At 37.8% G+C, this 72089-nt stretch overlaps 2 protein-coding genes across 2 annotated transcripts in view; one reads left to right on the top strand and one right to left on the bottom strand.

Annotated features, from left to right (window-relative positions):
- The window catches only part of LOC139742596 (uncharacterized), a 15592-nt gene extending 7456 nt beyond the window's left edge, over positions 1 to 8136 (top strand). Inside the window, exons 5-7 of the mRNA XM_071653125.1 lie at positions 533 to 798; positions 1952 to 2135; positions 4237 to 8136. Of these exons, the coding sequence (XP_071509226.1) occupies positions 533 to 798; positions 1952 to 2135; positions 4237 to 4603 (817 nt within the window). The 3' untranslated portion in view covers positions 4604 to 8136. The remainder of the gene's footprint in view (positions 1 to 532; positions 799 to 1951; positions 2136 to 4236) is intronic.
- Positions 8137 to 30112: 21976 nt separating this feature from the next.
- Positions 30113 to 68960, bottom strand: LOC139742595 (uncharacterized). The gene is made up of 4 exons (XM_071653124.1): positions 68519 to 68960; positions 37123 to 37410; positions 32135 to 32314; positions 30113 to 30643 (listed from the first exon to the last, which is right to left on the bottom strand). Exons 2-3 carry the CDS (start codon positions 37373 to 37375, stop codon positions 32166 to 32168), a joined length of 402 nt encoding a protein of 133 aa, XP_071509225.1. The 5' UTR covers positions 37376 to 37410; positions 68519 to 68960; the 3' UTR covers positions 30113 to 30643; positions 32135 to 32165.
- Positions 68961 to 72089: the final 3129 nt, after the last annotated feature.

Raw genomic sequence — 72089 nt, 5'->3', positions numbered from 1 at the left:
GCCTCAAATCCCTGAGGACCAGTCCTAAAAATAAAGTTGGCGACCAATCGGCAACGAGTTGCAGACTTTAAAGACGACCATTGAAAGGCTTTTTACTAACAAAACACATTCTTGTCACCAGAATGGTTTCAGGTAAACAGCTAAAAAGCCTCCAGCTAATCAAAACTGGTTGCCACCGGTCGCTGAACGATGACATCTATAGTTGCAGACTTCCTAACAAATCTTTTTATACGACCTCTGGAAACTAAGTGGTGACAAGTAACAGAGGGCATTGAATAGTAACCTAAATGGTAACTTTTGTGTGACCACGGTTTAACCATGGGGCTTTTTAGTAGCTCCATGGTTAAGCCATGGTTTAATGGGCTACCGTGCTTGTGACACAGCTCCTGAATGAATGCCGTTTTCAGGGTCTGAGGAAAAAAAAAATCTAAATCTTATCGCGTTTCGTAATTGCAAATGCGTTTTCGGTGTTAATGTTTGATACCCCTCCTACTTTTTGTTTTGTTTTGTATTGTGTTTGCTCCCTTTCCAGCACACCCAGACGAGAAGGCCAAGACCTTCTTTTGTGGAAGTTAGCTGACAGGCTTTCTGTCAGTAGCCAGCATCAGCTGGCCTTGGAGCTTGGACTGCAAGAGCATGAAATCAACCCAATAAGACGCAACCACAAGGACGACCTCACTCGACAGATTTACGAAATACTCCAGGTTTATTGTCGGAATAGCGCACAACCTATCCCGGGCCTCATTACTGCTCTTAAAGAAACCAAACAGAAGACAGTAGCTGATTGGCTGATTGAACGTAAGATCTGCTTTGAGACCTCTCGGCGAGCACAGAAATTGTAATTTCTTTGTGGCTTTCCATGTTTAAATTGAACTAACTTAACACATACAACATGTTTTGGTATATAATAGCAGTAAAGCCATCCAGAGCATGGTAAGGGTGTTTTACCGTTACTGAGTTGGGATTTCGGTTTGGCCGGGTGGTTACTCGTGTTTGTTGAGTGAGTGATTGTTTTATTGCTTAAACCTTTCACGTTGATTGCGTTTATATTGGTTATATAATCTGTGAGTATAGATAAACTCATAGGCCTACTTAGGTGCATTATATACGTGTGTACATATTATACTTGGTACATATACATAATTGTATACAAACATATACACATATAATTTCATTGTTGCTTTACTCAATTATGATTACAATGAAATGGTTGCAAACCATATTGCATTTGATCAGTTTTGAATGGACAGAATAGCAGATTTTTAGCTCAAGTAAGCAATGCGATCATTGTCCGTATGTGCATTTTTTTACATTTTTCGACTCCTTGATTTTTCACCTAACTGGGTTACAATGGCTCCCTCCACTCCCCCCCCCCCTCCTTAACCCTCCCCTCCCAGGGCAGTCTAAAGCCCACTAATAAATTGATCATGTTTAAAAATCTTTTTCTCAACATACAGAAGTGACTGAGATGAGGAATGCTTCCTTAAGTACGTTGTAGCAAGTGTAGAGCCGGGGCTTGATGAAAGGGGGGAGGGGAGGAAACCTTGAAATCAGGACATTTTCTATTTTATTTTATTTATTTTATTTTATTTTATTTTATTTTATTTTATTTTATTTTATCTTATCTTATTTTATTTTATTTTATTTTATTTTATTTTACTTTATTTTATTTTATTCCATTTTACTTTATTTTATTTTTATTTCTATTGTCCTTTGGTAAAAAGAAAGTAAAAAAAAATATGCAAACACAGCTATATGCATTGGATTCCTAATGTAATGTATAAGTTTAATGAAATTGAAACTCTGTATACATGCAATTTATTTGTTAATAATCGCATATTCTTGTTGTCATCAATTGTAAACCCTGTTTGTATGTCCGATACTTTTCCTCATCTTATGTTCTGTTGAACGAAAGAATGTATTAATTGAATGATTTTGCTGTCTACACAAGGGCAAGAACCAAACCTGGCGGCCGCTAGATACAGTGGCTCTCCCTCGGCATCAGAGCCGAGCAACAGTGTTAGAAGCAACAGTCGGGACGAATGTTACGAGGAATCATCATCACCAAGACGCTACCACATCTACTTCGCTTTCACGGAAGAAGCCAGGACACATGATTTACCAAGCATCGACAAGTACGGGGGCATTTCTCTATACCACTTTGATACTATCATTGAGAGTTTAAGACCAAAAAAAGTAAATCGCTGACACGTCTGAAGTTTTTTTTTCTGCACTAGAGCTACGCTCACCCAATATGACTGTCATATGACAGATTTATCTTTGAACACATCCGAATGGAAGTGATATATCCATTTAATGTATTTTATTGCATATTTTCTAGCATACTCAGCCAGTGTTTTTATGCCTCCGCCACGAAGTGTCGCCGGAGACACCATGTTGTCCGTCCTTCCGTCCGTCCCTCCATCTGTATTGAATGTTGTTGACAGTGTAACTAAAAAAACGTTTGAATTATCCTAATGAGACTTGGTATGTACATGCATGAGGAGACGAAGTTATGCCATTCAACTTTTGGCTGCACATGCTCAAAAGGTCAAGGCAAAATGCTCAAAATTTCACTATTTCCCCATATCTATTCTATGCCTGAAGGTATTTTCCTAAAACTTTATTTTACTCCACGATCGTGAATTTAACCACTGGCCCCATAGTGTCTGTGCCACAAATATGATATGTTATATAGTTTATATATTTGCATTCTAATATTCTAATAAGTATTGTTCATAGTATCAGCATATATCAATGAGTAAATGTACTATAGCATATAGAAGAATTTAAAATGAATATGTTTTATTGGTATAACAAATTGGTGCTGTAGTTGTTTTGTCCCAGTGTTCCATGTCTTACAAGCTTGGCTTTCTTAGTGGAACACTGTTTTCCATCATTGTGATTATTTCCTATTTTTGTTGCCATGGCAAAGTGCATCGTTTCTTTTCTATGATATCATGCGTGCATATACTTTATATTGTATTTGAAAAAAATCCTTTATCAGACGAGTGTAAGAAAAATGAAAAAATTGTATCACTTTGGATTATGTCAACTTTTTCTTTTCTTTTTGATGATGGAAATAAATACACTATTGAATTGGATTGAATTGAACCACTCGTGACAAAATTTAGAGAAATTTACAGGACGTGAGGTCAAAGATCAAAGGTCATGTGAAATTGCTAAAATTTCACTTTTTCTCCATATCTTGAAAATGTTCCCAGGTATCCTCATGGAATTTAGATTATGGGCATGTACTGCTTGACAATGATTCTCCTGGGATTTAATTTGTGGTCACGGTTAAAGGTCAAGTGTCAAATGGTCAATTTTACTATTTCCCTCATATCTATAATGCAATGTCTGAAGGATTTTTCTTGAAACTATTACCAAATAGAAATTATCTGGCAAAGCTTCTTAGCCAAAAGGTCAAAGGTAAAAAGTGTAAAGGTCAAGTGAAAAGGCTAAATTTCACTTCTTCCTCCAAATCTCGGAAGTGGCTCAAGGCATCATCATGAAACCTCATACAGATCTATGCATGTACTGCCTGTCGGTGATTCCCTGGCTAATTTTAGGGTCATGGGATCAAAAGTCAAGGGTCGCAGGCCAGGTTTATATGCTGAAATTACACTTTTTCTCCATACTTTCGAAATTAGACAATTCATATAAAAGGGTTAAAGGTCAAGTAACAATCGTCAAATCCCCTAGTACCTGAAATAATATAGCCAATGATTCAATTAATTCTACTTCAAGGAAAGTGAACAATCACCACATTTGTGACAAATATGTCATTTTCATTTTTTGCCAGTCATGTGAAACTGTAATCACACATTGTCAAGACGTACTATAGACTTACTGGGAGAACCATGCATTGTGGCGGAGGTATTCCAGTCGCCATAGCGGCATTTCTAGTTTATTTGTTTGTTTCTGTGTTGCAAAAGAGATTCGCAATCATAGCATTAAACATCAGGATCTGCCTCATTGTAATGCTTGGTTTTGCCACAGGTGTTGTGTTCTAGTTGATTTCGTTATGTTTTATAGATAGTATCAGAAAAGAGTAAGAAATTAGGTGTTTATACAGTAAATACTGTAACAGATTATTATAATATCGGTGGGTGATGAAGACAAAGGATATATCTCAATGCAGTGCCCAAAGACTCTTAATAAACCTTCCAAGTACACTTGATTAACACTTTACATTCTTTTATATTATTTACCTAAATTCATCTTATTTTGAAGGTGTCGCGATATCTTTAAAGCTGGCGGTTGGAAAGTGCACGAACACGGGCAGACAGAAAGGCTTGGAGATCCCGTCACGACAACACTCGGAAACATTCTTACAAGGTCGAATCATCTTGTCGTCCTGTACAGCAAGGCTGATTGCCAAACCAAGGAAAGGTCTGAAATGACTATGTTGATTGAGATGGCTTTTCAGAAGGCTTATGACGACAATGAGCTCGGCGGGAAAATCATCCCATTGTACTCCTGCGAGAGAAAACACCTACCACTGCACCTTAAGGCTTTAAGTGGTTCACACATTGATGACGGGTACTTAGAGAAAAAAATCAAGGAAAGCATCTTGAGAGGAGCAAGTGACCCAAACTAAACTGATAATAACTTCATGACATACTTGATTTGTCTTCCAGCTTAAAAGTAGAATGTCTAGACGCACAAAAAAAAAGTTTTTAAAGGATTTGTAAAGTTGTAACACTTCAGAATTATTGATATAGTTCTGATGACGCAATGATGTTAAGTTCTCTCACAAAAATCCTACTGATCTTTTCGAAATAACTCCACATAGTGTTTCCTCTTATACCACAATGTCTTGTATACATGGTACTGCTAAAGCATCGATTGCTGGTAAGCTACCTATACAAAGTATACGATAGAAGAACACATCCATTACCTCCAAAATAATATAATGAGGAGCGAGATTGACGCCTACAGTATGGGTCATTGCAGAGCAAAAGACAGTTCTTAATTTTTCCCAATTTGTAGTTGTTTTTCATTCATGAATATATACGCTTTGTTGTTTACACTTTTACGTCATATGGCCTTCATGTTTTATTAGTCAGAAGAGCAAATTTAAAACAAATTAATGGAAACATTTTCTTACCGCGGGAACTAAGGCAGCCATTCGAGACGACGCCCCATCCACATCAATCTGCTGCGCCAAAGCACCAAAACGCAGGAATATTTTTGATAATACTTGTTGCAAAGTTTATTTTTAATCGGAGTTTATCTCTGACAGGTGTTCTGTTCTCTTATTTTAAGTATGGTAGGAGTTAGCGACGACTTACACAAAGAAAAAAACGGATGGAACAGCAGCAACTCATGATAAACGTGAAAAAGCTCAGTGGAAGAAAATATTTGTTTCCTTCTCAAAACAGTACTAATACTTAGCAAGTGTAAAGACTGCTTTAAAAATGCCACGGATGCTTTGAAAAGAGATATATCATCAGATTTTGATAAGCTATATTGTATTGAGAGATGATCGGATGGTTTTTCTTGGGATTGTCACTACGAAACTACATATTACGTGTCGGAACTTCATAAGTTTGTAACCCTTGTGTCGCAATCATCTGTGATGTATAATCATATATTTTTTACTTGAGAGTACAGAGTAAAAAAAGAATGAGACTTGTTTTATGATTGTTTAAAACGCAAAATAAAACGATAAGCTCCCTTCTTTAACGCCATGAATATATATGCCCAGTTAAGCAGTAAAGTTCGTTTGGGATCTCTTTTGGATAGTTCTCCTTATTTGTTTTGATTTAATTTGCAAATAAGACTGGGCCAGAAACCCATTTCACGTTGCTTTCACATATTGTATAACTATTTTTATGTCATATATAATCATTATATTTTTATACTATAATATCATTATTGTTGTAAGAATATCGCGTTTGTATGTAGAGAGATCATTATAGTCAGTTGATATGAAAATATGTCCTTTAAAAGTAAGGGAACTTGAAAATCCTGTCAAAAGAAACTGTATTCTTCAATTGACAAGAAATTCAGACTATTTTAGGTCTGCCAAGTCCTAAGGCACGTGACCTTGACGTCATCTTCCAAGATAATGTGAATATGGCACGAGTGTGTAAATCGGTAGCCCTGGGTCTACTCATGATGGGAAAGTTGGTTCAAAAGTTATGAATTTTTGAAGTTTTTGCTCAGGCACTGCTGGATGAGAAGACTCCTATAGCTTGTGATGTCACACGTGTACAACAATATAAAGAAAACATAAGGAAAATGTAACATATTTTCACTTTTTTCGCATAATAAAAGAACCCTTGACTTGCCTCTTTCAGAAGGCAGGGGGAATAATATTACCCATAACATACATCAGTGATAGTTTGATGAAATGTGCACTTTATTCAAAAGAATTAAATTCATCCAGCAGTGACTGCTTAGATAATACAAATTCATAACTTTTGAACGGACTGCCGATTTTCCCCAAACTTACACTAATGTATTCTAATAATATTGCTGCATTCACTTAATCCATGAAGGCGAATTTGTCCTTTAAGAATGAGATACATTATAGAGTTTGGTATATTCAAATCCTGAACTCATGTTTTTGGTATTGTCGATTATGATTACAAGCGAAATATGAACATTGACATTGCGTGATTTTTTTTTTATTTCATATACATGTATAGAGAATGCCATATGTATTTTGCTTTTATAAGAACTGTATTTCGTACTTACCACAATAAATGTTAAAATCTCCCGTTCTGAATGTGAATGTACATGTTTGTAGGGCATAAGTTTCAAACAAAAGCTTGCAGACATAGGAACGTCAATAAGCGCATGAAATACAGATTTTAAAACTTTACTGAAAAAAAACCCCTCTAAGATCGCTTATGATTACGATGTAGATTTTGTAACTTCTTGAACATTACAGCGAATCCATCTTCAGTTGTTGTAGAGTTCTTTTTTTTTTTCTTTTGGCTGTTTTTGTAATCAAGGTCCGAAAACTATTTCATTTCCTAGAGTTATAGGAATGTTAAGATATTCATGTACTTTATGATTATTATGATGAAAGTGATTTTAAAATGCTGCATTTCCATTCTGTTCTTCCTGCCATGAAAACATCTTGGGTGGAGAGGCACATGGATAAAGGAATTGGCAGCATTTACAAAGAAAGCAAGCGTATATATATATAGGAGGTGATACATTTTTCAAGTGGAATCTTACGTCAGACGGGTTAATATCCGTGGAAAGTACCTATCTGTTTTTGAACGAAATTCTTATTGCATTGTGTCATTACAAGTAATACTTCTGGTTTTAATTCTAATATATTATCATTTATTGACGGTGAGCCTGTTAGCCCTGAAATGAGTTTTGAACAAAATATGATCACTCATGGGATATAGTATAAGCCATTCTTCTCTTATGAATTTTTATCTATTGTAACAAAACATAATCCATGATAATTTTTTCTCAATATTGACATTACTCGAAAATGGAAATCACCGTTACAGAATGCATCAATCAGCAAAACGTTTCATTTTTATCGAATCTATGCGATTTTTAGCTAAAAGCCAAATTAGAATTACAAATGTTGCCACGCTTTGTTAAATGTACTGTGTAAAAAACCATAAAACCACCCTCGCAGAGGCAAACTATCAAGTAAAATGGAAACTGACTCATTACTAAATCTGCAAGAATCGATTCAACGGAAATTACATTTTACTTTGATTGACATCATCAAAAGAATACACACAGTAAGTATTGTTTTATCTAAAGTTGGTTCATTGAAAAAAAGAATAGCCAATCAGCATTATCTGGTCATATTGGGGCATCAAAGTGAATCTTAGAATTTTATTTTTTCATCTTGTCAATAAACATCAATGCATCTATTTTTGACAGTTGTGAAAAACAATTTTTCCATGGCTAAAGGCTAAACATGATAGCCATCTGATGATTACAAGTGAGGAAATGTATTTTGAACTTCACACGTTTTGTAAAGAATTATTTCATAAATACAGAATGTCTATCGAAAATACGAAAACAGTTGGCAAGTTCTTACATTCTTGGTCTTAATACTTAAATTCATTTTTCTAATGTATTGTATTGTTCATTACTATGCATGTATTAGGCCTACTGAATGCAACATGTGAATTTGGAAATAAATCTCTTGGGAAAGTACCATACTGTTAATTGATTGTAATGGCCCATGTAATGGTAGTAGTAGTAGTAGTAGTAGTAGTTACAGTGTGTTGATTTTGATTTCTTTGCGTGTGTATAAACGTTTACACATGCACATTCTAATTATGTGTGGATATATTAACCAAACAAAAAACAGAGGGGAGAAGAGATTGATAACGATCTCTTGCAATATGAAGACAAGATGCACTTGTTACTATTGATTGTTTATTATTGATAATATTTTGTTTAAACGTTGCGCTATCAAAGCAGGATTATCTTCACGGAGTATAACATCATTGAACACTCATAGATTTCTGATATAGACATGGAACAAGTAAAGGTCTCTCTTTTCTTGTACCTCACAGTAATCTTCTTTCACAAATGACAATTTTGACATATGTAAAACAGTTATGGAAGGAATCATATGCGTACAAGAACTTCACCACTTTCGACTGGACTGTCAGTCGGAATCTTCCCATACAATAGAATGTGCAATTCACTGTTCTTGCCAAGGTCCAATGGGTGCACGTCACGAGACCGACACCCACGAGTAATACAGCCCACGAGTCATACAGCTCACAATTCATACAGCCCATGAGTCATAAAGCCCATTTATTCGACACTAAGCTAACAAGGCAAACGAGACCGACACATTAAGCCCCGTGTTGTATCTGTCGAACTCGTGGGCTGTTTTCACCTCGTGACGAACTCCTGAGCTTTATTTGCCTGGTGTCGAACTCATGGGTTGTATGACTGGTGAGCTGTATGACTCATGGACCTGTTTTCAATGTCGAACTCGTGGGCTATATGACTCGTGGATGTCGGTGTAGTGGGATGACCGCGGTTCCAATGACTTTCTACTAGGATCATAAAACATAAATTACATTTTCGCATGTATACATGCAAGTATCTGTACAAGTATGTTAAAGGTGAAAGCATTAGACAACTTTTTCGTATAACGAATATTCTGTTCAGTTAAACCCAGTAGATCCTGATAAGCAAATAAATGGCATGAAGAATAACATATCTTTCTGAATATGGGAGGGGAGGTTGGCTTCATGAATGATTCAGTAGGGCTTATAGATTATTAGCACAGAATTTAAAGTAGAGGCAAACAGCTGATGATAAAGACAAACACTTTCATGAGAAAAGTGGTTTATCCATCTACGGATTATGGGAGGTGTTTCGTATTTGACATGGCAGGGAGGTACGTAGCTATGGTTAAGCATTTGTAGATTTTTAAATTCTAGAATGTTCAAATCTAGCTTTTCTGGCATTGTAAGTCTGTTATCAGGAGGGCTGGCAGTCTGGGGAAAATTATTTTGATAAGTTATCTGAAATGGTGGACAGTAAACAAATCATGTAAAACTAAGTTTTAACTTGTAGCAATGACAGCAAATATAATTACTTGATGCAGTCTTGTGCCGGAATTTATTAACGCCTGCTCTGAGATTTAGTACAACGACCAAAGGCAATATTGTACTATAAGATAGGTGGCAAAATGATAGCATTATCAGTATAGAGTTCTATCTTCAAATGAATGTGACCTATTTTTCAGAATTCCACAGAATGAGAATATCTAATATTTATCAAAAGTATCTCATGGTCAGGTGATAGTCAGCGTGGTGCTACTATTATTTTTTTCACCCATACAAGGCGCATAATTACACTCAATTTGAATGGAAATTTTTAGTGCTCCTTACCTCGATCATTCTATTTCGAATTTGGCTAGAAGTACACATTGACTTTGACAGCAATCCAATCTCGTATATGCACACTTCAAGGCTGACCCATATTAAAACCGTCGTATTCTACAGCGCCGTTGAAAGGACGCTCGGGTGATTTGTAAATCGAATTCTTTTCTGCAGTAAAGTGAGTGCGTTTGATAACTTGCTCCCACTCTCTCTAAATGGACACGGCTAATTAATCCTTTTCATTAACCTCTGATGTATTAGTGCGTCCACTTATTACTTCGTGAAAAGGAAACTAACATAGATCGTCACGAAAGTAGGGATTTTTTTTATTGTATGGTATACCCAATTCTAATAATAATGTGTGTGCGTGTGAGGGGTGTGGGTTTGTGTGTATGTGTGTGTGTGTGCGTGTGTGTGTGTGTGTGTGTGTACGTGTGTGGAATATGAGTGTTTCTCCTTCGAGCCTGTTTATAGCCTTGTAAAGCCAATCTCGTTCAGAGAAATGCAGTCTAGTGTCGGGATAAAGACTAATCCTTGAAATAGCAGGGATGATGCGTTGTTGTTGATTTTGTGTGTGTGTGTGTGTGTGTGTGTGTGTGTGTTTGTGTGTGTGTGTGTGACAGGAAAGACACCAGGCAATTAATTATGGCTTTCCAACGAGTGATGAGACCAGTTCGAATCATTTTGTCTATCTACTTGCATTATCAAAAATATTCCAGCGTTTTGGTGCGTTGGCGCAGTTCTGGGAAGCGGATGTATTTATTCGCGCTGATAGTTGCTCTCCAATGTTTCAGCCACAACGAACAAATAAGTGACCATTAAGGTCAAGATATTTGTATTTACCGTTACTATACCCTCATGAGAGAGAGCACATGGACATGACGGACATTCATTTGTGATTTCTTTTTCGCAGTCGACCTATTAATTTGCATTTGCAACACGCTTTCTCGCAATAGCTAAGTCAATTGGATACGTGCTCTATTCGTACGACGATTTTCGACATACAAGGGAAATGGTAAGAAGAAATGACATAATATTGATCCTTTAGTCTCGTCGCAAATAATCTATTTTTTCTTCACCGTCTTTCGACCCTCACGCATTGACTGACTCTAATCAAAAGAAATGGACTTGAATTGGCTGTTCCTCTTAGGCCTATGTGTTTGTTTTGTTTTGTTTTGTTTTGTTTTTCTTTATTAATAAATAACACTATATTTTTGATTGAAAACAAAAAGAAAAGAAATTTGTACATTATAAGATATACGTCGATAAAAAAAAATCAGGCTGTTTTCTTTTTTTTTATAACGTGCCTTTTTTCTGAAGTTCTGGTAGGAGAGTGTGATTGATTTTTACGTCGATACACATTGTGACTGCTGGTATAAGCTTTCGCACAAAATCATTCTATAACGCACTAGTAATCTTTACCATGAAATGCCCTGACATAGATTATTTGATAGAAACTGTGTTTCTGATGGACGAACTTACGCTAAAAGTTATTTGTACATAAAATTCCAGAATAATAACTTTCAGTTTCAGTTTTTAATTACGGTGTGGTTGATTTTCATTATTTTTATCTGAAAAATAACAATGCGTTCTGATAACACTAAATGCATAACTAGCATGCCAGAAAAGACTTTATTATCTTCCAAACAGACATATTCAGTTTAAATCGTCATTCTTTGTTACGATCATATGCTCATGTGATTATTGTATAATACGATGCAAGAAGAAGAAAGATGCAGGGAACCTGCGAAAAGCTAAAGCCTGAAGGAATAGCAACAGTTTTCAAGGAAACGACAAAAAAAAAATGAAAGTTCGTATCATTGCTTTAAAGATCGGATCTAAAACGTCACCAAAACAAATGTTATTCAAATTTATGAAGTTCTTCCGTCGAGATGTTTTCATTGCAACTGATTGACAAATTGCCCTACATCGACGTAAATAAGCACTGAATTGATCAGTGTTTTAGTAGTAGCCATGATAAAAAAATCATGGGCGTACATACTCGAGCAGGATTCGAACCCACGACCTCCTGATCACCGGACAGGCGTCATCTCCACTAGACCACCGAGCTTTCGCCCGACAGCAAGTGTTGGTTGGAATCCTTATAGCATGCAGCGGGTACTGCTTTGTTATTCAAATTTATGAAGTTCTTCCGTCGAGATGTTTTCATTGCAACTGATTGACAAATTGCCCTACGTAAATAAGCACTGAATTGATCAGTGTTTTAGTAGTAGCCATGATAAAAAATCATGGGCGTACATACTCGAGCAGGATTCGAACCCACGACCTCCTGATCACCGGACAGGCGTCATCTCCACTAGACCACCGAGCTTTCGCCCGACAGCAAGCACTGATCAATTCAGTGCTTATTTACGTCGATGTAGGGCAATTTGTCAATCAGTTGCAATGAAAACATCTCGACGGAAGAACTTCATAAATTTGAATAACAAAGCAGTACCCGCTGCATGCTATAAGGATTCAAACCAACACTTGCTGTCGGGCGAAAGCTCGGTGGTCTAGTGGAGATGACGCCTGTCCGGTGATCAGGAGGTCGTGGGTTCGAATCCTGCTCGAGTATGTACGCCCATGATTTTTTATCATGGCTACTACTAAAACACTGATCAATTCAGTGCTTATTTACGTCGATGTAGGGCAATTTGTCAATCAGTTGCAATAAAAACAAATGTTCATAATTATCAAAAAAAAAAAGATGCACGCACATATACTTGGGCAAATTCTGTATTGCAGGGCAACAAAAATGTCTGTTTTAATTTAGCTTATACCCCCATTCTACAGAGTTTTTTTTTTCTCATCTGTCACTCTTTGGATGCCAAGGTTGTTGCTTCCGGCCACGCACCGAAGTGCATCAGATCGCAGTTTGACGAATCCAACTGAGTTGATCGTCTATCAGGTCAGTGTCAGACATGTCGCGCGTGATTCTCATCGGACGATCTTGCCTCATCGGAACACCTCCGGACATGTCTGACACTGACCTGATAGTCGACCATCACAAGTCGGAGTCATCAGACAGCGATCCGATACACTTCGGTTGGTGGCCAAAACATTGCTTCCGACGAGTGAGCTATGTAGAAAAAAAAAATCTATATTGAATTAGGGTATAAAAGCACACAGTGGGCAAACAGACAGACCTCCGAAAACACAAAATAAAGAATTTAAGAATTTTAAAGTCAAATGCATTGCACAGCAGTTAGATAAACGCTGTTCACGACAACACGTTTGCCAGGCCAATCTCTACCCGACATAATAATAACCAATGCAAGCAAACATGAATTCTATTTGTTCTTTTGTGTAAGCGTTTATTTTCGTGTGTTTGTTTGCAAGTCTGTGTGTCAAAAACGTCAAAATGTCTGTCTGTCTCTCTGTATCTCTCAATATCTACAGTATACATACCTCTCTCTCTCTCTCTCTCTCTTTCTCTCTCTCTCTCTATATATATATGTATGTATACATATATATATGAATTATGTATATAAGTGTACATGTATATATATATGTATACGTCATATATAGATATGTAAATAAATATATATATATATATATATATATATATATACATATAATTGTATATATTTACACACACACACGCAAATATATTTATATATTTTCTTATGTGAAAATTATATATATATATGTTCGTGTGTGTGTGTGTGTGTGTGTGTGTGCGTGTGTGTAATCAATGAGCTGATTTGTTTTGCTGTGCTAACTTCACGGCCCTGGCGACGAGTCGCTAGAAGAAATGTTGGTGTCGATCATACACCAAATTACCCCCTGGGCTTTGGCAGGCGAGCTCGTTTGATGCCTTTTCATTGGCCTTTGTTCTTTCTCAGTCACGATTACTGCATTACTTCTTCCTCTTTTATGTGTGTGTCTTTTTGTGGGGGGGGGGGAGGCGGGAGCCTTATACATTATTGGTTGTTCGTGTCATGCAACGTTTGCCGGGAGGAAGGTCTTGTTAAATTTCATGCTTCAGTTCGCGCGCAGTGTTGCTGCCACTGGCATTTTCATTCTGAACTTCCATGCTATGTATACGGACTTATTGGTATGAATTATCAAACAGTCACGAAGTATGTAATGATTATTAGACTGCTCCCCCTAGATCGGTGAATGCGGAGTTGAAAATGGTAGTCATAGCAACAATCCAATAACATGTTCATCCATCTTATCCCTTCCTCGTCAATTTAATTTTCGCGATCCATGTGAGCACACACGTTCATCCTATTGGCGCTTTTTTGAAAGTAAACGTCTGTGAACGTCTCTTCCGTCAGAATGCGAACGAGTATAATCAGTGACAATTACATTCTCTCATTTATAATGAGTCACGATCGATATCGTTACTTCCGTTGGTCTATGATGAAGTATCATCGACATGAAAAGAACCACGAGTTTCCATACAAAATGATGATCGTAGAAATATTCTTTCCGGATATTTTTTTTTACTGACTCATTGACATTCAAGATTCAAGATTCAAATTTATTTTCACTTCCATCAAAATTAATAAACAAAGAAATTATATGGAATATATATGTACAAGATATTTGAATTAATTGCAGAATGTGATTTAACAAAGTACATATGAAAAGAAGTAGCAGATAAAAAAAGAACGTAATTATACCTTTGTTAATATATACATAAAGCGTATAATACAAATCGTCGGCCTCATGCCAAAAGGGCCCTAACAGTGTACAAAGTGTATGGTGTTAAGGCCCTTTTGGCATGAGGCCGACGAAATTAACTAAGGATGGGGATGGAAATGGAGGGTCCAAATATCAAGAGGCAAAGCTTGTACGATATGGGACCCTCAGAAATACCCAAGACAGCAATACAAAACAAAATAAAACGAACCGAAGTCAATTGACATGAAATCATAATAATTGGGAAGTGAAAAAAGAAAGAAAAACATTGACTAATGCTAGTTTAAAAGTCCGGTGTTAAATATGAAACACCGAGCTTTGTTAAATTTTTGGTGCTCATTTGTGGTGTTAGATCAACATCTTCGGGTGTCACTTCAAAATATATATATATTTTTGTAAAAGTTTCTTAGTTACTGTTTTTCTTGTTGATTTTGAATTTCAACAAGACGATCGAGAATTTTCCGGTAAAGTACTTGATTTTGGAGAAAAAAAAGAAGGTGTGAACACATTTACACCAGAGTAACACCAGTTGATGTGGTCTCCTATTGAAGCTGGGTGGGAGTTACACCATTGACATCAACACTAGCAATATCAAATCAACACCATGCGGTGTCATTGTTGAATTAACACCAGCGAAGTGTCAAAAGTATCACCAGCTGTACTGTCAAATTAACACTATGAAGTGCCAGGTGAACACTTTTCAACACCATCACAACATACTTTCTATACACCTGTGGGTGTGATCCTCTATTGACACTTGATCGGTGGTAGATTTAACACCCGTGGTGTTAATTCTAACACCATTGTTTTTGCAGTGTAGGGGGGAATTAGTCCTTTGATGAAGAAGATCCAGCAGGGAATTTGATTTGATTTGATTTGATTTAAGTTAATCTTATGCATAGTAATATTACTCAAAGTCTGGGTATATTCACATATATATATATATTTTTACTTTTGTGACATCCCACAGTGCATAGGGTTATCGTCTAGACAAGGTGCACAATGAAAAGCGTTATGTTTTCAGAACTGATCGTCCAATGTTCCGTGAAATCATCTATTTGTCTTTTCACGCATCTATTCAATCATTGGCATATTAATTTATCTATTGATAAGTATTAATCTATTCATTAGTCATTCATTTATCAATAGATTTCTTTGTTTTAATTCGATGCCTTGATGGTAACATCACGATATGAAATTTGTTATTTTTTTTTTCACAGAGTTCACAGAGGAGCCAAAACGTTTTCCTGTTCGTAATCTCTTTGTCGGCAACGATAGTTTCAAGTAAGTAAGGGCCTAGTAGGTCGACTATACAGCAAATAGAGGACAGTGTTTATGTTTTTTTTACTTTGAGAATGTCGTTAAACCATTACGTAGATCTTTCTTTGTTGCTTTGTCGTTAATGGTGTAGGAGATGGTCTGACTAGAAGTGGGAATGCCGTCGTGCGCTGACGGGGGAGAGCAGTGTTGGATAGAGCGAGTGAAGAATAGAATGAGTATTAAACGCCGACATGTACATCGCGATCGAGAGCATTTTGAGGAAAAGCAATGAAACTGTCATAGGTGTTCGTAATGATACGATATTGGGCCGAATGCATAAAACAAGCAATTGCTTCAAGCAAAAGCACAAGCTCGTCTAGCAGAAGGTCTAGCTCAAGCAATTGCTTAAATCCATATGCATAAACTTTTGCTTGTGCTTATACCTTTTGCTTGACCCGCACAAGCAATTGCTTGCGTTTTCAACAAAAGGGACGTCACGCCTGTGCGAACACAAGAACAAAGGAGTGTGGCAGCATGTATTTGAAAGGGCATGTGTGTGCGGAAACATTTCTTGACATAGCAGAAGAGCTATGAAATGACACTCATAAATGCACACACAGAAGCACACACACAAGTATACACACACATGTATTACTGGCTGATTCCAATCACTGCTTACAGCAGCCCGGATCTTCCAGATCGCACGTGGAGCGGGTCTCTTTGCTCTCCACCGAAGTCAGACATCTTACCTGTTTTTCATCACATTTTACGTGCTAACCGCTAGACATTCCCGTTGTTAAAATAAAAAAGTTTTTTACTCTACTTATGAGTAATTTCTTGTAGATTTATACCACTCCTTCACAAGTGTGGTTCTTCTTTCATGAATATGAAAATGATACTTAAAAGGGAACGTCCCAGCTAAGCAAAAGCTCAAGCTCATTTTATAGAGCTTGGAAAATCGTAAGCAATTGCTAGCAAGAACTAGCAAAAGGTATGTTTTACGCATACGTTTTTAAGCAAATGCCTGGTCTCTAAGCAATTGCTTGCGGGCAACAAGCAACTGCTTGTACTTGCTAGCAAAAGCTTCTGCTCGCAAGCAATTGCTCGTTTTTGTGCATACGGATTCGAGTAAAAGGCTAGCACAAGCAATTGCTAGCGTTTATGCATGCGGCCCATTATATTGATTCATGCAGCAAGAGTTAGAATTTTGACTGAGAGAGATACTTTAATCGACTGCTTGCTGTCAGTCTATTTATTACGTTCTTTAATTTGCATGCCGCACACGTCAACGAAGGTTCAGCTGTTTGCGGTGATGGTTACGGGTTGAACTACACACTATTCATGAGGGAGCGCTGTCCGAAACTCCAGACGACGGTCGGGGACCCGGTCCAGCTGATTCCAAAGCTCGAAAGGCAAGCGGTGTCCTCGTTCGAGTGTTCCGCCTCACTAGCCCGCCGGGCTCCCGCTGGAAGACGGATTTGCCGCGTCCCAGGTATAAATTGTTGTTGTTGTTGTTTGGTTTGGTTTGACTTGCGTGTATCATTCAAGATTCAGTGAGATCACCGTGGTGATAGCCTTTTGTCAAGGCCTTCTCGCTGTAACGGGCGAACGAAGCGAGCCTAGCCGAGCGTGACAGCGCAACTCCACTCATATGGCCTCTCATCACCATACGGCGAGAGGGCCTTGACAAAAGGCTACCATGGTGACGGAGAGGAATACAAAAAACAATGCCGCACCAGGAACAATACGCCTTTCATATTAGTCGGTGTCTTGATTTTTCTTTCTTTCTTACGTCGCTTAAATAACAAAACACAATTTGAACCTAAACATGTTTTGTCCTTGTCTAATTCTAGGAATTGTCACAGGGTGTACGTTAGCTTCTTTGTTTTGCACAAATTATATCACTCGATTGGCCTGAGACTCTTGAAACCTGATGCTCGTAAAACTCATCATCATTAGATTATTTCAGCACAACACTTTTCCTGTTTTGGGAGGTGGGGTCCCAAAAAGGAGATTTTATGATTTATTTCATCACTACGATTTGAGACTTCAGAGGAAATGACTTAACGTCACCTTCTCTATAAACGTGTCATATAACGTGGTTGTTCTTAAAGGACAAGTTCACCTTCATAAACATAAGGATTGAGAGAATGTAGCAATATTAGTAGAACACATCATTGAAAGTTTGAGGAAAATCGGACAATCCGTTCAAAAGTTATGAATTTTTGAAGTTTTTGTGCAGTAACCGCTGGATGAGAAGACTACTGCAGTGTGTGAAAAACTTAGATGTCACATGCGTACAACAATATAAGGAAAATATAAAGAGAATTTCACAAAATTTCATCTTATGAAAAAAGTACACATTCCCCCGACTCGTTACCGACAAATGTTATGGGTAATATTATTCCCCCTACCTTTAGAAAGAGGCAAGTCAAGTGCTCTTTTATTATGCGAAAAAAGTGAAAATATGTTGAATTTTCTTTATATTTTCTTTATACTGTTGTACGCATATGACTCACAAGCTGTAGTAGTCTCCTCATCCAGCGGTTCCAAAACAAAAATTTTAAAAATTCATAACTTTTGCATCGATTGTCCAATTTTCCTCAAACTTTCACTGATGTGTTCTACTAATATTGTCGCATTCTCTCAATCGTTATGTTTATGAAGGTGAACTTGTCCTTTAATATCCGACCGCTTTGAGAAAGATTTCAAAATTTGAAATTCTATTTCTTTCTTATATGAAACATACATTTTGTTTATATTTATATATATGTGTATATACCTATCTCTCTGTCTCTTATATATATATATATATATATATACATATATATATATATATATATATATATGTTGACTGAAAAGATAACAAACTTTGCCATCGTGTAAAATCGTACCCTATAAGATCAAGACTCCTCCACTTTCCTTTTTCTTCTAGACTGTCACAGTGATCCATGTGCAAACGGCTGGTGCGAAGAGACTATTGAGAGTTTTGTCTGTCACTGCCTGCCTGACTTCACTGGCGCCAAATGTTCAACAAGTGAGATATGGTCATATTCCTATTGAAGTGTATTGGGAAAATTGATCGTTCTTCTATGCTCATGTGGGCGTTTGTCTAATTGGTTGAATACTTAAACGCATGCGTGTGCATTCACTTAAATGTGTATGTATGGTTGTGTGTTTTAATGTAAATAGTCCCGTGGAGGTGATTTCGTCGCACCTCCACGGGACTATATCCCAACAACTGACATTAACGACACGGAATATTATATGCGTACTAAAACACCGTGGCCTACTAATCTATTGTTATGAAGGGCAGTGAAAAAAAATGCTTATCCAATACTTGCGAGCCAGTGGAGTAAAATGGAGACAAAAAGGGCATTAGCCTTCAATCGTAGCAAGTATTTTTGTCTCTGACCAAGATTCTGCCTGGATAAAAAGTTCAGGTCCATTTGACCCCATTTATATATAGCTATAGAGTTGATCTAGACTCAGGAAGAATGGGAGTAAATTGCAAGCAAATTACAATTGAAATGGGACAGATTGTTGATGAGGATGGCTATGTATTTAAAAATACCAATGTTGATGTGAGTCTCTGCGGGTATAATTATGATTACAAAAAAAAAATGACTGAAGAACACATTTGAAGGAGCCTACATTAGTTCTAAAGGAGGTTCTGCACAGTATTGGAAGGAGAAAAAGAAGAGGATGTAGTAGTAGCAGTAGAAGCGTGGATGAAATTCAGTCAAAACTGAACCATGCTCTTGAGGAGGTTTACATATGGACCCCAAAAAACAAACTGCTTCTGAATATTAATAAAACTAAAGTAATGGTAATTGGGTCTAGGCGAAAAGTTCAAACTTTAAATGTCAGCAGATTATGTACAGATAAGATCAACCCCAGTCGAATGTGTTTCTCAGTATAAATGTCTTGGAATTATGATAGACGATAATTTGCAGTTGAACAAGCAAGTTGATACAGTCGCCCTGCAAGTAAAGCAAAAATTAGGTATTCTTAGAAGGCTCAAGGGAGCGTTCAACACTCACTATCTCAGCCTATTATACTGGGGTTATATCCTCCCACATGCCTTGTATTGTTGCAATGTATGGACCAACAGGTCACAACAAAACTACGAAACCACCAAAAGGTTACACAAGCGAGCCGCTTACATTATAGCTGGCTGTTCATGGGAAACCCCATTCGCGTAAGTGCTCAATCAACTTAATTGGCCAACGTTACAAACATTGTATTCAAAAGCAATGGCATGCATGACATTTAAATGTGTACGCCATCTTGCACCCTTTTTACTCGCAAATAAGTTTGTTATGCATGATGCAGTAGCCCAACGCGTTACACGCAACTCTGGGCAGTGCAAACTTGAGATCCCGAGATGTAATACCGAATTTTACAGGAGATCATTTGTGTGCACAGCGGTATCTCACTGGAATAATTTGCCATAAGAGACACAATGTTCCCCCAACTTAGGTTTGTTCAAAAGCAGATTATGATATGTGTGAATCTAGAGACACGATGTTCCCCCAACTTAGAATTGTTCAAAAGGAGCCTATGATATGTGTGTTTTATTATCGAGATTATTTTTTTTTTCAATGACTAACACGGTCTTTCACAGTTTTATCGGTTGTTTGAATTGTGCAATAAATGTTATTGTTGTAGTTTTCCTAATTCATTTTTGTTCATTTAGAAACGTTGTAGTATTCATATGTCTTTGAAATTGTTCTATAAGCGTTATATGTTTGATTTTGATTGTATTGAATGTATATAATATTTTTTTCTTTTTCTATGTTTGTTAGTAAATGTAATTCTGGAATGTTTTATGTTTTGTGTTTTTAAAGGGCTCCGATGAAAACCAGCAAGTGCTGACTTTGGCTACCCTTTTTAAATATGTGAAATAGATAAACAAATAAAGAAGTAGTACTCCACGGGGAACCCACCGTATCGGTGATACTCTTTCGAAATGTCCTTCTTTATCGTCATCATCGGTATGGAGGCAATCCTGTTACTTTCAATTATTTAAAGGCGTATTTTTTATTTTGTTTCCTGTAATTCATTTACAAAATCTGTGTTGTATACACGAGTATGTATTGATGCATAATAATGATTGCAGTCAATGACAATATAAGAGTTATGAATATATAATATACACATATATGAATGTATATGTATAATATCATACATACATACATTCATATACATAATTATTGCGATGAATGACATTCTAAATTACATTTTTTTTTTTAACAAAATGAAATTACTGCACACGTCCGCGACTATAGCAAGGCCTACCTTGATATAAACGTTTTTAACGCCACTTTTGCATTTCACCTTCACACTGATGGCAGGAACGGAAATCATAAGTAGTACCGAGGAGGTTTTGACTCCCTCAAAAGCAGCAACGACCATTCAGTACACAAAACCAACCGCTGACAACATGTGCACGGGTGATTGTCGGTCCACTACCCAAGAAGCTTCCTCTTCAGTGGATCTTGGTACTTCGTCACCAAACGTCCGGATCAATCCGCACACTTTCTCGACCTCGTCGTCAGTGACCGACGAGAAAACGGAAATACCTCACGTCAGCACGAGTCGACCAGCAATACAGATTACACCAGATGCGACGGTGAGGGACGTAACTTCGGTGACAACGGAGGATATTGACACCAAGAGACCGGAAACACAAACTTCAGCACGTGGGACCACTGACAAGGTAACCACGACGACAACCGAGAATGTTAACACCGAGCGACAGGTTACACAAACTTCAACGCGTAGGACCACTGAAAAGGCAACTACAATGTCATCACTGCACGTCATCACAGAGGGACAAGTAACACAAACTTCAATGCCTAGGACCACTGAGAAGGTAACAACACAGCCATCATTACATGTCGACACCAAGGACATAACACAACCCTCAACACGCAGGGCTACGACAGCTGCGGCTACGCCATCTACGGCGGATATTACAGGAAGGGAAGCAAACCTCCAGACGACAACGTCAGTTATGTCAGCGCAGGCGCCACCACTGCGTACATTTGGTAAGCCATTGACAGAGAGATACAATTTGTTTTCGCTTTCATTACTCTCTGTTCTTTTTCGTAAGTATCACAAACTCAATTAATGTTCTCTTTGATTTTGTGTGTTATATTTCAATCAAGACGATCGCGTAGAAAAAGAAATGATAGCCCAGATTTCCTGCCACCTTACAAATGGCTTTTTACTGCTGCGCAAAATGCTCTTTGCGTATCATTACATTACTGAAATGTGATTTTTATTAGTATGGCCTAGTGAGATGTAGACATCAATATTCACAATTCATAGACTTTAATTTCCTATAAAGCATATGAGATCCACGAAAGTTTGCGGTGAATTGATTCACAATATTTTCGAAACTGATTGCATCGTAAAGGAGACAGAATCACCATTTAAGAATTTTATTTCAATAGTGACTTAACGTCACGATAATTAGATTGGCACAATTCCAATTTGCTCTTTAATGCTCAATTACGGACTTTGACGAACCAGTAAAGGACGAAGAATCTAAGTAGATTAAACACTCTTCTCTCTTGCGCTTGTTCTCCTGGCAGATTCATCTCGCATCAACTGTGCTTTATCTAGCTGGGACAGTGCCAAGTCTTTCTGTAAAGTCCTGACCGGTGTCGAAATGCCCGTACCCTTCAACTCGTCCCACGTCAACGAGCTGGTCAATGGTGTCGACCACCAATGCGGGGTAGTCGGGTATCTCTGGTTTCGCTGCAAGCACCGTCATTATGACTGGAATTGCAAAGTCAGCGACACCGGCGACAGACAATCTCTTACTAGCATATACTCAGGAACACCTGGTAAATATGCCTATCAATAGAATTATAGAAATGGGCTTGGGGTCTGAAAATGGGTGAACTACTACGTGTGCTCATATACTTAAACATTAACTCTCTTTTCACCCCACATAGCGCATACAGGCATAGTCAACGAACTGTTAACACAAATGATAATTAAAAAATTAAACAGTTTCCAACTGCAAAGCTGAATAACAGTCATCAGAGGAATGGTTCTCTTACTTTCGTGGATCCGCCACTTCTGGGATGACCCCATCAGTGAATATCCGATTTGTTGCACTGTCAGAACGCCTTTCAAGCTGACAAATTTTATATTTTGATGTTATTACATTGATAGTACAATTGCTTGTGTGCTTGTGAAGCATCGTGTCTCTTTTTAAAAAGCGGGCAATTCTGAGCTAAACGAAGTATACAGGGCGTTATGTCGACCCCCAATGTTTTATCACAGTTTACGCCTCAAATCTATATTTCATTTTCCACGTAATTTATTACCAACATGGGTGCAGCCAAAACAAACGAACAAACAAACAAAACAAAGCAAAAAACGAATGCCACATTTTATATGAACGTTGTGGGTAGTTATCGTAACAAAATAAACGCTAACGTATTGGCAGTAAATTGATATCATAATATACCTATGCTGGGAAATGCTGGCACTTTAAAAATTTGAATAAGTAAAAGTTTCTACTCGGCTCACTAGGTGGAATTCTGTTTGTTTGTTTGTTTGTTTTTTGTTTGTTTGTTTGTTTGTTTGTTCGTTTGTTGTTGGTTTTTCTTTTTCATCTTTAGGGTCGTATTCACTTGATGCAATAATCTCTATTTCCCATGTTGTGGAAAGATATGCCGTCTTTTAATGATTCGAAAATCTATAGCAAGCCATTCTGGGAAAGTATTTCCCTGAGATAGTGATAACATAATAAACAATATACTGACAAATGATTTCAGTTTAATTTAAAATGTAGCAGGATCAGATAGAGCCGGAACGTGCAATGGAATCCGAGAGCTATATTGTTGTATACATCTTTTTGAATTGTAGCACTTTATTATAAATGCCACCGAGTAGAATGACACAGCTTTACATATGTCATGATCTGAAGCTTGAAGAACACCCAGAATGTTGACTATCAAATGTTGTGACTCTGTTTTCTTTTATTGTTTAAATTTTTGTTGGTCCTTTTTTTTTTCTCTGAATCACACTGTTAGAGTGGTTTGACCAGTCTCACAGCACACGGGATGGCTGCATGGCAGTAAAGGATGGAAAGTTCTACTCCCTCGACTGCAACATAGCTAGCGCCCGATCGGTATGTGTGTAGAAATCGCAACAGCGCCATCTACCAAACATCCGGCATAGCGGGCAAAATTGCGTCACGACAACGACCCCTTGTTTTCTGCACGTGTATGTTTGTACAGCAACAGTTTTTCACGCATTGTTACCAGTAGGTTCAGTAACGAACCTACGTCACTTTTCGTGTGCTGAACGTTCGTATGGTATGTCACGATGTAAATGAATGCAGTTCATGGATAAAAAGTCGTAACCACCAATTGAATTCGGTACTTTTCGATCGTGTCTGAGTGTGACATTTTCTGATTTTCACGATTAAAAGGGAATTCTACCCATATGTGGCTTGAGAGAAGGCAGCAATATTATTAAAGCATGATTTATTTGTGTGAAGTCCAAGGAAAACATAATTGCTATCCGGAAGTTCCACAAAATTTACTTTCATGAAAGCACACATTTCTTCGACTTCTTACAGACGAATGAAGGGTAATATTGCTCCCTCTGTTTTCCGATTGAGGGAAATAAAGTGCTCTTTCAATATGCAATAGAAATCATATCGTTATCCCCCAGTGGCGTCGCGAACTGTTGTAGTCTTCTCATCCAGCGATGCATGGCGGCACCGAAACTTTTAACATTATAACTTTCAAACGAACTGTCCAATTTTCCTCAAATTTTGCTACTAATATTGCTGCATTCACTCATGTATACGTGATCATTCCCCTTTAATTATGGAAATCAAAGAATTTCATACTCGGGCACGATAGAAAGGTATACTGAATTCACTTGGTAAATACATCGTGGAATACGAACGTTCAAAACACGAGAACTAGAATTGCAACTGAAACATAGGATCATTCTGCATGCAAAACCACTGTTAAAGCCCGTTGTTGCATTCGTCACTACTTGTACTAAAAGAACTAACAATACATTTATACCTGGAAACTGGGGAAAATCTCCAGGTTAGATCTGAAATACTTCATCATGTGGTTTTAAATCAACTCAGTTGGAAAATTTCGATTTGAATTTCGTTATTTGAGAGCGATGAGCTGATTTTGTATTCACGTCTAAGGCATCTTAACATGGTACTCTTTTTGTGGAGTAGATTGCTAGGAAATTTAATCTCTACTTGAAATTGTATTCTAAACATGAGCGTATTTCATTGTCAAGGGCATTACTGTACTACAAGTACACCGAGCCGAAGACGTAATAGATTATGCCATTTCAGGTTTCAAAGTAATTCAAGATTGATGTTATTTGTCAGTCCATTTGTTTTATTTGAATTCATTCTTTACCATTTATCACAGAAATTTTTGAGCTTGAAGTATCGAATAGACTTTGTGAATCCGCTGTGTTTGAAATCATGAAGTAGTATGCCTACATGTATTTTGACTGGGCGATGGAGAGAAGTTAGAGTTAAATCTCATTATGCAAACTTAAATCGACAATCTGTTTATGAAACCTTTCTATAACATGATTGTGATGTCGATTACATTGATTTTGTGTGGTTTCATTCCAGCACCTCTGAGGTGATATTATCGTCACATCGTGTTAATTGCATATGAGATTATGATCTGGGTGATGTTCGTTATTCCGAAGGTTCGTTAGTACGAAAATGAAAACAAGGTTTGCACTCACGAGCATTCGGAATTGCAAACTTTTTACTACTGATATTTTCGTTTTCAGATTAACGAACCTGTTCTTATTATAGCATTAACGAACCTCCGAAATAACCAACTAACCAACCGGAATAACGAACTGTAAACTATGATCGTGACCATTTTTTGAAATGCCATAACTATTGTGATTTTAATGAGATTACATTGGAACTTCTACCGATCTTTTTGACCGATACTACAATACTATTGTTGTTGATAAAGTTTGGAGTTGAAATTAGTTTTAGAAAATACTGTACTTTTATCTACATAGATTAGCTAATCAGACTGCGACGCTGTCAATTGTTGATATAGAGAGTGCAACTGTGACTGCGAGATGCAGTGGAAATTGTTTGTCGTCTTATACCGATAAAGTTTGTTATAAAATGGGTTCAAGAATGTAGCCAATTGGAAGCGCTGAAATGAGTCAGGTGTGCGTGCATTAATTTATCACTAACATGCCCGGCTTGACGTCACAATGTTTACACTAGCAGTGCGCACTCAATCAGTTGTTACAAGTGCGTCGTGCGCTACTATACGCGCTGTCAATCCTGTAAACAACTTCTAGTTCGGGCTGCCGGCCGGCCTTTCTTGTGCATTACATGTGTGGCGTACGTATACTCTTATACGTACAGTATTTATATGTGCGGGATTTCCAAGTGCGACGTGCGTAAATGTTTGGGACGAACATCTTCGGACATCTTGATTCTTGAGCGAGTGCTACATGTAGCTGACTGGTATTGACCCACAAAGGTACGTGAAAAATGCTGTTAGTTTTCGACCCATTTTATAAAACAAATGATGCACAGGATTATTTCGTGGCGTTAGTGGAGATGCAGCTCACTCTCGGGTCACTAACGCACTCTATCCTGTGCATCATTTGTATACTATTGAACTTGCTATTGATCGTGCAACTAAACGCACGTTCCTTGATTTGACCGTTGAGCTGCATTTATTAGTTCAATTTCATTTTCGGATATTGCAGCACTTTGCACATTTGCTAAAACTTTCCTCCTTTTTAAAAATGGAAATGATGAATGATGTCAAATTCCAGTTGATAATCAGCAGTTTCCATATCTTGTGTTTTATGCAAAAGCTTTATTGAGTGGATCGTGACTTCATTTCAAGAAAACTGATTTTGTTTATTGGATGACTTCTTTATATTCAGTAGTGTTACAAATGGTATTTTGTCGGGGTTTTTGTTGTTGTTTTTGTTAAGTTTCACTCATTCTGTTTTGTTTTGTATTGGATGAAAAACCCTTCGTTATCTTCACAGAACATACAGCCATATCAACACACACTCACACACACACAAAAACTAATTTAAAAAAAATCATAAATAATGATGGAATGCTTAATACTAGCATATCAAAGCTCGATGGATCTCAACTTCATGCTGTACCCCGGGGAACTTGCTCCGAGGCTCATAGCATAGAGTTAAGATCCGATAGCAAATGATATCCACCATACCCTAGAAAAGCAGTCTACATCTGTTTTATAGACCGAATAGAATAATTAAAAGAAACTGAATTTACCTGGTCGATCGTGATTGTCATCATCGTTTTTGAGCCCTGATAATTTATCGTTGATTCATGTTATGAATTATGTTATGTTTATTATCATATCTGCTCTTACAAACTATTATGTATGATAAATATTCATTATGTATGATGTATATATATAATACATAATATATATGTATATATATATATATATATATATATATATTACAACGAGAGGAAGTCTTTTTTTTTATTTTTATGTATGAAACCGATGCCTTGTAAGTATCAGTGTATGGTTCATGTGGGCATAACATATCGTAGTTTGCATTGATATGATAAATATGTGTGTATATTACATGTATATGTATATGGGGCCTTTATGTATAAATATGTAAACATAAATGTTTATGCACATATTTTATATATACATATATATGCAAACACACATGAATAATCATATATATATATATGTATATATGTATGTATATATATATATATATATATACATACATATATAATACATGTTACACTATAGGTGTTACAAAATAATAGAAAACACTCACATTGATATGAACAATAGCTAAAGAGTGTGCAATTTTGTTGGAGGTAATTTGAAAATGAAAGCATGATACAGTTTCATTAGATTCAACATTAATTTTTCAGTAAAGCCCCAGACACATAGACATCCCGGATCACCCCGGACCACCCCGGATCTGATCCGGGGAGAGATCCGTGTTGACGCCGGGAGGCCAAAACGGCAACTTTTGGAGGTCAAAAACATCCGGCGTCATCCGGGGATTGCCGTGTTGGCAGAGCAATCCGGGGTGCTCCGTGTGGCTGCCATGTAGCTGCCGTGTTGATCCTTGTAGCTGCCGTGTTGATCCGTGTAGATGCCGTGTTTGTCCGTGTAGACGCCGCGCTCTTCCAGCCTTATCCGTGTAGCTGCCGTGTTGATACCGTGTGTACAGTCATACCAGAATCCCGGATCTTCCCGGATCTCCCCGGACGTCCCCGGATTTCCCCGGATCACCGTGTAGATCCTTGAGCATCCGTGTTTATATGTGACTGGGGCATCAGGTTTCAGATTTTGCTCTATTTTCAACCCTCTGTAGAAACCTTTAACTTTGCACAGGTGTTATTGGTGTGTATAAGAGTGCGTGGTTGACACCCAGACAATGGTCCTGGACAATGGTCATGATGGGAATGCTCTATTACATAATCATATAGAAATTCCACTATCCCAGCTAGTCTTTATTCTTTCTGAAATGTGGTGTATGCAAGCACATGGAAACATGTGCTTCCTTTTTTCATGTGCGTGCATTTCACCCTTTGCCATGAAATGAAACCAGCAGTGCCCAGGGCAATCCACATGAATAATTGATAAAGCATTCATGTGCCTTGCAGCAGAGCTCTGAACAGGTGGTAGCCATGCCCATTGTTCAGGGCCATTGTAAGCATACACTCCCATACACGCCATTGGTTCCTGTGTAAGTTCAAGTTTCTATACAGAGGGTTAGAATTTGATCAAAGTCTGGAACTTAACAATGAAATAAATCGTGGATTTCGTGAAACTAATATAGGCCTTCATATTCAAATCACCTCCAGCTAGATTTTACACTATTCAGCTATTATTCATATCAATGACAATTTTATCTGATAGTTTTTAAACTATGAAGGATCAAAAGTGGGAAATGTTTTTTGTAACACCTAGTACATACATAATGGATAGTCTATAATACAAACGCACAAGGACAGAGTTTCTCTTCCCAAAATAGATTCACATAGAGATGTCCTCATTAATGTTTTCTTCCATTGCAGCGTCATCATCCACATATTGTCACTACACTGGAACCACATAACGAAGAACTACAATAAAGTTACTCCGAACACTTTTGTATTCACATTCATCTTTTTTATATACTGGACATATCTACATCACATCTATTGACAAGTTTTCTTGTACACTATCAGCGATTTGTGTTAACTAAAGGTCCATCGTACATATCCATAATTTAATCTAGCGATTCACACTAACGTTTTTGACACACGTAATGTTACACATGACTACAAATTACACGATGCCACAAATGACTTTATTCTTTTTTATATATATAGTTCCTTAAATACAGATAGAATAATAAATATTTCCACATATGATTGTGGTTTTATTTACAGCAACGCAAGTTTCAATTCATAAAGAGAAGACCCGTGAAGCAAAACAGAAAAGATACAAAGACACTACGTTAACATCTGATTTCCTCTTCAATTAAGTTCGGAATCCACTATTTGCAACATTATAATGCCTTTTGTCTACCTCAAATTAATACTACTCTGACCATATATTCGCTACTGTCGAATCATATGAGAAAGATCTTTGCAAGTTTTGGTAGTTTTCCGTTTCGTGCTTATATACCGAAGGGGAGAGCATACACTTTATAAGTGTATAATTATACTGGCTGATTATCATAAGTAAATTGGAAATACAAAACGCACAAATAAAGTTTTGTCCTTAAGGTTAATGCTGATTGCAATTCACAAGATTCGAGGAGAAACATACGTTAAACAATATTGGTAATTTATCCGAAGCTGTGATGTCTAAGGTCTTAATGAAACATTAAGCGTTAGTGATCCTTGTTTGGCCACGTTGTGCTTGAATTTCAAAATCACAAGAGTTCTTTTTTACATATACGCTTACTTAAAACCGTTTCTCTACAATTTAACAGAAAATGTTCAGTTAAAACAAAAGGGCATTCTTAAATTCGACAGTATCATGCCCATTGTTAAATATTCTAGTACATGAAACAGTCAGCAAAGACAGTTTGACAGACACCCTTTTAGAGAATCAAAACTGGGCATTTCTCCCTTTTTTACTTTTTTTTTTTGGTTGATATGCATTTCAACGAGCATCAGGAGATATAGATGGCAATGAAAACTTGATACCATTTGCAATGCGTCATTTTATAAATGCACGGATTAAAGGAAAACTGATGGCAACTGAAAGATGAAGCTTGAATTGCCAAATTTATAAATGACAGGAAGAAATAAATACTTTCATCGATCAAAGACAATTACACAGAAAATTACAAAAACAATGAAATTATATGAAATTATCCTATTTCATTTAGGTCAAATTATCAAATTTCATTCGAAACAAGACTTTCGTCAATAACTTAGACAAAATTATGAATTTGTGATTTGGCATTCCATTTCCAAGTACAGTCAAGTTGTAACGACCGTGTCATGATAACAAGGAATCCTTCATTACATCAAAATATACATCCTTTGCAAATCCTGGAATTTTGTACTTTATTGTTAAATCATATTTCAATTGTCAAATCAAATCATTGTTCGGAATGTCGTATAATAATCAAACATTGTTCGAATATTAAAAAAAAAAATGTTTTTTAGAATTTATGTCCAGCAACTTTACAACGGATTAAGAAAACGATACTTTAAGAACTTCGCTGATCAGGAGCTGAATTCAATCATTTTCACTCATACATTTTTTTAAAGAAAAACAAAATTGAGGAAATTGGGTGTTGTTGCCTCGCTCCATCGCTTTCTTCCAGAACTGTGACAGACCGGCGTAGATCTGGAGCTGAAAGATAGGAAATGGAAAATTGAATAATTAATTTGTTGTGAATTATGACTGAAAGTTAATCTACAATGCACCTCAGTATGGGTAATGATATGTCCCCTTCCCCGATTCCACTGTTTGAAAACGTAGTTCCCTCCCTCCGCAGAAAGGACGAATTAAACCATGGCAAATCGATCTTTGCAGTTCATACGTGTTAATAGGCAGCTTATAAGGTTCAGAGTTCTGAAGATGAACACAATCACCTAACGTTTTTAATGCAAACAATTACGACTATACAACGAACCATGCTGGAAAGAACACAGTGTTCCACAGTGTGAAACACAATGTGAAACACAGTGAACACAGTGTGAAATCTCTTCACACTGTTAAATTCGAGCGTTTGAACAATGTGAACACAGCGTGAATCATCAATCACAAAGTGAAACAGAACGTTACTACGCGAACTCTCTGTGAAAAACCACACCACTGTGTGAAATCATCTTCACACTGTTAGATTCGAGCTTTTTCACATAGTCGACTATGTGAACACAGTGTGAACACACTGTGAGACATTGTGTTGTTTCCAGCGGGGAAATTTCGATATAACGAAAGAAAACTGCCCGTCCCGAGGACTTTGTTATAACAAGAGTCCACTGTACTTTCAGTTCCCGGCGTAGAATGTGTACGTCACACTGCTGACTTGTCCTGCATGACAGGGATAGGATAGTGGACCTGTCTTCAATCCCAGTTCTATAGAATATTCTAAATATCAAAGCGTGACCACATTTCAGGCACACTTCGTGATTTTGTTTCCTAATGAAAAGGAGACGAATCGTAATGTCTTGCTTTATTTGCCGTTGATCATTAATGTCCAAAAATTAAAGCAACCAAATTGTTTAACCAATTTGTGACTATGATCATGATAGAAGAGTATTTATGATGCGAACATTATAGCTTCAACTGGAATTTAATCACGTCATTTCGACACCTTAAGGTGACGATGAATAACAAATATTTACTTTTTTGTGGGTCAGAAAGATATATGTCACTTATTACGATGTTTTCTAAGTGCACAACAAAACACTTCCTTGAAAATATTATATTGAGACAATTATATGCCGAGCCAGGTTTTCCATGAGGTGCAGGGGATTATTCTCCTTTTATCAATGAAAAGACACTGATTACTTTTGATATCGTTGGCTGATTTCACTCAACTTGTCCAATAATGAGTAGCTGTTTTCTGTTTTGGTTTTTCTCTTTAATTCACCATGATGTAATCATCCTGTATCTACTGATATATGTAATTCCCGTTATAACGAAGTCCTCAGGACCGACAGTGTGGTTTTCTTTTTTGCCGTAATATCGAAAATTCGTTATAGCCGAACAAAAAAAGCCTTTAAAAATTATAAATGATTTGGGGGACCTGAATTTTTACTTCGTCGTAACGAGAGTTTCGTTATAACCGTATTCGTTATAAAGGCGGTGCACTGTAATGAAGAGATAATTGATTACCGTTGATGATTTTTCTGCTCGGATGATTTTATTATCTCCTCCTGCCAACACGGGTCATAAAGTCCAGGTTATTCCGCACCGCCTGCCTGTTCCTCAGCGCCGCTAACGAGTCCATTTGATTACGTAACGCATCGACGGCGGCCAGGCGGAGCCCGAAGTTCACCTGTCTTTTACCAAACTCTGTTTGACAAACGAGAGGAGGGGATGGAATTCAATTTGCTGCAAATGTTATCATATTCATGTATTTCATCATTCATTTCTTCATAGTTGATTATTAGCGTTGTAGTAATTTGTCAACCTTTCATGATGTGCAACATAATTACAATGAAAATAGAAATTCACGTAGATAAGGGCTAGACATTAGCGATGAGCCGATGGCCTGGTGTCAATAGAAAATCTACGTCAGGCCACGAAATTTCCAAAAAGTGTCTCTTCTCGTGGCCCGATCGGGCAACTAAGATTCAAAACGGATTGTAATGTTACCTTTTATTTCGGTCCAGTACTTTTTTGTTTTTTTTTTTGGGGGGGGGGGAGGGCAACTAAAATTTCAGATTACAAGATAGCAGTGGTCCGAACTGGCTACCGGATGGAAAAAAGTCAGCGTCAAGCCCTGCGTAAATTAAAAACATCCCGCAAAATTAGAAAGGAGAGTCGATTGTATGTAATGCTTTTTTTTTTTAAGCCGTAGGGTTTATGTGCAAGAAACTAGAGTTTATCGACGTTTCCCATGTAGAGGGTTTCGTCTTCACATGATGGTATGTAGGTCAAAATCAGAACCTGTTTTGAAATAGAATGAGATCAGTATACCTCTAAAACCAGCTGCTTCATATGCATGTTCATAAGTGATACTTCAAATTAAAGATCCTCGTCATTCTTCCTAACCTATCCATGTTGTCTCTCCTTAATCTCCTTTGAAGATCGTTTTCATGGCGGCAAACACTAAGACATCCAAGACAAATAGCTTTGCATTTCAATAATCATTGCAATGATGGACATAAACTCTATTATGACAACAAGCATGAGGTTGATGTTGATGATGATGATGATGACGCGTTACTATGAAGCGATGGTGATTAGAATAGTTGTCAAATTTACCACCACTGCCATCAAAATATAGGAAAATTGATGAACCATCAATTTTGTGTAAGATCCACTAAAAGTGTAGTTGTTCGATAAACCTGGGTGTTGTACGATCTGAAACAAGCCTATACATCCTCCGAAGAATGCGCACCACACAAAACCATGCACATACCGTAAGACCTCGAGCAAATAGTATGTAACAAAGCCTTTGGCGCAAAACGAATTAATTCAGTTCTGACTGTTGATTCACGTAGCCTCAAAATTATCCCACAGAGCTTACTAACCCTGATTAAAAGCCTACATAATCGAATCTGAGTAGGAAATCAGAGATATTTGAAAAGACGGCGCCTTTATATAAAAAAGCAACAACAGCAACAACAACATCATCACACACACAAGTTAAGCCGGAGAAGAAACCGCATCGATTCTGCAGGACCTGCTTCGGTCTATCTGATTTGCCTATGACAACTACTCCAAAGCGATAGCAGCCCACAAGAAGTGCCCCCCCCCCCCCTTGTGTTTATGCTTGAACAATGGGAAAAGGCCTCGTCTGCGGAATTTTAAACCATTCAAATCAAACTGTTTTATGTGTTCTTGCCTTCAGTTTCTTCGTCATTACGTGTGTCCCTTTTGTTTCCATATGGAGTACCTTTACAGGAAGTCCTTACTTCAGAGGCATCTATGTGTGCTCTGTCTCGTAAGATGTCAATCGTGATAAAATATGGCGCCTTACGATATAATAAGATTCATGATTATGTTATGGGTGCTTTTGTCTGTGTTACTGGCCAAGTAATATCTGACCAGTGTTTCGTTGAGTGTATTTTGTTTTCTTTCTTTTCTTGGGGGTGGGGGTGGGGTACGTTATTTGAAATTAAACCTACGGGTAAAACAATCAGTGCAATTTGTTTCGCTGCGGCTAAGATCTCGCATTTGCGCCATTTCTCGCGGGAAAAGTATGAGCGGGTAATAAAGGGTTTGCGATGATCACTAATGGAATATTCATCTGTCGCACCTCGACTTTCTTCTCATCTGTCATGCAATGTCAACACGGATTTGCACATTCGGTGGTGGTTGGTTCCGCGCGCGATGTGTGGAGAGCTTTAAGCTGTTGTCTCCAGGGCGCAAGTATTAACATGATTAAAGATCATGGAGGAGACATTTTCTTCTTCTATTCTTCACCTGGGAGGTATAATACGTTGTCGTATGTTGTTTGATTGTTAGGACTGGACAAAATGTGAATGTCATACCAATAAGAAGATTGCATTCGCAATGTTCCGACAATGCACAAGTATTAAAGGTTTACCATTGGGAGCAGTGATTTAAAAAGAAAAAATGTTCAAAATATCACATTTGATGCATATATGTGTAGGTCAGTTGTATTACAAAACATCCTACCATGTACAAACTGCGCAATAATATAAGGAGATATTACTATTTTTCTCACTAAACCATTTTTGCTGTAGACGGTTTAGTCTAGAAGCATTTTTCCGATAACTTTTGTTCACGATAACTTTAATGTAGATTTAACAGTACACTGCAAAAAGTCCGGTGTTAAATAGTGAACACCGAGCTGGTGTTAAATTTTCAGTGCTCATTAATGGTGTTAAAATTAACACCCCCGGGTGTCATTTCCAAATTTTAAACTGTTTTTGAAGAGTTTCTTAGTAACTGCACTTCTTGTTGATTTTTAATTTAAACAAGGCGATCAAGAGTTTTACATTAAAATACTAGATTTTTGAAAAAATGTGAAAATAAATTTACACCAAAGTAACACCAGCTGGTGTGGTCTCTTATTGAAGCTGGACGGGTGTTAAACCATTGATATTAACACCAACAAATATCAAATCAACACCATGTGGTGTCATTTTTGAATTAACATCAGTACAGTGTCAAAATAACACCAGATTTAAATTAAGTCAAATTAACACCACGAAGTGTCAGGTGAACACTTTTCAACACCATCACAGTGCATTCTTAACACCTGTGGGTGTGGTCCTTTATTGAAGTTTGATCGGTGTTAGATTTAACACCCGTGGTGTTAAGTCTAACACCGATGTTTTTACAGTGTAGTTAACATTAATCATACTGATTCAAATTTTTACATTGGTTGTTTCTATCCCTAATTCACATTTTAGAGCTATTTTGAAGCACTGAAGCTGTGTTTTTGTTTCACCTGGAAATAGTGAATAATGCCTTTAAATTTAGAAGATCATAGTATCGTTTGCGGGTTTTTTTTTTTAATATTCCGTAATCAGCTTTTATATTGGAAGAATTTATCATATTATGTAGTATCGAATAACTGAAATTGATTGGCCGAAGTACACACATATCCCGTTTCCGCTTCAAATTACAAAAGTAAACAATAGCTGTGATTCTAAAACAGAACCGCAATTACGTTACTCCTATTTTCTCAAATAATGAATAATTGCATCCATCCTGATATATATATATATACATTTGACATAGATTTCTTCTCATTCTACAATGACAATGGCTTCACAAGACTTATCAACACGTTTTGTTGAAGTTTCGTTTTAAGTCAACTCACCGTCAGCATGCTATGGGTCAAAAAGTCATCAGTTTGCAAACAAAGTGGTTACACATATTGCGTTGTCAAACACCCACTTGAGTACGAGTTGGAGCACATGACCTTCCATGTGATATCAAAACACGTTTGGTTATGACATATCCTGCCTAACCTGTAATTAGGAAAAGTTGAATTTAATGCCTCGTAAATTTCATAACGATTTTTTTTATGATTACTTTTCAGGAATCATTATCGTTACCAATCCAAATTGTTTTTTTACGCAGGAAGCTCGGCCCGCTGTTTTCCCGGAAAATGTAATAGGCGAGGGAGTGTCGGGCAAATTACGAGCGGATATTCGGTTACGTCTAGGTCGATATGAGTGGGGAAGTGGGTACTTCTCCAACATATTTCCTTTGCCTTTGTTTGGAAAAAAATGGGAGTAAAACATAAGAGCATTTAGACGGGGCTTTCCAAACAAGAGGACACTCCCTTGCCTGCGTCATCATGTTGTTGCCGCTCGGCTGGAAACTGAAGCTGACGATCAATAAAGCGTGGCGCTAAGCTGACTGACCTTCCCGACCGTTTGAAGTGTCTGTCAATCCGGTCATTTTGAATTTATGGGTCGATATATTCAGCCTCATTCGTTTCCTGTCATGGTAACCTCAACAAGCTTTTCAGTGGAGGAAGTTGATGAAAAATCGGGTCGAGAGAGAGACACTTTCGAGCCACCTCGTGTGTAATTACCTTCCCTCCCATAACAAATCTTCTCTTTAGTCATATCTCCTTAGTGACTGCAATATTTCTCAGTGCATCGCACAATGTCAAACCGTCATAAGTGGGATGTACAGAATAAACATGTATGTACGCCTCATGAGTGATTATCAATGTAAATATTGTACATTTTATGTGTATGTATGTGTGTGCTTGTGTGTTTATGTGTCTGTGTATGTGTTCCACACCTGACAGAAATCATTGTTATTGAAATGACAGGTGAAATGTGCATCAACCCTATACACGGATACTTTCGCTCTATACTATTCTACAGTTACAGTTCGTTGATCCGAAAATGAAATTAGGTTCGCAATCACTGAGGTTTGTTTGTACGCACTTTTTTTTTTGCTAACCCTCTCTTTACTATAAAGTCTGTTTTCACAATATCAGTGGCACAATAACATAACCGGCACTCAATAGGTTAAACACAGTTAAACCCGATTCTTTCTATTTAATTCATAATCGCTGACATTCTTCCGCCCAAAAACACTGCTCTATTTTTGCTTCTGTTAAAAGTATTTTATCTTTTCATTCAATTTCCCAGTCGAAACTGTTGAAGGAAGTGGATGATATTATTGATACGTAAAAATGGTTCCTAAAGTCACCGTACCATGATCGGAAACCAGCCTGCGGGAAGCCAGATTCTGAAGGTATTTGCTCATAGATTTGTAGTTCATCGGCGACCGCGCCACGGGCTCGGCGACGACCTTGCCGGCGTACCCTCTCTTCCACTCGCTGTCGCCCTCGGTCTCCTCGTCGGCGTCCGTATCGTAGAGCATGAAGCACTGGCCGAGGGATGGAAGGCACGCGAGGAGAACGGAGAAAAGGGCGAGAAGTAAGACGAGTCTCGATGAATCGTTCATGGCTGGGTGTGACTCGGCTTTGCAACCGTCGAAACCTGGGAACAGGGAAATGAGGAAACGTCATGGAATCATGCTATCACTCACAAGAAAACTATGAAAAAACGGACTCATAAAAAAAAAATGTATATATATATATATATATATATATATATATATATATATATATATATGCACTGCAAAAAGTCCGATGTTAAATAGTGAACACCGAGCTGGTGTTAAATTTTCGGTGCTCATTTATGGTGTTAAATTAACAACTCCGAATGTCATTTCCAAATTTTAAACTGTTTTTTGAAGAGTTTCTTAGTAACTGCTTTTCTTGTTGATTTTTAATTTAAACAAGACGATCAAGAATTTTACATTGAAATACTAGATTTTTGAAAAAATGTGAAAATAAACTTACACCAAAGTAACACCAGCTGGTGTGGTCTCTTATTGAAGCTGGACGGGTGTTAAACCATTGATATTAACACCAACAAATATCAAATCAACACCATGTGGTGTCATTTTTGATGTAACACCAGTACAGTGTCAAAATAACACCAGGTACAGTGTCAAATTAACACCACGAAGTGTCAGGTGAACACTTTTCAACACAATCACAGTGCATTTTTAACACCTGTGGGTGTGGTCCTTTATTGGAGTTTGATCGGTGTTAGATTTAACACCCGTGGTGTTAAATCTAAATCTAACACCGATGTTTTTACAGTGTGGCAGAGGGGAAGGGAGGTAGAAGGGAGAGGAAGGAGGAGGAAAAAGAATATGATGATGATTACAACTGACGGACAATCGCCCTTCATCGAAGTATATCTTCAAAGATTATTCAGCATCTGACTAATAGCCATAATGATGATGATGATGATAATAATAATAATAATGATAATAATAATAATGGCACACATACTCGAGTGGGACTCAAACCCCGCGACCTCCTGATTACTATATAGGCGTCATTTTAGACTGGTCCGATCCCTTACGCCGTAACCAGTAATCTTTATAAGATATGAACTGACTTTCTCGAACAAACTCCGACCGGAAAACGACAGGAATAATGAAACCGCTTCAACTCTAATCTTTTACTGATTTTGAGTTGAAAACAGAAGAGAAAAAGACTGAGAGCTGCAATTTTGACTCTGTTAAAGTGTTGACATCTATGATAATGATTCACGACAATTTGCTCCTCCACCACACCCCACCACCTGCCATTCAAAGAATCTCGGACAGAACTTTTTTCTCAGTTTTATCCAAGTTTTTATCCCATTCATTTGTTTATTTATTATAAAAGAGCCAGTGTTGAGTGTGGTTGAGGGGGCCGCGGTCCCTGGGAAGAGTCCAGACACCATGTTCTTTCCAGCAGAGTTGTGAGTAATGCTAGGCTCTGGGGATCGACGATTCATTCGTTACCATATTTCTTTGTCTACATAGGGATACATTCTCCAAAATATTGGCTAAATGCCTGATGAAAAAACTAGAAAAGAAAATGAAAATAGAAAATTCGTGTGTCCCTCTTGCAACCCTGCAAATAAGATTACTTTCATTAGCTCGTATATCGTAGAGGTAGGTAATTTAGATCTTTCCTCAGAATGATAAAACTGGAAATTTCTTTATAATGGAGGGAGAAACAATAGTTTTTGTATTTAATTCCAGTGAATTTATTATGCCCATCCCCCCTGAAAAAAAAAAAGTCAATCGTTATTCTCCATAGAAAAGGTGAGCGTATCATCCAGTGACATGGGGTTAGCTTTGTTCTTTTTATTTATAAACTCTTATGTGCATTACAGTAAAATTCATTCACGATCTAATGGTCAAAGACATCATTCTTCAACAATGCAAAATTTCGTGACTTTTGAAAAAGGTATATATGACCTTTAAATCGAGTATATTGCAACGAGAAAGCAAGGACTCAACGAGGTGACACTGACTTGCAGCCTCGAGGGATAGAGGGCGCTGAAACCGGACTCTCTCTGCCCGTCACGGGTCATTTTCTTGCAACTGGTATCTACCTTCGATCCTTCTCCCCAAAAAAGTGTGTCAACGTATTGCGAGGCTGGGATTACACTCAACTGTGCACATGGTGCTCGTTAATCATCCCAGAGAAGTATCGATGGCACACTTCCGGCTAGTCGCGCCGTATCCATGCGACTTGAAGACACACAATCTACCCTTTAAAAACATGACATATCTACATAATCGTAGATGTTGCGCGAGTAGGAGGTTGAGTAGCAGATAACACACACTGCTGTTGCTGCCTATTCCACTTTCTTGTGATGAAAATGAATGTTTACTCAACATTTCACTCTCACGAAGGAGGTACTGGGCTTGCTAGAATACCTCATTGGAAATACAAAGAGTGCACCAAGAAAATAATATGTTCTCTCTCTCTCTCTGTCTCTCATTATTTTGTAATAAACCGTTGCTTATTTTGTTGACTGTATATGTGTGTTCTGTTTAAAGTATGTCCAAGGAGGTTCTTAAATATACTTCCTTGGTAAGACAAAGGAGAGGTCTGGCCTCGTGAAATCTTCAGATTATCACATAGTTTACTGCTTGTTATCAAGTTCGGAGGTTCATGTTCCCGCTTGATCGTTTGGACCACCTTTCCGCTCTCCACTTCTTCACCGACCTCAAGCATCCTCCTATCCTCTCATCCCATCTTTCTGTCATCCATTTGTTCTTGCGAAAATAAAGTGGAAATAAATTCAAATAAAATAAAAATCACACCATCATTATTCCATTGAGCTAACGGAGTAGCGCAATGAACATGCAATTAATGCAATTAATGATTAAGGGCGGTGAGTTGGCTCAGTCGGTAGCGCGTCTGCCTCACGATCTTAAGGGCCCGGGTTCGAACCCGAGTCTGGACTGAGCAACGTTGTGTGTAATCATACCGTCCCTCTAGCAAGAAGCAAAACACTCTGTCTCTTGGATAGGACATAAAATGGAAGTCCAGTGTATGAGAGAGTCACAACTCATGCACATAAAAGATCCCACTTCATTCATTCATCGCAAAGAGCAGGATGTTTAACCCGATGAAGTGGTCCACCTCACATCCAACTGGACTCAATGGAAGGCCATCTTAACGTAGCTTAATATGGGCTATCCAGCCATCTTCTCAGATGGAAATGAACAAACAAACAAACAACAGGCAAACCAGAATGACATGAATATGGTGTCATGAATACGCATTTGTACAAAGGGGTGTGGCCTGTTCGGCCCACATTGAAGAGTTCAGTGATCGAGATTGGGACGATGCCGCTTGAGGCGAGGGAAGAATAAAGTTTTCTTGTTACTTTAAGTACATTATCATGGTGGTGGTGATTTGTTTTATTGTCAAAATGTGTGACATGTTGTTGTGCCACCAGAATTTCCCTCCCTTCCGTAATAATGGCAATTCGGTCATCAATAAATTCCTTAATCACGAACGTGGAGTATCTCAATGGCGATATACGTGTGTGCCATGTCATCAAGACGAGCAAGATTTCGTTGGGAAGGGCTGTCATGTGCTGACAACACAAAAGTTCGGGTTACTTGTGGGGAAAATCAGACTCTCCATCCCATTGTTTCATCTGCAAACAGCTGAAATGGCATCCTTTAACGAAGAAAAAAAAAGAAAGAAAATATTTTGCTCTTCTCAATTTAGCGCACTATTTTCTTTCCAACGAAATACCCCCAAAAAAAATAGCATGTCAATCGTTTTGATTTTCCTCAAAGCGTTGCGGTAAAATGTGTTAATCAATCGATTTCAATCGCGTCAGCAAACGTTCTGAATACCGAATAGAATCTGTTTCCTCCGCGTGACGGGTAAGCTTGGGACTCTCTGTTTGTTTGCTCCCGTTCTGCTGGTAAGATGGTATCAACAAAAGGAAGTATTTTTGGTACATTGTATCTCGTAATTTGCATGCAGGCCCACAACTGAATGAGGTATTTGCCTCTTCTTCTTTGCGCGGTTAATACACTTTTCTCACAGAATACCTTATCGGTAAATGTAAGTCATTATGAATCATTCCGTCATCGACATGTTTAAAAATAATACCGTCTTCCCTATTTTGCCAGTGATCCAGGGCAAGCAACAAACAATAGAACCGAATGCCACCTTCCTTTTCTTTTTCTTTTTTTTGTGGGGGGGGGGTTGCTGTTCTTTTTATTTTATTTTTTGGGGGGGCTTTTGGTTGGTTTTTGTCTAATGTGTGTGTTTTTTATTTTCTTTGTTTGTTTGTTTGTTTGTTTGGGTTTTTGTTTTGTTTTGTTTTGTTTTTAAGGGACTACTTCTTTTCTGTATAATTACAGCGTATATGTAACCAGCTCATTACGAGCAAGAAGTGCGTTAGGAAAGCGAGAGGCGGTGACCGGTATTTTCATATCCTGTGTATATATAACTCCTGACTACAGCACGAGGAAGATCAAGATACTTTCATTACAGACAAATTAAAGTAAGGGGTGGGGAGAAGAACAATATGTATGCCCTCTGATATAATTCATCGCCAATGTTTTCTACATTGATGAACTCTGAAACACATGTACATTAATTGAACGTACAAATAATGTAGCTCAACATAAATCATCAAAACATCAAAACAAAAAAATCCTCAGCATAGTGGGAAACCATTGATAAAACTGAAGGATCTTTATTTAAACAAAACTGCAGGTTATTTTCAAACATAAGGGATGACTCCATAGTGAAGGAATAATGTGTTTAATCAGGGATTAGTGACTGAACAAATAAAAACGAAGATAAACATATTATTAAAGAAAAACATCATGACAAGTAAACTGAAGCCTACGTGTTCACTTCAATTCAATTCAATTCAATTTCATTCTATTCATTTTTTTTTTGTATGATTTACCAGTGAAATGTAGTAATTTTTCGAAGACAGTCATAAGGCGTACTATGCATCGGAGTCGTATACGGCAGGTGGTCGCTATAGACAGGTGGTCACTAAGACAGATTTGACTGTACTCAATGAGAAAACTGTCTCATAATTATGCTCTTAGTCTCCCGAAAAAAAAAAATGAAAGTAAGATATTACAGGAAAGTAGATGCAAAAGATTGGTATATTCTTTGTCATCATTATCATAACTACCCATTGCTTGACTTCGAACTGTCAAACCAAAGACTAGACTTTGTAGAATAAACTCCTTTATAAAGCATGATATTATGCACATCTCATAATATGAGAGATGCTATCACCCCCCCCCCCAAAAAAAAAAAAAAAATGTCTATTCAGACTTTATGTCAACATCACGTTCTGATCATATCCAATATTCAAGCCCAACTGTCGGTGTTCGGAGAGCCTCGTTTACCAGATGAAATCTCGACGTTGGCTCAACGGACCAAGGAGGCGGGTGGAAAAAGCCGGTTCTGCTCCTTTCAGACAAGAGAGAGTAATCAAGTGTAATAGAACCGAACACTTCATCGTACAACTATAGGCATTATAAGGTTGCAGATAGATCAAATTGTCCGGAGAGGGTGGGAGATGTGAGCTGTTAGACACAGCATTTAAAAATGGGATTTCAAAAAAAAAAAGAAATTGGTCTGGAGAAAGAAAAGAGCAATGTACGGCAGTGACAGAAAGAGAGAGGGAAATAGAGTAAAAGAAAGACTTAATACGTTTAGATTGTTAAGTTTCCCTTATGCTATTTAATCCATCGATCAAGCTCTCATTGTGGACAGGATACTTCACTTGTCATACTCGTATAGGCTACTTTAACCCCCCCCCCCCCCTTCCCTTTCCCCTTTCAACATCTCCTAGCTCTTCCGGAATCGAGGAAAGAAGATCCGAGGTAATTACAGGCATCACTCAAAAGATCTATCCCTAGGGTGCGTCGTACCGATTATCCAGACCGTTCCAGTCAAGAGCGCCCCCTGGCGAGCCACAGTTCGATGATCTCATAAAGAAAGAGGGAAGAAAGACAAGAAATCTCCGCCTCCAATGTTTAGAGAACTGATCAGGTGCGGCATTAGTGGCAATCAATACAGCCATCACGCTATTATGGCTCTAGTTTAGACTTGAAGAATCAAAGAATCATTTTAATCCTTTCATTGAGCTTTTCTTCAATTCACTATAATTCATTAATTTGTGCATGTATTCATTCATGTGTGTGTTCATCTTAAAAGAGTAATATCGGGTAAGCCAAAGTGATTGATTAAATTTCATTCAAAATATTGGCCTTCAACGATGAGAAGGATTATGTCACGCATATGTCTGGCTTCTCTCTCGTGGCGAAATCTCATGCAATCATAATGCAATGGTCTGATTTTATACAAGAATTGGATTTGTAGTCTTGGACTTTGTCTGAAGAGTACAAGAAATTCTTCCCCTTTTAGAATCTTGTAGGGTCCTACATGCTTGTAAAGATTGTTTAAGCGGTAAACATCTCTCACACAAAGTTCCTTAATAACGTCATATCTTAGCACGCTCATTTCGACTTGGAGGCGACGGTCACAAGATTTCTCTGTTCTTTTATGTTCGTCTTAAGGCATGTAAGGTTTGATTTTGTTCTTGGTGGAAGAAATTCTTGTCGCTGCCATTTTTGTTCCCGTGACTGCTGCAGGACACATTCCAGATCACGTCATCACGTTTCCAATAGTTTTAGGGTTTTCTTCACTTTTTTTTGTTGTTGCTTTGTTTCCACTTTGGGTCATACTGGGATTATTGATTATTGCAGGTGGCAAAAGGGAGAAGAAAAGAGCCTGGATGAGGAGACAGATAAGTGGTCGAATTTACACAGACCAAAAGTTGAAATCAGACTGCGGGAATCATTCGTGAACTAATGGCTGGAAAGAAACAAACATTATTGCCCCGTAGGTGGGTAAGCAGTAATGTTACTTTTCGTTATTCAAAGTGGGTCACCCAATAGTTTTTTCTTATTGCAACAGGAGATTACACCACAAAACGAGATTTAAGTAGAAGCAAAGGAAACACATCTTTATCCCTTCCCTTTCTACCCGGCCCCGACATGTTATTGCAGCCGAATTCCAAATTCCACTTATAAGAAGAAGAATCATGGGGAAAAAATCACTCTTTTTTTTTCTTTTTTTTTTCTTTTAGTAGTGACGCAATGAATGGGTAACGTGAAACTGGCCTCATTTTGCTCGGTACATGCCTTAATACCGCCAGGATATGGAGCCACGCGGCGCGTTGCCAATTTTGCGAATCAATGATGATTTGTCACGACTTTGTCCGACTATTCTACAGAATGGAAACAAAAAGAAGAAAGAAATATCGACAGGGCAAGAAGGTATAGGAAATTCCTCACGTTCCAAATTACGTCCTAACCAGAAACGGAGGTAAATCCATATTCATTTTTATCCTTTTTTTTTAACCACTGGAAATAAACGGGAAGTAACCATTGGTATCAGTGAAGTGATGATTGCCTGAAGTCTATTATTGGTGAGAATATAATACGAAGTTTAATACTAAAGCCACTCTACACTGCAAAAACATCGGTGTTAGATTTAGCACCGTAGGTGTTAAATTCAACACCGATCAAGTGTCAATAGAGGACCACACCAACAGGTGTAGAAAGTATGTTGTGATGGTGTTGAAAGTGTTCACCTGGCACTTCGTGGTGACAATTTGACACTGTAGCTGATGATATTTTTGACGCTGCGCTGGTGTTAATTCAACAATGATACCGTATGGTGTTGATTTGATATTGCTGGTGTTAATGTCGATGGTATAACACCCGCCCAGCTTCAATAGGTGATTTCACCAGCTGGTGTTACTTTGGTGTAAATGTGTTCACACTTTTTTTTTTCAAAAGTTAAGTACTTTATCGGAAAATTCCTGATCGTCTTGTTGAAGTTCAAAATCAACAAGAAGAACAGGAACTAAGAAACTATTCCCCCCCCCAAAAAAAAAAAAAAAAAAAATCTGAGGTGTTAATCTAACACCACAAATGAGCACCGGCAAATCTAACACCAGCTCGGTGTTTCATATTTAACACCAGACTTTTTGCAGTGTAGGAGGCTCCTGACAAAGTGAAGTCCTATATTTCAAATGAAAAGAAAAAAAAACAGTAAGAGTAATCGTCATCATCATCATCATCATCATCATTACAACGATAGATCTCAATAATTCTAAAATGCTGACTTTTTGGGATGATAAAAGTCAAAGCGATGATTTTGATACCGAGTATTGCTCACTGTTGTTGACAGTAAGAGAAATGTGTATAGTAAGTGTTGACAGTGAAATCTTTAAGTAACGTGGAACCCGAACTGGATTTGTTGAGGTGAATGACGGGATATGAATTTCGCATTTTTTTCTCCCTGATATTTCAGTAATCAATATTTATTTACAGATGTGACAGTGAAACAACGGAAACGTTTTATACTGCAAAATCGATCGTATCGTTGTTTTGTAGCCCCCCTCCCCCGGTACCTCACGCCCACATAGCAAGCACAATTTTCCTGGGAGAAAATTTAAAAGTCTATACGCCATAAAAAAACTGTGATTTTCAATACTCTCCTCTTTTTCCCACGTGTGCAGACAGACGTCATTAAAAGGATGTAGCGAAAGACATTCAACTTATTTTACAAGAATCGGATACAAAATGCGTCAATTCAACTGGGAATCACCATGTAATTTTCAAAAGAGCGGTTTCATAAAATGCATTTGGATTGAAAAAAAATAATAAACTCACAATTTCTTGTTTTTCTAAGATGATTTATTTCAAGCGATGTAGGGAGAACTGATGCGTGAAGATTTATAAGTTCGCAATAGTTGGCGATTCGGCGCAATTTTACCTTCACGGGAGCTGTTCCCCCCCGGGGGGGGGGGGGGGGGAGGGAACGATTTCGCCCTTTTGAGCCTATACGTGCAAGTGTTTCTCCACGCCGCATCAATCCACAGTGAATTATATTACTAGACAGGGATTCTCAAACGCCAAAGAATTATTGTCGTAATTTTTTTTTTTTTTTTTTTTTTGGGGGGGGGGTTCATTCCTGTTTTTCTTTTTAATTCTTTTTGTGGAAATCGTAAGAAATGTGATACTGATAGCCTGTAATTAAGTTGCATGAAACCGTTAAATGACTTTATTATACACAGAACTGCTGTAACCGTCGTAGATGCATGACCATAAATATACATGCTGTTTTAGTTTTCAGGTACCATATCATTCTGTGTGTTACGGTTGGAAAAACAGGATGGATAACATTTCTGTGTTTTGTTGTTGTTGTTGTTGTTGTTTTTTTTTTTTTTGCTTTGTTTCTATCGAAGTCACATTGTAGTCCGTTCGGGTTTTCTTCCAGGAATAAGATTTTATACGATGAATTATGGACAAAGTAATGTTTAATTATGCATTAAGAGATGAGCAACAAAACCGCAAGTTGATTGGACTAGTAATGGACTTAAACCAGCAAACTCTGTAATGCATGAAATGGTTTTTGTGTTCTTCATGTTTTCATTCATATTTCTTTTTCTTCCGTTGAACCTATTGCTCTCTTTACTTTTATCGAGTACGTCAATTCCAGTGAGATATCGGAGTTGAACTAATCGTATGTACTTGCTCGCAATTTCTTCGAAATAGTTTCTAATACACTTTTCTTTAAAAACAACAACAACAAAAAAGGATTGTGGCTTGTTTATTCGCTTTGATTGGACAGTGTCATTTGTCCTGCAAACTTGACATTTTCAGGAAGAGCATAAAATCAATGCCACGGGGTCAATAATGTCAATAAAATGACTTCTATACGCCGGTAAACTGTACTGACTGCCTAGTCAGAATCTCAAAGAGCTCTATACAAACAATGTCAGGGTTTTTTACCCGGGTTTGGACTTTGTTATACACACAGCCCTTGTCCATCTCTCCTAACTTTGACCTATAATATTAACGAAAGGATCGATATATTCCTGTCATCGTAAGTGTGTAAGAGAGCTCTCTATACCTTTTTTTTTTTCGGGGCCTGAGATTCGTTGTTTGTTTGTGCGTGTGTCTGCGTGTGTGTGTGTGTGTGTGTGTGTGTGCGCGCGCGCGCGCGCACGCGCTTTTGTGTATGTGTGTAAGTTGTTGTTGGATTTTTTAAATAATTTTTTGTAATTCACATGTATTGATCAGAAATGCTGATCTACTATTAATAAACTATTGAAATCAAACAATCTGTTTCGTGAATTTCGATAATCAATCGTTTTTCGTATACGTCAAAAGTCTGTAGGTAAAATGGCGTATCTTCTGCTTTAATAAATACTGCAAAATGATGGTTTGTATGGTAAACGTTCTAAAGTTGAATAGACTTTAAATTACATCGTAACTGATATATTCAGCATGATTGCTTCCGCCTTCGCGCAGTTATTAACAACGTGATCAGAATGTTAGGTTGGCGGATCATTTTCGCAGAAATTCATTATGTAAACAAACAACAAGATCAACGAATCCAACCTTTCAGCAGCAGTCATGGCAGTGACAATTCATGAACTTTAATCGCCTCTTGGCCTTAAAGTGACCGATGAAATTGCAAATGAAGTTTATGCCCTTTTGAGACTGAGCCCCTTTTACGTCTTTCCCAAACGTACGACCTCAACATGATCAACTCAAATATTAGCGCAACGTACGTGGATATAAGGCGGAATGCTACAGGCATTTTAGAGGGAATTAAGAATCGAAGTTGCCTTACGACATCTATGAATTTTCATGGCAATAACGTAAGGTATTAAAGCATAATTAATGGCAGTATCCTGCTCTATATACAGAGGAGAAGCAGCCAGAACAGTTTGATGAAAAATAAATGAGAGGAAAGAAAAAAGGGTAAAGAAGTAAGGATGATTTCAAAATGTGAAATCATGGCAGATAACTACATCCATGTGTCATGTGTGTTTGCAGGGGATATTATGAGTGAATGATTGGGAAAAATCGAGCCTGGTTTTAAAGCAGCGAAATCAGATGGACAAGCAAATACGCATAAGACAATAATGCTAATTCTTTCTCCCAATGGCATTTTTTTTTTTTTTTTTTTTTTTGGGGGGGGGGGTTCTCCCAAACCTCCGCCTACCCCATATTATGGCTCTTGTAGTAAAAATGTTGAAAGTCCTTCACGCTTGCTCAGTGCTAAGCACCGCTTGTCCGCACACGTACTCGCTATCAAAACGCAGTCACACCGAGTTGGGTCGGGGGAGGAGGTTTCAAGATTCCCGTGCCGCCGATCTTCCCTTAGGTCGAATTCGAGACACGTCAAACGTAGACGGTCTTTAAGGACCCATTTACAACTTCTAAAGAAAGGAAGAAAAAAACAAAACACACACACACACACACAAGGAAAACATGCGCGATCTTTCAGACACGAATGACCCAGAAGATTGTTGAAGCGCGGTTCGCACCATTTCTCAGCAAACTCTCAGCAGTATGGTCCCTGCAGAACCGACCTTTCTTGTTGCTATGGCAACGTCAGTGGGTCCAGCAATACAAGTAGAACCCGTTTGGACAGCTCGACAGCTCTTACATTCACACTGCATAACAGAGTAGACAGTTCCTCCTCCCCCCCCCCAAAAAAAAAACAAACAAACAAACAAACAAACAAAAAACAAAAACACATCCATTTGCCTGGTTGCAATGCACAGTTGGTCAATTTGAAGATGATTTGAAAACAGGCCAATGGGGAAAGTAATTCCACTTAGATTTAGGAAGAGCACAATTAATGTAAAGTCACATATTTGCCAACCAAAGTAAAAAAAAATCATTTTCTGCAACAAAAAGTTCCCACCCTATAGACTCTTTAACGCAGTTTTCATTAGTCCTTTTCAACATACTTTTGCCAATATTTAGCTTCAGTTTCCACTAAAGCACGTGTGATTAAGATAGATTAGGTTGATCACGCATTCGTCAAACAGCTCATTATTGTTCATTCTATCCTGAAGACGGATTTCCTTATATAACATAGAAACAACGCTGCACACACAGGAAAAGAAGATGTAATCTCCTCAGGTATGTGTATACCAAAACGCCCGGGCATTTTCGAAAAAGAGTTTAAGGAGGTATCTATTCCACGAAACCTTGAAAAAAGAAAGCAAATTTTATATCCTATCAGAATTAAAACTATGTTGCAGATAGTCAATACACACCTTGCAAGCAAGTGTTCTTACGATATTTTAAAAACACCCACACTTTTGAGTGTCTTTAGAATATCGAAAATGCTTCATAATAATTATGACAAAGAGAACTGTTTTTTCGGAGGTCGCTATGAGTGTCGCCATCATGGCCCAGATGACGGTTTCCTGCATTTCTCAATAATTATTTCCAAGAGTGTTTATGATTACTTGAAAAAGGAATCTAATGTAAATCACTTATTTAGCAAATACTAATACTGGTTATTATTTCGATGAATTGAGCTGTGTCATAATATATTTTACCTTGCATTCATTGTGTTGTATATCCCGTAACCTCGCAACATGAATGTTGGATAACATTTCCATGGGTATCACATTTTTTTGTAATAATTTTTATGCATTATTCTCCCATCATTAGGCGAAGCTTAAATATCAGGGTCTCAAAATGAATTAGTGAAATTAACACGGTATTTAGGTAAAAGGGGTTTTACTGGGGGATTAGCTGAAATGAGAATTAGCTGCGCATACCATTAGAATGATAACTGTCACGTTTCTTAGCTGATAGAGGTAGTATTATTTATTCTTACTTCCCCGGAAATAACTGGAATTAGCGTGTGGAAAGTCAGAAAACTACATGCATAGAAATCCTTCAATCTCCAAGACTCACAGAGTAGGAATTTGTAATCTGCTAAGGCAAGGAAGTACTATAAACATATTTCTTCTTTTCTTTCTAAAAGGTAAATGTGATTTGAATATTTGCGTGGGCTGTTATGACTTGCCTTCGATATCGCTGGGTTATTTTTTTCTCTCTCTCTCTTTTGATCGCATCAAATCATGAAAATACAGCTGTTTAAGGCTTCGTTTTTCTTTGCTCTACCTCTCAAATATGATCCAATCTTCAGAGGTTTGATGTTTCCCTTTTATATTATTAACAATTTAAGCAGACGTTGATTTGGAATTAAAGGAAGAAAATGAAAACAATGCCTCTTAAGAATTCAGAAAATCAAACAGGGACTTTTCATCATAAAACTTTGACGACGTGGCTCTCAAGGTGGTGATCCCCCCTTTTTTTACCCTAGGACTAATCCTATTCATATTAAGAGTGAAATACTTGGAAAGAGTAAGACACGTGAGTCAACAAATTTGTGGAAAATTGAATGAATTTAAATCACCTAAGCCCTATACAATTTCACTGCCATCTAAAATCCAATTCATGATACCGAGAAATTGTTTGAGGGATTTGCCTTTAGAGCACTGTACACTCTATACAATCACAGACCTTCTTTTTGAATTTGAGCAGAGGAATCAGTCTGCTATGTGTTGTCCTGTAATGTGACGAACTGATCAAGAATACTATGTGAAGGAGAGTCCATTGATACAGCCACGCTTTATGAGTTCAGTGACATTTTACGCTAATGACGTCACTGTCACATGTCGCTAGGACAGTTATTTTCAGGTGATCGCAGATTGGTTCGTATCCGATGTGTCATTCTAATTGAAACACTCTATCTACTTAATCCCACTTGATTTTCACGGATATTTTTTGCAGTTGTATTATTGCATTCATGTCAGTGGAGATCTCCATGGCTTGCAATTGGATCTTTGAGCTTAAGCAAATACTAAAAAGGCAAAACGGGAGATCAATATGGTAAATACAATGAGCAGCTGCTTGCTTGTTTTCTTTCCCTTTCGTTGATACTTTCTACTTTACAAGATGCAGTGCCTCGTTGTAGCTCATTCTTCTCTTTCTGTTTCTCGGATCTCTCTCCCAATCTATCTTTATCTCTAATTATATCTCTGTTTCTCTCTCTGTATATATCTCTATAAAATTATGTTTCTTTCTCTCTATCTCTATCTTTCTCACTCTCTATCTATCTATCGCTATCTCTCTCTCTTGACATGTATCTGTATCTCTCTCCCTCTTTTTTTCTCTCTCTCTACACTGTAAAAACATCGGTGTTAGATTTAACACCACGGGTGTTAAATCTAACACCGATCAAACTTCAATAAAGGACCACACCCACAGGTGTTAAAAATGCACTGTGATGGTGTTGAAAAGTGTTCACCTGACACTTCATGGTGTTAATTTGACACTCTACCTGGTGTTATTTTGACACTGTACTGGTGTTAATTCAAAAATGACACCACATGGTGTTGATTTGATATTTGCTGGTGTTAATATCAATGGTTTAACACCCGTCCAGCTTCAATAAGGGACCACACCAGCTGGTGTTACTTTGGTGTAAATTTATTTTCACATTTTTTCAAAAATCTAGTATTCTAAAGTAAAATTCTTGATCGTCTTGTTTAAATTAAAAATCAACAAGAAATTTGGAAATGACACCCGTAGGTGTTAGTTTAACACCATAAATGAGCACCGAAAATTTAACACCAGCTCGGTGTTCACTTTTTAACACCGGACTTTTTGCAGTGTATGTATGTATATATATATCTATATATCTATATATATATATACATATATATATATATATATATATATATATATATGTTGATAAGGTAGTCCACGTGTTGGCAAGATAAAAAGATAAGTAACAAAGCTGCAACAAAGTTCATGCTGTATTCACCAACGGTTTATTTCTTCACACAAATTTTCGGGCGTCTCGCCGCCCTTTCTCAAGTGTTGATACTGAGAGAACAATAACAAAATTAAGCCATAACAATATATTGCAACCGTGTTACCAAGGATGCGCGCTTTAACGCATCCATGCTAGGCATCCTAACACCCAGCGCGCATCCTGGTAACAGTACAATGTTACGTCATAATGAAATTACAATGAGTATAAAGCATACATGAAAAAACTTGGCACGACTGATACAGAAGTAATTCCTCTGAATACGCAGCTGCGGTGGTAATGTAAAAGCAGTGCATTATTTCTTTCAAAATTCAACATACACATAAATTAACTTTAATTCTAGTGTATAGATAATCTTTACATAATCTGAAATTATCATGATCAATATAAACATTCGATTTTTTAAAATCAAACTGAATCGTCACACTGATGGTTATGCAAAATATGTGCAAGCAGTTTATATATATATATATATATATATATATATATATATATATATGACCGTGCACCTCAAAACGAACATAAAGTCGCACACACTGATTTTGCGTGAGCACTGAAAATAAGTGAAATGGGTCAACCTAGCCGAACTTGACTTTTTCATATTTTCTGAAAGAGCGGGTCTTCTTTTTCATTATGCTAAAATTTGGTATCATAAAACTGGCAGGAAAGTGTGTTTTTTTAGCAGTTTATCTCGAACATTTTTGGTAGAATAGTGTGATTATGTGTGTCTTTAGAATCCCTTTTTCATTTCTGAAAAACCTTGTCCACACTCTTCACTTTCAACTCTAATAACTTTTGAAAGGATAGTGCTACTGCTTTGAAAGTTGGCATTGATTATGGACAGAATGTGTTGATGAGGCATGCTTAATTTCAGTTTAATCTGATAATCCCTTCATTGTTGTTATTCTTGTGGTTTACTTCCTGTTTTTTGTCCCATTCATCGCACAGCCAGCACGGTTTGGTAAAGTTTAGGCGCTTGAATAGACACTGTACTTCAGAGCCTCTTTTCTCAGTTCACACTTTTCCTGAGTTTGTGCTTTCTTTCCAATATTTAGATAGGTTAGGAGAGTCCATTTGATTTGAGTTATACATCATTTTAAAGCTTAAAGTCTGCTCTTTCAGAATATGGTCTTAACTAAAAATTCATGTCTGGCGACTTTTTGTTTGTTTTGAGGTGCAGGGTCACATATATATATCTAGCTCTAGATATCTCCATCTCTCTCTCTCTCTACTTTTCTCTATCTTTATCTTTTAATCTCTCTTCATTCCCTCCTTTATCTATCTCTCTATCTCTCTCTCTTTCTATCTCTATCTCTATCTTTATCTCTATGTCTATCTCTAACTCTAACTCTAATTCTAGCTCTTGCTTATCTTTACTTCTCCCTATATCTTTTTCTTTGTTTCTCGAAGTTTCCATCATATCAAAGTGGAGTTCACACTTTCACTTTCACGCCTCACGAAAACACACAGAGAGAAAAAAACAAGAACATCAACAACAATAACAACAACCTGCATTATTTGACAGCCTTATCCTAATTGGGTTAAGGGCTCTGGCAGACGTTAGTTCACAGTTTACACCAGAGCATTAGCAATCTAAATGATTCGGCTTTTTCTCAAGCCATTATCGCCGATCGCATTTGACAGGGAACGTCCATTCCAACAAGCGCACAAATGAAGTGGAATGGCTGCTTTTTTTTTTCAACCGACTTCATGCTAGCTCCTCGTTTCGCCTTCACGCTTTAATAATGTGTTCGCTGATGTTTGCTTTAAATTGAGAGTGAAATCATGCAGATTTCGCTCCATGGGAGACAGCAGACTCCCACAGAAACATACCTCTTCATTATTCATACTCTTCAAAGAAATATAGAAATAATATGCATTTAAACATCCACATTCTTATCGATGGATATTTACAAGATAAGAAATGGGGATAAGTGACTTGCTAGAAAGACGTGTAAAAATGATGATACAGTGTATGTAGAAAGATTTTTCACATAATGTGACAAGCTTGATATGACTTAAATTCAATATCTCTGATAACACATTCTGCCAACGGCGTGCGGTTAACAATCTAATTTCCCCATCAGTCTTTGTCTTGGATTCTATAAAAAAGCAAAAACAAAAAAAAAAACACAAACCTCTCGGACCAAGGGCAAAAAAAAAATGCATTCGTTTCACGATGTATCTGCTTTCAAGATAACAAATTGAGAGAATGACGAGATAGCTTAGGGATCTTACTCACCTTGCTACAAGGAAATTAAGTTTGTATCTGAGCTTCGGAGACACTTATCTGTAGCTGTTAGGGGGGACAATGTATTATTATCATTATATTCATCCGTCCACCTCGATATGCGGCTGACGGATCAGTACGCATCCTTGGAGTTCGATGAGGCATATTTTTTCAAACAATTCTATATCAGCTTCTGGGCAGACTTTGTTTCCTTCGATCAGATAGATCTATAGATTGAAGGCGACAAGGAATGAATACGATAAGGGACAGATGAAGCTCGTGGTCGTCTTCTTTCCTGCTCCTAATCCACTTACATTAATTTGTCCTATCTTGTTTTGTTCCCTACCATCACTTTAATCACGTAAAGCCTTTTTCTCAGCATATGCACGCCTAGGTTTTAACATTTCCTTCCTGAGTTTTTTTTTTCATGTGTTTAAACGCGTTCTCTCCCATCCCCCCCCCCCCCATTAACTGTGTGTTGAAGGCCAATAATTTCTAGGAAAAATACGTCGTTGTGTCTCTCCTCTTCGCTCCTTTTTCATTATAATTCGTTGAATATGAACAGCTATTTTTTTTGGTGACATTCGAGTGTCATCGTATTATCCTTTAATATTCATTTTGTACCAGACATTGCGATAATATCAAAGTTATATGATTTTTGTTCAACGGCAGGCAGTCCCATAACAAATTAGCGTCTGTCTTAGTTTTCCTTTGTTTTCTCTTTGTTCGATCAGATGTCATTTCGTTAAACGCTTTCACTGCAAGAGTTTAGTATGTGGGGCATGTTTATTTCAAACGGATAGATTTCTGCAACGTAAACAGGAAAGAGTACTCGCGGATAATCGTATACAAGTATCGATTTATACTCTCTTTGTAATTCATGTTTCCTTCAAAGAGATAGAGAGATCAATGATTTGAACCTAGAAAGTAATTGAAGGTCTTGTTATCTGTCCCCCTTGCACAATTCCTCTCAATGTCGTTTTGATCAGGCAGTGAAATTCAACGTTTTAATAAGGTCGCTTGATAGGCTGGATCGAGTGATGTAAGCACAGAGCTGAAGATTGTTGGTCTAGTTCTGATCGCTACTTTTCTTCTTTTTTTTGCGTTTTTGCTTCGTTTTGTCGGTGAGACGTTCACTTGTTTTTCTCTCTGGTTTGGAATTTCATATCTTATTCCTCTCTCTCCTTTCTTTGTGTAAACCCCGTCTTTCTCTCCACCCACGTGCTTATATTCATTGCATGAAATTAAGTTAAGAATTCAGAAGGACGTACAGAACAGACAAACTGGCAAATCAAATCCGTATACCCATCCTAATATGACAATTTTCCTCCTGTCAATCACGCCATCACTTTCAGATTTGTGCCAAAGAGGAAATCAAAGAAAGGAGGAAGAAGATGGCGCAACACCTTGGTAACATGCTATATATTTCTCTCCTTTTTTTTGGGGGGGGGGGATGAAGACATATATAAAATGACATGGTTGAAGCACACCAATATTGTTTTGTTTTGTCTTATTAATGCTGTTTACAGAAATCAGTACATATTTGTATGTATTGGTATATTGTACAATCATATGTGTATATGCAACATGTCTGGGTACGTTATATCTATATCTTCCTCTTTAGCTCTATGTGATGCGGTCCCCCTATTCCAAGGCGTATAGTACAGACGATACTGTATAGGCCTACATTCTGTAATAAATTTTCTTCGAAAGTTAAAGTTCACTATGATGATTTCACTGACGTGAATTTTTACATCTCATTTAAAGGGGATGGCTAGTAACCGATCAGTGGGAATCAGTGGGAATGCTGAATGCAGTTTTATGTTTCCAGGTTAGCGTGCCTGGTCAGTGACGGGGCATTAATCTGCACATTACTTGAATATGAGACCGTTTTGAAGCAAATAATTTGCACACAACAGTAGTGTACTCTTAAATGAATCCCACAAGGATTGGAACAATCATCCTCCAGCATTCCCACTGATTCCCACTGATCAGTTACTAGCCATCCCCTTTAAGTTAGATCTATTAGCCAGCAATATGAATGTCTCAAACGTATTCATATGTCCGGTTTATGGTTATATCAGCAACATTATACACATGGAATTTTGGGCAAACAACTGCAAAGTGTTTTTTTCGAAGACTTCCAAAACGCTGATTGCAGTTTGGAGGTCGCTTCGCTTTACATCCACATCAGGCGTGATACTTCTGCATGGAAACAGATCGAGGCGAAACTCTAATCGCCCGTCGATACGTTGCTATACAAGAATCCAATGGCAATCGATCGAGAATTGGAGACATTGCCCGGAGACGTTTAGAACCCAACTCCGCCACGGCAACATTATCACTTGAGAACAAAGCATTTTTCCTTCCTGTCATGTAAGACAAAGGTTTTTGTCCCCATGTGGAATTCTGCCGTGGTGGAGTCTTATGTGGACTAGATTTTACTGTGCGTAATGCAAGAGCTTCGTTTAGTATACGCACTTATTTTCACTACTTTCTCAACAATGAGTTTAACGTACTGTACTTTCCTCCTCTATGTCCAAGTCGACAGTCAAAGAGAAATGCAGACAGAGTCATAAAGTTTCAAAAAGATTACCTTGTTTAAAAGAAAAAAAAACTAAAAGAAAAATAAGGGGAAGAGATGTGATGTGATGACATCAGAACTTGAGATCATTTATGTGAGAGTGATCACCACCGATTCTATTGTTTCTTGAAGTTATTTCAGACTTATTCTAACTGAAACAAAAATATTTTTATCTTAAGGTAATACATGTATAAAGGCCTACGTGTATAGTTGTTATATACAATGTGTGTGCGTGTGCGTGTGTATGTGTGTGTGTGTGTGTGTGTGTGTGTGTGTGTGTGTGTGTGTGTGTGTGAATATATACATTATATACATTCATTCGATTTCTACCATCAATGGGCTAAATTCTATTGTGGGTCAATTCAAACAGGAGTTGATTTCTATGTGGAGTTATGCGAGAATAAGTACTTCACTAACGCACCTGAAGGACCATTAACTTAACTGTTATCTTCCACTACTAATCATTGAATACTTAACACGGACTGGAATTCCATTTCGTCTTGATGTAAAAACAGCGACCGACCAAAGAGATATATCTAAACATATAATTTGATCTTCCTTCAAAAAATTAGTATATAATGCAGTATGGTTTAATGACTTTGTAATCAGTCATGCGCAACACATTGCTGTACAAATTTTTCCGAAGTCTTACGAAAGTCATTACTTGGTATATCTCTACAGAGGTATGTATATCAACATGTGCGGAGTCGATTTCACAGTTCCATTGTCAACATGCCATTGGATTTCTGAGGGCAGAATAGCCTCCTTTAAGAAAGAAAGAAAAAGTTCTGTCTCTCTTCGTGCTTAGTATACCAGGATGAGGTTTGCGTGATCATCAAGGTTGGTCATCAACTGGAACGCACATGGTTGGACGACGCAGTGATATGTTTGACTTGGCAGGGGCGGAGATTCATTAAACCTGGCGATGCGACTAATCAAACATGATTAAATACCAAGTGACGTCTTTTTGTCAACCCCCCCCCCCCCTCCCTTCTAGGGTTTGATTGATGCGGATTCGATGGACGAGTTTAACCTTTTGTGTTTAGATTCGTGTACCTTACAGGATGGGTTCTCCTCCACTTAAAAAGAATGATAGAATGGACTGACCGTTACATCTTGAAGTCTTTTTCACTGACATCATCACTGCTGCAGGACGTAGGCTCACTTCTATACGAATACGGTTCATTTTGCATCCATTTTGTTTGAATTATTATGTAAATTGTATGCATACTTATATAATCATCTGTCTGCATGTGTGTGTTCCTCTTTTGGCCCTTCGGACAAATCCTAATGACAATAATGATAATTACGGTGATACTCATATTAACGATGATATTGCTAATAATAGTAATGGTAGTGAAAGCATTGATAAGGATAACTTTCTCCTCCTTCTCCTTCTCCTTCTCCTCATCCTCCTCCTCCTTCTCCTTCTCCTTCTCCTCCTCCTCCTCCTCCTTCTGAGGGTAGCTTCGAAGTTACCGAGGGGACCCGGTATACGTACACTTCGGGCAGCGTATAACCGGGTGCATTAAACAGTGGCGGATCCAGGCGGGGGCGCACCGGGCGCCCCCTCCCCCTTTAATTTTTGTCAAAACAAAAGAAATTAAAAGAAAAAATGGGAGCGCACCCCCCCCCCCTTGATTTTGTAAAGGCGCCCCCTTTTACGGAATTCCTGGATTTCTGATTTACGTGTGTGGGTGTGAATAGGGGTGTACGCAAGTGTCATTCATTTTTTTTTTTTTTTTTTTTTTTGTAGAGTGAGTTTGTTTGCCAATTTGCGGGGTGGATGGTTTGGGTGGTCCTTGGCGAAAGAGACATGCTAAAATAAGGACGGGATAAAGAGCAAATTTTTTGGTCTTTTTCAGGGGGAGGGATGAACATTTGTTAACCCTACACACACACATATATGATTACTTCTTCTACCTTTTTTCTTTTTCTTTTTTGCACAAAGATATGGTAAAGGGGATAGGTAGGGTGATATGTTTAATATACGGATGCATGACTGTTACTATGCTGCATGCCTTTGTGTGTGTGCGTGTGTGTGTTTTCATTTTTTTTTTTGCTGAATTAATGAGTAGGCCTATGCCTACGAATGAATGTTCATCAAGCGGCATTGTTGAGTAGAAAACCAGTTGCTATAATTTTGTGTTTGTACGGGCGTCTGTGTAAAGTGTGGGTATGTGGGTTGTATTCGTTTCCTCGTGAGTATGATTTTGATGTTTTTAATGTTTTTTGATGTTATTCGAATGAATACTACTTCGGTGTGTGGGTTCAAGTGAGTGCGTGGGTGTGTTGGTTTGGGTGTGTGGATGTGCTGGGCGTGTGTGTGTGTGTGTGTGTGTGTGTGTGCACAATAAAGTTACAATCATTTGATTGAGAGAACTAGTTCATTTGATCGTTTTATGTAAAGAAACACACACACATATATACACACACACACACACACACACACACACACACACAAATAGACAGGTGTCTTGTTTAAAAAAAAAAGACAAAAGTGGGTTATTATAGTGGTTAATGAATGAAGCAAACCGAGAAAATGCACTCTCTTTTCTCTAGGCCCGTCTGCACTCACGCCGCTGATGTCTTCAATGAATCAACTGACATTATTAGAACGTCTATAAGGTTGTACAATAAGCGCGTGATGCAAAGTGATTGAAAACGTAATTGCTCCGTTAACGTGCTGAGAATCTCGAGAAATACAAGTATTTTGCAATGCATTCATGTAGTGACGTAGGTGCAATTGGTGTCGCCAGAACTATACACGCGCAATTCTGCACAATCACCTCATTATCATTTCTCTCTCGCCTTTTTTGAGTTGTTCGGTTGTTGTTGTTTTTTTTTTGTTTTTTTTTTGTTTTGTTTTTTTTTGTATCGGAAGCCGACTTCATAACACATTTTTTCCCTAACGCAGAATTTGATGGACGAAAAGCAATTACATTTACATACACACTTGCGCGCACACACAAACACGCACACACACACTATATGAACAGACATGGGTAGGGTTTTTAGTATCAACGGACACTAATGAGACTTCAACAACTTTGATTATATTCTTTCAGTTTAGTGAACACTGATATCACGCGATATCTCAGCACAAAGATTTTTACCCATATACCAATTTCATGGTGCAGCCGATATCTTGTGGAATTTGAAGTGACAATGAACATTAGGAGACTTGGAATTATCACTTGATTTGTTCCGTCCCTCGATCTGCATTTCCCCCATTACAACCTGCCGTGTAAAAAAGAAATACTAGGAAAAAAGAAAGAAATGCTTCCGAGCGTTTTAAATTCTTACGCTATTCCACGTCACGAAAAACCTCACGAAAGACTTGGCTGATCCCATTGCAAAAATTATGGATTTATGCCTAGTTGAAATAGTTTATATGTCGGTGGATATATGGATAGGATCATTGGATAGGAGCATAATATCAAATGGATAAGATCATACATGAATAGGATCATATATGGATAGGATTACGAATGAATGAATAAATGAATCATTGATGGCATTCATCGACCACCGAAATAATTATAGGGGTCATAGTGAAACCGCTCTAGAGTAAAGACAGATTTTTTGCTTACAAATTTTTCTAACACATTATAGTAAGATAAATCTTTGACAATGCCCTTCATCTCTTTAGACATAGAATGTTTTCAATTACTCTCTCAGAAAAAAGGTTCAACTTAGCAACTTTACCAGTGTCACACTGGGATCGTCTTGAAAGGTGCAAATTTTGCACCTTTCAGAACTGTGAACACCTTTAAAGAATATCCCAATTTGGCACTGGTAAAGGTGCAAAGTTGAACCTATTTTTCTTAGAGTAAAACATTCTTAGGTCCAGAGAAATGAGGGGCATTGTCAAGGATTGATTAGTCTTACCAATCTGTAAGAAAAATGTGTAAGCATTAAACCCCTTCCCAATTCACACGTATATGAGTGGTAAAGATTTAATGAAAATGACGATACTGCTAATATGAATACTTAAACTTAAATCAGTAAAAAGATGATAGTAATAATGGTAATCATCATCATCATCATAATCATAATAACAATAACAATATAACAAAATTATGATAATTTCTTTCTCAGGAATAGAGCCATGAAGCTGCCAATGTGGCGTCATAACTACAGTACTATGCGTTTCCTTTTTTTAACTGAGCTGAAAATTTCTAGAGCTTTTAAAACATCTGCGCTACATCTTTAAAATCTTTAAAAGAGGCAGCGGATTCGCAGTCTTCTGCCTTTCGGGGTTATGCCCGCGTGGTGATCGACAAGGTTGTCGTAAACATCAAACATTTTCGTTTACTCAAGTTGACCTCAATCGATTGAAGTATACAAGTCGTTAATGGACGCTTTTGTTAATGGATGATTTTGATGAGTTGATTCCACTATTAACAAAGAAAACCTCTGTGTAAGTTTTCCTCGCTTTTGACGTTGGCGTCTTGATTGCGTCATCTTATCGTACGCCTACTCTCGTAAGTCAGAAATCACCGCGTGCCATCGGATCCCAAGTCAACGTATCGATAAACGGTCTCTTGTCAATGTGATGCATCAGGCGTAAGAAAACCTAAGATCGATACTTCCCGGGCGCGCTAAGTATATCGCAAGTCATATCGGAGGAAAAACTATCGGTATATCTGATTGATGTTGCATTTGCTGTCAGGGTCAGTGTTAAACGAGGCATGGGACGTGGCGGCAATGTTAAACAGAGTAACAGTCAGACAAACAGACAGAAACACCCCTACGCACACACACACACACACAAACACACTCAAAAAAGCGCTTCAGTTACGATATGGTTTGCACTAGTCATGCTGTTGGTATGACTGATGTTTGGTAATCACGCGAAAAAAATAACTAATAACCAACTGTACAAGTTAGTATAGATGATGACTTTGACAATTTCGACACAGTAGATAATCTGTTATTAAACAGCAGGGGCGGATCCAGGAATTCCGTAAAGGGAGGGGGCGCAAAGCAGCTTATCTTTCTGGTTCCACTCCCGGATTCTACCAGTAACAAGCAAAAAAGTAAAGAAAAAAATAAATAAAGCTTGAAAAAAGGTTGTTTTTTTTTCTTTTTCTTTCTTTTATTAAAGAAAGAATCAAATGGGGCGCGTAGGGCGCGTGCCCGGTGCCCCCCCCCCCCCCCCATCCGCAACTGAACAGTTCATACATCAGGCAGTTCGGCGACAAAAAAAAAAAAGGTCCTCCACTATACTGAAATTTTGCTCACAAAACACACGAGCTTTCAACCCATCAGTGTGATAAAAGATTTTGAAACATCTTCTTATCCTTTTCATTGTTTATCAAGAATTATTATCCTTCCTTCAGATCGATAACTTAAAAAATGCGTATTTTGTCTATGTTTCACTTTTGTATACATTTTCCCAATTTTTAACAGCATGAGAGAATTTAACCAACCAAGAGCAAACGATTCAAGTTATATCTTTTTTAAAGACAGTATTTGTGCGTGTCCATTGTATGCTTATATCACTTTTGTACGAAAAGACCTATTTTGATACTGCTATCAACCGATTAAGGCTAATTGATGTTAATATTTCTCGAAAGGGGTTGATGAGTTTTATGTGATATTGATTGCGACACAACTGATATGTAGAGCATATAAAACTTCAAAAAAAACTTTATTGCATTAAAATGACGAAAAAAAAATGTGTTAAGGTGTCTTACCTGGTGACATTTTGTCGACTAGCTGATAAAGCACAGGATGTAATCACGACTTTCTTTGATGTAGCCGGCAATCTTAGCAGCCATTAAATCGCGCGTTATAGGGAATAAAGTAGTCATCTTCCTCATTACTTTGGAACTGGTTTTGCTTCACCGTTTTTGCGTTGTTTTTTCACAACTATTCCTAATGCATGTACAAAATCAAATGGATATCAGAAATGACATATCCACATGAAGACAGTATAGCTTATTTTTCTATGGCGCCGTCAGCTTGAATAACGTATCGCGGGGGCCGCGGAAATGGGGGGATACTGTTGACACTAATTGATAACGATTCTTTTGAGCGTTATTTCATTTCAGTCCTCAAAGCCAAGTTTAAAGCCCCCTCTGACGAGCCTAAAAACAGGAAAGTTGTAAATTCTTGTAATAGCGAATAGAGGACTTAACAAAATGGCGAGTGTTACGATAGGGTTTCAGGTTTCCAACTGTTTTTTTGTGAGATTATGAGAAACCTCTCCTGAAATATGAAAGGGCAATACAATTCTAAAAGGAATTCAAAGTTTATTAGATGAAAATTGGTTTCGAAATGGCTGAGATATCCAAAAACAACGCCATCCTAACAAGAGGTGGGATCCACTTTTAATCGATATCTTTTTGGTTTACTTTGTTTTTGGATATCTGCAGCCATTTCAAAACCGATTTTCATCAAATAAACTTTAAATTCCTCTTAGGGTTGTATGCTCCTTAATATTTCACAATATTGGCCTCTAATTATGTCGCAAAAAGTTAAAAGCTGAATCCTTATCTCAACCAAAACTATACCATGTATTTCAGATAGGCCGATAAGCTCACGCCTTCCATTTCTAGTTCTATAGTTCAGAGTCTATAGGTCATTTACGACCACTTTTCGAGTCCTGGAGGACAGTGTCCTGGAGCGAAAGGACGAGAAAACTACTTTAGCCTGTTCTGCCAGGCCTTCATCCATTTTGATCAGTTAATACCAATTACCGGAATCAGCTCGAAGCTGCATCGGTCAATGAACGCGCCAACGCCGCATGCTTTATACACATCCAATCACTGTGCCTTTACAAGGACGGGGTGGTACTGGATACCTAGCTCCCGGGACTTTGGTGTTCCCAGCGGGTGATTATGATGTAATCAGCAGTCCCATTGTGTTTTGGTCAATTCGTTACAAATTTTCACAGCTCTCGTTCCTTTCAGAACAGAAGAACACAAGGCAATCTAGTTATACCAATAACAGTCTTCTAAATAATCCCCACGCCCTCCCCACATAAAAAACAGAACTCTCTTTCTGAAATACCATATAGCAACTATCCCGCGTTTAGCACATTTCAACGAATCATCCCTCCTTAGTTTATTGGGAGTATATTTTCAAACAATAGTTTTGCATGTAAGGGGTAATGGTTTCATTTGAATATCCGGTGTATTAAAACGCAAAATTGCGTGGGAGGAGTGTCGTTGTGACGTCACAGTCATAACTTTCCGCTCTACTGAAATACATATTATTCCAAACACAAGGCCATTACAGTGTATTTTCTTCCACAAATTCGACACTAATGTCATTGGCAGCTGTATCAGATTAACCTAAGCGAGATTCTTGATTAATATTTCAGTCACTTAATGGAAACTCTATTGCTGAAAAAATAATTCATTATTTCCCTTTCCACTGACCCCTGAGGGAGGAGTAATGGTTTCTTGGTAAAAAGCGTTGTGTTTCTATTATCACCATGGAATTACATCGCTGCAAAACATACCAGAACGCACAGCAAAGGAGTAAAAATCAGAATTAAAAAGGGCATCCGTCTCTCTCTCTCTCTCTCTCTCTCTCTCAATAAAAAACATGCTTACAATTGACTTGTCTGATAGAACCCTTTCGTCCTCTCTCTCCTGACGATAAAACATGCATCAACATGTCTACACTTAATTATCTCTCTTGTCTGCAGCCTTGTCTACGAAAATGTCAAGAAAGTCGTTGACTTTGATAATATTGTCTATATTACCAGAAGGCTCGCTGCACTTTGATTTTTTCTTCTACTTTTTTTTCTTTTCTCTCAGAAGTGGGCCTCAAGTAGCGTGGATAGATTTTTGATTATCTCACTCGCTATAGGTAATATATATATATATATATATATATATATATATATGGCAGTAAAAAAAGATTAATAATCATGAGACAAGTGTTTTTGTTGAAAATTGCAAATAAAGGAAAGGAAACTGAGGCCCCCATGTATGTCATTCGTGTCTGCACGACTGAGGAAGATGAATTCGTTTACCCATTCCATTAAATTTTTTTACGCGTGATAAATGTTTGAAGAATATAATGATAAACTTGATGAATTAAGGCAGTCATTGCAGTGAAGTCATCGCCTGTAAGGAGCGGATACTGCATGGTGACAAAAACTATGACCAATCACGAAGTGTCAGCGACAATGTGTCCACATATCAACACAAACATGATAAAAAAACATGTGTTTGTGCGAGATCGTAAATATATAGCGTGACTACCTATTTACTCTGAGACCACAAGCGTTTACCGGTTTCCATGTCAAGTACTATTGAACACAACATTAACTACTTTGACAATAATTTGTCACTAATCTGTAGTTATGACGTCATGGGGCGTCATTAAAGAGACAGTGAAAACTGATTCCCTTTTGAAACGCGATTGAATGTCAGGCTAAAGAGAATTGCATCAAATGGAACAAAGAGAGTATATCAAGTAGATGTCCGGCCGTCTCCACTTCAGAGTGGATGCAATTTCTATATGACGACACGTATACCGATATAAAAAAAAAAATGACAGGATCAATGCTTTAAGTTGCTGGTTTGCCAGAGTGAAGAAGAAGGTGCGTATTATATAAGGTAAGGATATAACGTTTGGCTTTGTTGCCAAATCGTATTCCGGCTGTAAAGTAATCGTTGATTACTCCAAAAAACTCGCTCTATTTAAATGGAAGACATCACACAATCCTGGGGCAACATAAGAGAATGTAATTGCTTAATGCCTTCTACTAAAACCTTTCACAGACGTTTAGCTTTATTGGCGCCAGAGGAAATGTGTTACTCGTATTTTCTCGTATAACATATTTGCGAAATTTGAGTAAAGAAACCAATAAGATTGAAAGTGATGATTCCAGCTACACTCCTATTCATACTAGTAGTAGTGGAACCAAAAAGAAAGAAGATATGTGTATTTTTTTTCTTTTACAATTCATTCTAAAGCAAGAGAAAATAACAAAATGTGATTTGATAGAATACACTTTTCTACCACGCCCCAGGAGAGAGAAGATAGAATTGAATACAAATTAAAAGAAGACAGGCTTTGTCTGGGAGATATTGTCGAAGAAAACACAAGAAATAAAAAAAAAAAAATAAAAGAAAGAACATATTCCTGTTAAGGTGGTGGGAAGGAACATATTCATGTTAAAACGGTGAGTATTGGGCAGCAGCACAGTATGCTTCTTTAATTGTGTAGTTGTGTATTATGTGCTTGACCATTATAATGACTTTGAAAAAGAAAATTAGAAGCTGAAAAATTGTCCCGCAATTAAGTAAATCATTCATCTAGATTTTTTTTAAAAACCCAAAGAATCAAACTCCGGAATCAATTCCCACATGATGAAAAGCTTGCTGTTAATGGAGCTGGGCCTTATTAAGGTTGTCCCCTGGCTCCTTAGAAGAGGGACATGACGGTAATGAAGAGGGAGGGGGGAGGGGATGAAGAGTTAAAACGAAAAGAGTGAATGTTTTCTCTCCATACTTTTGTACCTTGACAGTCCCTCTTCCAAAAAAAAAGGACCAGGGGAAAGTCTCTTTTGGCGATTTGACTCTGTCGTAAGAGCGATAATCCTTACTTTTATGTGTGTAAATTACTCTTTCTGCCGAGATCGGTCCATGTTGTGTTCTTACGTCATGGCGTGATAGTGTGAAAGCAATGATTCTTATAGTCATGGCTTCTAAATGACCTTTAAAGGACTCTTTTAGAGAGCCAATGCCAGTCAAGGACGCTTTAATCTTGGCAACAAAAAAAACAGAGTAAAAATGAATAATAGACATCAAACGATGACGATGATGTAGATGATAACGATGGTGATATCACTGATGATGAAGATGATTGGTAGAAGAATTAAAAAAGAAACTGACGAAGAAAAGAAAGATCTTTGTTTTGTTCTATAGTATAACCCCACGTAGTATCGTCATTGCTTATTATCTTATCATAAACATTGATGCATTATCGCGTATTCTTTCCTATAAAGCAGAGTGTTAATCGTTGATTTGACGAAATCGTCAAATCTATTATGCTCTTGGCTGGAGCTCAGAAATGCTTCGTCTCAAGAGCTCATCTCTTTACCACAAGGCTCCCGCTGAATATACCGAAATGTTCGATAAAAAGACACATTCATAGAGAGGATATTGCTATAGCTCAACGGTAGAAAAACAGGACGATTGTCCAAATAAAATCTTCCGTTGGATACGCTTATTCTTTCTTGTATTCTGCTTTATAATTTGGCATAAAATTTGAAATGTTCCAAGACTCTATCTTCACTACAAAAAAAAAAATAGAATTGGTAGAGCTCATGAATTGATTCAATTCATTTTCACGATCATAAGATCCAAAGAGTACACGAAGATACATGCAAGGGTGTTCTTTGCGGCCGAGAGAGGATGTTAAGTCGTTAACCCAACAGCTTTATATCTAGCTTCACCACAGAATTTTGCTTTGTGACGACAGACCGTCACAGAGCAACTTAAGACTTTCATGCAGAAATGAATATACCGGGCATGTAATTTTGTCCGATTCTTTTTGCGTAAAAAAACAAAATAAAACAAAACAAACACAACTGGTCAACACTCTCCTAAAAACGACAAAAGAAGACATTCAAGAGCTACACACATCAAAAAAGTCATAAAAGAAGAGACAATGAGGAAGAAAGATGAAGCAGTGATCCATTCATGAATCTACCACAAACTTGGATCCAATATCTACAGGATTACCAATCTTTGCATGAAATATGGAGAAGGCTAAATATAGAGGCATGATTATATGATATAACAGCTTATGGAAGATGAGAGGAATGAGAACTGACTTTAAAACGCAAACTAGGGATTTTATTATCCCCCGCCAACTTTCCACAATAGATTAGATTGAAGCTCTAGAATAGATCTATATATATAAAAATTTAATTCCTCCAATGTTGCTTGAGTAGGAGGGAAAAGTAACTTACGTACTTGCCAACTTTTAACTCCGCGATTATGGTAATCCCAATAATGCAAGGTACGACACTCACAGACATAATGGTTATTATCAGACAAAGATGAAACACGTTAATACAGAGAATATCACATCAAAATCTTCGAGGAGTTGAAACTTTGAATAAATGGGGAGGGGGAGGAAAATGGAGAAGTTAGCGTGTTGTTAAAGGATGGTATGATATTGGATAAATGAAGATTGAGCTTTTCGCTTTTTGCGAGATACTAAAAAACCACTTATAAAATGTTAAAGAGCATACAATTCAAAGATCTGTTTGATGAAAATATATTTTGAAATGGCTGAGATATCCAAAAACGAAGTAAAACAAAGCAAAAAACCTAATAAAAGGTGGGTCACACCTTTTATAAGGATCCTTTTGTTTTTCGATATCTCAGCCATCTAAAAACCAATTTTCATCAAAATAAACTTTGAATCCCTCTTAGAATTAGATGCCTTTTCATATTTCATTAAGAGGTTTCTCATTATTTTATGGGGGAAAAAAAGTTGGAAACCTAAAGCCCCATCTCAACCAAAACTATACCAACCCTTAAAGCTTACAGTTCGTCATCAACGCGTTTGTTAAAGAGGGACTAAGATGTAATCCCCCTTCTACACTCTTCTACAATGCTAAACATTAATCGCTTCTCAAAAGTACGTTCTCTTACATCCACACGCGTCAGGAGAGCTTAATTGATGATATGGTTGAGGCCCATGGTATTGTCTGCTTACCTTAGAATGGTAGGACAGCGAGAGAATGTAGCCCGACGCTGAATGGATGTTATCTCCTGTATACCACCAAGACCCCAGATTGAGCGGACTAAAGAGTGTCCCTGCGCGTACTTGGACTCACTCCAATTGGAAAACTGGCGTCGCCGAATGAAACAAGACAAATCAAGTTCGATCCTTGTCAAGAAACACGAAAAAAGTTCGATCCCTGCCGTCCAGTGAAAAGCTTGTGTACTTCCGTCCGATCTGCTCGCATTCTCTTCCACTCACTCACTCACCCTCTCTCTCGCCCTCCCCTTCTCGCTCACTCTTCTCTCTGTTTTCAACGGGTCGTCGTAGCAAATATCAATGAGTGGAAGCTTCCCGCCAACAAGTTACGTGACAACAGAGTCAACGATCCCGCGAATGAAAGCGCCGTTATCAAGTTTGCAGACGACTTCTTCGCTATATATTGCCACTTATCGCCCTCACTACGTGTTTGGTCGCGATTCAACAACCACGGCGCAAATTTATGGGCTGAACGATATTATTTCTTTTCCTTTCTTTCTTTTTTGCTTTTAAGCCTGGCGGGGTGGGGTTTAATCCTTTATGTCTTTGGGTCAAATATTATGCGTGGGCAGGGAAGGGAAAAAAAGTGCCAAGAGTTCCAGTATGAGTGAGTGGCCCTTTGCCTGTGATAAGTTTTGATTTTTCACGCTACCTGCTATCGCATGGCGCGGCGCTGTTGACTGGTAAGTGTGCGTCCGCAGTTACGACTCCTCGAGAAGCGATTTGCCACTAAATTGCTCGCAGTGATTCGATTGGTTCTAATCACTCAGTCGCAAAACGTTGTGATTGGACAGTCGAACGGGGAAGAACCTCCCTCCCTTCACATATTGAAAGGCGCCTCGCCGTACTGTCATGACCAACTTTACAGCTCACGTATTCTTAGATGTGAGACACAACGCAATCATTCTACTCCTTTTTCTCTGCTGAACGATTCACTCACAAAAATTCCACCTGCGCCTAAAGCCATGGCAGAGATTGACCAAATGCTAACTGACTTTCGATTTTTTTTCACTGCAACAGTGTTTTCTACCTGTAGCTCTTTCACGTGTTATTTCTCTCCAAAGCTCCCACAGTACATTAAAACAGTAAAATAGCTCGTTTAACATGTTTAAGAAGAATAAAGGGGATTGGTAAACTCGACATGTTTTCGTGACGCCGCAATCCCTTATTTGGGTGCTACTATCAATTTCCACACAGCACGGACACGCTGTAGGTAAAACTTCACCGTTATGCCGATGTGAAATCGACACTTTCTGATTTGATATCCGTTAATTCTAGATAGTAGATTATCAAAGAGTGAACTCTTACACAGAATAACAGCGAAAACAGAAAATAGTACTATAAGCTTTGCAATTCTGTATCAACTGATCAAGATAGGAGGATTTGTTGCATATGCTCCTTTATATGAGTTGCTTGTTTGGAGATCTTATAGAGGTTATAGAAATGACACGATTGGCAAATAAAAACATACATAAAGCAACGTATGTATATATATATATATATATATATATATATATATATATATATGAACGATGATAAGCATGATTAGTGTAGACCTCCTGTTTTTTCCCCATGCTGCTATATAGTACTTGGTCTTCTTTGTTCACAATTTTCAAAATGCGTAACTACATCAATCGTACACAATCAATGGAGTTGAACAAAATGTCTCAGAGCTTACAATGTATGAAGCAATTCATTTATTTCTGTCTGGTCATGTTCGTTGGCAAATATCTCTTGTTTAGTTTGACCTTTTTTCACTCTGGAATCTCTTATTAGTGAAAGACTTGTTGAGAAGATAACATTCAGGGGGCGCACTGGGAGCCCCCTTTAATTTTGTTTTAATGCGCACCTTCTTGTTTTTGTTTTGTTTTTTCGGGGGAGTGGTACGAGAAGTTTCCCGTTAAGGCCCTTTTCTTTGTTTGTCAGCTGATTAAACCCGTAAGCGCTGTTTTACACCTCCCCCCCCCCCTTTACTGTATTCCTGAATCCGCCCCTGACATTAACCCGTTGAATAAAAAGATAGGCATCCAGTTTCATATAGAGAAAGTCTTAAGCTTGCCATATGACGTTTACGCAGGAAACATCTGATGATGATAATTTGGTATACACACAGAATAGACGTGATAGATATTCCTCTGTCGTACACACCTTCAAAACTGATAATTTGATCCTTTCGAAGTCAAGACGTTAAAGCGTATACATCCAAGATCGTTTAAGTTTTCTGTCTTATTCTTTAGGGATCTTACCAACAAGAATACAAAAATAACACTGCGTGAAAGAAAAAAAAATGTGTATATAATATTGACATGAACATCTGTCCTCGATTTCTTTTGTCACTAGTAGAATCGCACGAGGCAAATTACTGACTCCATTGCCTCCTCCAATTCATAGATTTTCCATTGATAAGAAAATTTGTTATTATTTTCTTGAGTCCATACAGCATATTCGCGTTATTTGTTGTTGTTGTTGTTGTTGTTGTTGTTTTGTTGTTGTTGTTTCTCTCCTTCTACTGTCAAAGAATTTGTACACATTCAGGAACGTTGTATGTGATTACAATAGATGATGAGAAGAGATATTGACGAATCGGACAATAGTAACGAAATGAAAGAAATAAGAAGATACATTAATATTCTTCTTTTCTTTGTTTGTGTTCCTCTGACAAAAACTCGTCAAGTCATGCATAATACTTACTTACGACTACTAAATGTTTGCTTCTAACAGAACACTATCTCTTGCATGCCTTTTAAAAAGATGTCACAAGGTTTCGCTCTTTCCCTTTTTGAATGTATGTCCTCTCTGCTGTATAATGCATCTTTCTGCCTTTATGTTAACAAATTACTTGTGGTCTTGCCCACACTTTAGCGGCTGGTGAGGAGGTTGGCAGTCGGAGGGATAGGCTGTGGTTAAAGACGAGATGGTGGTACCGGCAAAGAAATATAGGAACCAGGATGCTTGCGGCCGTCATGGTCGTGTTGATTCTGTAGCGACAGTTGTTGTTGTGGGTATCGCAATTACCTTTGAAATTAAAAAACAAGAGTGGTGGGCGAAAGAGATATAAAAAGTAGCGTAAGTTGCGGATTACAAGTTTTCTTTAGTAGAAGTATACATATCCGTTTCCGTTGACATATCCTGTACACAAGGAGAGCGGTAAAGGGTGCTCAATGACACTGTTTACATTGTATTATATCCAATTACATTATAACCTGTTAAGTATCATCGTGTAACGTTATATTGTCGTAACATCATTATCATACATTGATATATTATTTCATCATGCCTTTTGATATAGTTATTGTATCATTAGGTATTATCCTCTATAGAGTTTTATCATTAAGCGTAGTTTTCACAATTTTTCTGAAGCTCTAAAGAGAGTTCTGCAATTATCACTGCCCCAGCGTTGACAAGGTAGCACCATTGATGCACCCATGCATGTAGAGAGGAACAGCAAGGGCAAAACATTTTGTTTGGGGGTAAGAGTTCGAGGCACTGGGGTTTGAACTGAGGAACTTTTCGTTGGCGTACTGTT

Source organism: Diadema antillarum, unplaced genomic scaffold, assembly GCF_040938485.1.
Source record: "Diadema antillarum isolate AM-2024a unplaced genomic scaffold, OU_Dant_1.0 seq00001007_RagTag, whole genome shotgun sequence".
Classification (NCBI taxonomy): Eukaryota; Metazoa; Echinodermata; class Echinoidea; order Diadematoida; family Diadematidae; genus Diadema; species Diadema antillarum.
The sequence above is the reverse complement of the archived record's forward strand: the minus strand, read 5'-3'. Positions and strand labels throughout refer to the sequence as shown.

What these genes read in the sequence shown, in the direction of transcription:
- LOC139742595 (XM_071653124.1), bottom strand. Translation starts at nt 37,375, where the DNA reads ATGAACGATTCATCGAGACTCGTCTTACTTCTCGCCCTTTTCTCCGTT. An exon ending in CAGGCTGGTTTCCGATCATG is followed by an intron (nt 32,315 to 37,122) that starts GTACGGTGACTT and finishes TTTGTCAAACAG; the next exon opens with AGTTTGGTAAAAGACAGGTG.